This window comes from Ochlerotatus camptorhynchus, unplaced genomic scaffold (genome assembly GCF_037179485.1).
Source record: "Ochlerotatus camptorhynchus isolate MF236.1 unplaced genomic scaffold, CSIRO-AGI_Acam_v1.1 ptg000330l, whole genome shotgun sequence".
In the NCBI taxonomy this organism is placed as follows: domain Eukaryota; kingdom Metazoa; phylum Arthropoda; class Insecta; order Diptera; family Culicidae; genus Ochlerotatus; species Ochlerotatus camptorhynchus.
Window position 1 is genome coordinate 6,935,002 of NW_027040818.1, and position 72,089 is coordinate 7,007,090.

Consider the following 72,089-nt stretch of genomic DNA (forward strand, 5'->3'; position numbering starts at 1 on the left):
AAATTAAGGTGGTCCTGAAAAGGACCGTTTTGTAATGATGGTTGAGTAATGCTGAGCTGGGCACGACGAGCTACTGATTCCGATCCTAGCCTACACACCAAAATATTCTGAATTTTACTGGCGATGTAAACATCCATGCATGCAAACATTCATGCATGTAAACTTCCTTTTCACGTAAACTAGCAACTTGCAAGAAATGTTGCAAACAAAAGTGAACAGTTGCATACAATAAATGGGATATTGCATGACATGTCTCATAAATTTACACGATCTATAATCTAAACTTGTATGATATATGACGCTCCATTTATGTGCATCATAGTAACGGAAATTTACACTACTTTTTTTAGCTGTGTAGGATTCACTAAAAATTATTCACAGAATTTTCTTGGAATACTCCCCAGAAATCTTTTTTAACTGTCCTCAGAATTCAATATCCTTGATGTTCTTCTCGGATTTTTGTTTAGAACTCTCCTAAGAGCTTTATTGAAATTTTTCTCAGAATTCCACTCGAATTATATTTAGAACTCTTCATATTTTTTCTCAGAACACCTTGGAACTGAAATTCCTTAAGAGTTTAAGAAATTTTTCGCGGAATGAGCTAGAAATTATCATCGGAATTCGCTTGAAATTTTGCTTTAATCCCTTTGGAATTTCCCTCAAAATTTGATTTTTCGGTATTCTTTTCGAAATTATCTTGGAGCTATCTGCAGGATGAACTAGAAATTTTCCGCAGAATTTTCTTTGAATTCTCCCCAGATATATTGTGGAACTGTCCTTGAGGTTCATCTCGGAATATTTTGGAACTTTTTTTTTCTCAGAACACCTTGGAACCGAAATTCCCCTAAAGTTTCAGAAGAATTTCCTCTGTATTCTCCAGAAATTTTTTTCCAGAATGAGCTTGACATTTTTCTCAACATCCCTTTGGAATTTTATTCAATATTTGATTTTCTCGGTATTCTTTTCGAAATTATCTTGGAACTATCTGCAGAATTCACTAGAAATTATTCGCAGAATTTTCATGGAATCATCCCCAGAAATCTTTTCTTTTGGAACTGTCCTCAGAATTCAATACCCTTGAGGTTCTTCTCGGAAGTCCAGTTTAAGTTGTCCGTCCATCCTCCCAAACGTTGTATATTTTTCTACCAGAAATGTTCAATAAAGCTTGCCCCTCCTTTCACCAGAACTGTGCATTTTCTACATCAGGAATTTTCAATCCAGCTTGCCTCTCCATGCAGCAGATTGTTGCAAATCTTACACTAGAAATACAAATTGCCCCCAGAAAATTTTACACCTGAAAATTTCAATTGACCGGAACGATGCAAATTTTCCACCGTTAATGTTCAATAAAAATTGCTTCTCCAATCATCTGATTAGTGCAGATTTCCTTTTTCCATTTTCCACCAGACATTTTCAATATAGCTTGCTTCCCCTATCATCAGAATGTTGCAGGTTTTCCACCAAATAAAGCTTGCCCCTATTTTCAGATTTTCCATAATAAATGTTCAGTAAAGCAGCTTCCCTCCAATCATCAGAATGGTGCAAATTTTACACCAGAAATTATTATTAAAGTTTGTTTCTCTATTCAGCAGAAGGATGCAAATTTAAGACCAAATTTTTTTTCGAAAAGCTTGCCCATCCGTTCACCAAAACGCAGATTTTCCATCAGAAATTTTCAATGTAGCTTAAATTTAAATAAAGCTTGTGCCTTCATTTACCAGACCAGTGCAAGTTTTCCACCAGAAATTTTCTGTTCATTTTATTTATCAGAGCGATGTAAATTTTGCACCAGACATTTTCAATAAAGCATGCTCCTCCATTCACCAGAACGGTGCACCAAAAATAGTCAGTGAAGTATGTTTCACCATGCACCTTTGTGGTGAAATTTTCAGGCTTTGCCTCTTTATGCAAATGAAAAATGAATAAACCCTGCTTCTACATTCACCACAGTGTTGAAAACTTTCCACCAGAAATTTTCAGTTATATTTGCACCTTAGCGTCATTCAATTTTTCCACCAGAGTTATTTATTTTGATTAGATGCACCACTTTGATGATATTTTTACACCAGAAATATTAAATAGAAAGCTTTTTCGTCGATTTACCACCACGAAGGTGAATTTTTTCAACCTTAAATTTTCCCTCCTCCTCTTTTAACCCAATTTACCCTCCCAATTTACACCAGCAATATTTTGTATGTGGTGCAATTTTTTGACCAAAAAATTTTATTGAAGTTTGTCCCTTCATGTACCTTTGTGGTGCAATTTGCAGGCACCATCTCAAAGGCATTGACGCCATGAAAGGTTTTCAGTGCCCATATATTATGAAATGAAGTTATTTTACCTTGAAATCAAGTTATCAAGAAATCAAGTTATCAAGAAATCAAGTTATTTTATATCATAATTTTGTAAATGTGGAAATAAAAATCTTATTTATAAAAGGAGGGGCAATTGACCCACCTTGCCCCACCCTGTGCACGCCAGTGAACATAATGCAAAAAATCTGTATGATTACAGATACATCTGTATATGTGGCATCACTGATAGCGAGTCGTTACGGCATAGATCAGAGGTCCAACGATGCCCAGTGAAATGTGCCCAGAGAAGCTGAAAGTCATCGTGGAAGGACTTTTTCCGAAGCACGACCCAACGGCCTGGCCACCTACACCGTACGGATAGGGAGAGGGAGAGCAGTGGCAAAAAGATTGAAGGTCAAAAAAGGTCCCAGTCCCAGGATATGTTCAGGATTGTGCTGCAGAAATGCCTTGAAGAGTGTCACTTCCTTGACAGGTGGAAGATACAGAAGCTAGTATTGCTGCTGAAACCAGGAAAACCGCCTGGGAATCCAGCATCGTATAGGCCTATATGCCTGCTGGATACACACGAAAAACTCTTGGAGAGGATCATCCTAAACACGCAGACGAAATGCGCGGAGAGTGAGCACGGATTGTCGGAGAGGCATTTCGGTTTCCGGAAAGGGAGATCAACGGTGGATGCAATTCGGTTGAGAATGGCGAGAAGTCGTCCAAACAGAAGCGGATAGGAGATCGATAATGCGCCGTGATAACGATCGACGTCAAGAATGCTTTCAACAACTGGGAGGCCATCGCCGAAGCGCTGCACAGAATTAGGGTCCCTGACTACCTGTGCAGGATCCTGAGGAGTTATTTTCAGAACCGGGTTCTGGTCCACCAGACAGACATGGGACATAGATCGATTAGGATCACAGCGGGAGTTCCACAAGGATTCATTTTTGGTCCAACGCTTTGGACGGCGTACAACGGCGTGCTAACGCTGTAGCTGCCCATAGGAGTTGAGATCGTTGGTTTGGCGGACGACGTCGTCTTGATGGTAACAGGCGTGACGCTGGAAGAGGTGGAAGTATTGACAATCGAGGCGATCGACATGATTGGTAACTTGATGCAAGGAGCGAAACTGCAGATAGCCCACTACAAAACGGAAGTGTTATTGGTCAGTAACTGTAATGCGATGCAGCGTGCAGAAATCACCGTCGGAGAGCAAGCCATAGCCTCGAAGCGTGTGTTGAAATACCTGGGAGTGATGGTCGATGACCGGTTAAATTTCAACAGCCACGTCAAATATGCCTGTGAGAAGGCATCGAAGGCCATCAACGTGATAGCTAGTATCATGACGAACAACGCTGGTCCCAGTAGTAGCAAAAGGCGTCTTCTGGCCAGTGTGTCGTCGTCGATACTGAGGTATGGAGGTCCAGCCTGGGTTGCAGCGCTGGAAACTGGCGGAGGACAGCGAGTGCTACAGGCGAAGAGAAGCCGGACGAGTACAAAAAGTTGTGAGAGCGGAGTCGTTGGCTAAGTGGAAACAAGAGTGGAACACGGCGAAGAACGGTAGATGGACACATAGACTAATACCGATTCACCCAGGTCGAAGTGAACAGAGGGAAAAGTCAAGTTCGACCAAACGTAGTTCCTGTCTGGCAACGGCTGCGTCAGGAAGTACCTGCATCGGTTCGGACCCCTCTGTTCGGAGTGTTGCAACGTAGGTGAAACACCCGAGCATGTGGTCTTTGACAGTCCAAGGTTCGAGGCAGTGCGAAGGGAGATGCCCGTCCTTAACGTTGAGAATGTCGTCAATAAAATGGGTCGAGAAGAGGGCACTTGGAATGTCGTCAACAGAGCAGTCACGCAGATTATGTCGGAGCTGCAGTGTAATTGTAGAGAAGAGCAGCGACCTAGCAACGCCAGCTAGCGCTGAGAGTATGAGTTGTGCTGATTTTGTGTATTTTTTGGATCAAACTGTACTTTCAAAAACTTACGAGTATGTTTGCAAGCTTGTTTGTACTCTTTCGGTTTAATCAAAATGATCGGGTGAGTCTTACGATTATCCAGTTTGTTACTGTTACTGGTGCCGCTGGGTGCACTGCTTCAGGTTGGCGTTCCGCGTTGTCGCCCCAGCTGAACTCCGATGACGGTCAGCTGAACGTATGACAGGTGACAGTAAGGAAAAAAGGGGACAAACTACTTCCGACGAGGAACAACAGAACGGATAGCGAAGCAACAAGCGAAATAGAGGCTACTCCAGCGAACATTTGTTATTCTAAAATTTATTAATACCTAAACGATTCAATTTGTGATAGTGAAGTTTGCCTAATTAAAAGCACATACAGAAACATTCCTAAACAAGTAACAAACATAGATTTCAAGCATATCATTTGCACACGTAGAACACCGTAAGTGTAAGTTAACTAACATATAATTTGTTAATCTATTCCTAATACACTGAATTACACTTGCAGTTTAGAGCTGCACTAAATCGAAAAGATTTGTTTATGTGCTGCTCAAAACCAGGTGTCCGAAACGTATAATTTTTCATTCTGCCTGCCGTAACAAATCTTTAAAACTTACGATATGAGTGCGGGTTGTACCGGTGCGAATGAATCCACGCTCACGCTGGACATGGATAAGACGGATAAGACGTGAACTGCTCGCGCCCCGTTTCTTTCGATAATTTTGTGCAGTGTGACCAGTGCGATAGCTGGTGGCACATGCGTTGCGCAGGAGTGACGGGGTCAGTAGCCAAAAGACCATGGACTTGCCGCAATTGTCTGCCAACGAGTATCAACTCGAAGTCCACCAATAAGTCAGCCCGAATTGCCCTGGAATTGCAGAAGCTAGAGGAGGAGCGCGCAATTCAGCAGCGCGCAATGGAAGCGGAGAAAAGGGCCATCGAAATGGAGAAAAAGCTTATGCAGGAGAAGTATACTCTGCTGGAGGAGCAACTGCAAGAAGAAAATGACAATATGAGCAACCGCAGCCGGGTGAGTCGACGAGCAAGCTTGCAACGAGTGATGCAATGGGTGGATCACCAACCATCTAATGTTGCGCCAGAAGAAGAGGCTACCGGAGGAATTCCATTGCAAGTGGAACGTGGAAGTGAACTGGTTGAGGGCAATAATATGCCAGGAGGTCGAGCAACTAAGAAGTCGGAAAATATGAATCATATGGAGTTGCACCACAATTCGGCGCAGCCGCAGGAAACAACGACATATCGGTCGCAGCTTCAAGGGAGTCAGCAGCAGTATACAGACGCGATTCCCAAAACGGTTCCGAAGCGACAGGTCAACGATCACGTTACACAAACCGTAGGTAACATTACCCAACCCTCGCCCCCCGTAGTGCCAACAGGTAAACCACCAATTAATCCTACTATGAATCCAACATGTTCCGCTCAACCGAGCTACAGTTCTTATTAAGATCTGCTAGCAAAATTGGGGTCAATTAGTCCGCTACTAAATTATACAAGTTCGGCACGACCTATTGGGAGCCTATTCTTCCAGGCCATCCCACCCCTAGGGTTACTCTCTCCACACCTTTGGTGAGGTACGAGATTCAATATGCTACTCAAGCCAATACCTGTCAAAATGTCAATAAAATCGAACCAAATACATCTTCTGCTTTCCCGGCACCAAGAGTGCCCGTATCTGGTCCTTCCCCCTCGCAGTTAGCCGCCCGACAAGTAATGGCTCGCGACTTACCCACATTTTGCGGTAATCCCGCGGATTGGCCAATATTCATAAGCAGCTTTAACAATACTACGCTGGCTTGTGGATACAACAGTGCTGAGAATCTCGCTAGTCTCCAGCACTGTTTGTAAGGCCATGCCTACGAATCTGCCAAAAGCCGGTTACTGCTTCCCGAATCTGTTCCACAAGTAATCGATACCTTACGTCTGTTGTACGGAAGGCCCGAATTATTGATAAGTGCTTTGCTACCGAAGGTGCGGAGTATTGCAGCGCCAAAAGCGGAGAAATTGGAGACCATCATCGACTTCGGAATGGCAGTACGCTGCCTGTGCGACCATTTGGAAGCGGCTGGACTACTAGAGCACCTTTCTAACCCAACCTTGCTGATGGAATTGGTGGAAAAACTACCGCCACACACCAAGATGCAATGGGCGGAACATATGCAGCGGTACCCGGTTATCAATCTTAAAACCTTCGGCGATTTCATGCACGGAGTGGTAACAGCGGTTAGCAGAGTAACAATGTATGTTGGTGGGAGCAGCAGTGGCCAGCAGAAGCACAAAGGAGCAGTCAACAGTCACCTTAGCGGAGCAGAACCCATCTGTGAGTCAGCGAGCCAGAAGGAGCGTGTATGTGTTTGCTGTTAGAAATTTGGTCATCGTATAGCAGAGTGCCCGGTGATCAAGTCGTATACCGTGAACGGTCGATGGAAGCTCGCACAAACAAATGGTCTATGCCGGAGTTGTCTCAACGCACACGGTAGGAAGAGTTGCAGAAGTGCGACACAATGCGTGATCGAAGGATGTCAATTCCGCCACCATCCACTGCTGCATTCAAACCGTTCGAGCGGTCAGCCTACGCCAAGGCTCTCAACGGTGCAGAATCACACTCATCGACAATATAAACAAACTCTACTATTTCGTATTGTTCCTGTCATCATCTCAGGACCCCGAGCGTCCATCGAAACGTTCGCTTTCCTGGACGACGGGTCAGATCTATCGCTGATTGAGAGCAGCCTGGTGGAACAGCTCGGTATCGATGGATGGACGAAACCGTTGTGCCTCAAGTGAACAGGGAACGTTACCAGAGTCGAGTCGGAGTCGAAACATGTTCGAGTTTCGATTAGAGGGGCGAACAGTCAGAAACAGTTCACCCTCAATGACATTCGTACTGTGAAGGAGCTGACTTTGCCGGAGCAGAGCCTTAACTACAATGATCTTGTGCAACGTTACCGTTATTTTCAGGGTCTGCCAATTGTCAGCTACGAGAAGGCTGCTCCCCGCCTGTTAATCGGCGTAAATAACGTGAACCTTACGGTACCACTGCAAGTGAAAGAAGGCAAGAAATGCGAGCCTATAGCGGTAAAGAGTAGGTTAGGATGGAGCCCAACAAACAATTTTAGCTGCAGATTAGCTTATACAGCAAAAAATTGGCTTATACAGCTAATTTTTGCCTGTATAAGCTAGTCTGCAGCTAAAATTGTTTGTTGGGAGCCTCTTCGATGGAAATGGTAAGGAGGCATCACATACGCTGAATTTCCATGCCTGCAAATGTACGAGTGACCAGGAGCTACACAATGCGGTGAGAGATTATTTCACGGTGGAGGATGCTGGTGTGAAGCCAGCACCAGTGCCGGAATCTGATGAAGATAAACGCACAAAGAGAATTATGGAGCAGACGACTATACGAGTAGGCGAAAGATTCCAAACTGGTCTATTGTGGAAGTACGATGACGTGGAGCTCCCAGATAGTTACAACATGGCAGCCAAGCGTTTCGAATGTCTGGAGCGCAAGATGGTTCGAGATCCTACGCTACGGAAGAGGAACTAGAACGAGCTGATCCGAGGCGCGTATGGTATCAACCGCTGGGTGCAGCAACAAATGCAAGGAAACCCGGTAAAGTCCGTCTAGTGTGGGATGCGGCAGCTACAGTCGATGGAATATCACTGAATTCCATGCTGCTTAAAGGTCCAGACCAGCTTACGTCGCTTCCGGCCGTGCTACTTCGTTTCCGGCAGTATATGGTGGGAGTTTCTGCAGACATTAGATAAATGTTCCATCAGCTGTTGATTCAAGAGTCAGATCGTCATGCTTTACGATTCCTATTTCGGAGTGATCCATCGGAACAATTGGAAATCTATATAATGGACGTGGCGACCTTCGGAGCCACCTGTTCACCAGCGTCAGCGCAATATGTAAAGAACACAAACGCTGCAGAATTTGCTGATGTCTTTCCACGGGCGGTTGAAGCTATTTTGAAGAATCACTTTGTGGATGACTTTCTCGATAGTTTCGAGAGCGAAGAGGAAGCGGTTCATGTTTCCCAAGAAGTGAGAACCATACACCAAAAAGGAGGTTTCCATCTCAGAAACTGGCTATCAAACAGCGCTATAGTGCTAAACGAACTGAAGGAAGAGGAAACTTTGGGAACCAAGATCCTCTGCGTGAGTCCAACAGACGGATGCGACCGAGTATTAGGAATGCTGTGGCTCACGGATGAAGATGAGCTGCGGTTTTCGATGAAAATGAAGGATGAAGTTCAGGAGGTAATTTGTAGAGGTGATCGGCCGACTAAACGGCAGATGCTGAAATGTCCGATGGGGATCTTCGATCCATTGGGACTTCTGAGCGTGTTTCTCGTTCACGGCAAAATACTTCTTCAGGATGTATGACGAGCTGGCCTGCAGTGGGACGAGAAGGTGCCGGAAGCAATATTCGACCGATGGATCAGGTGGACTGGACTGTTTCGTAAGATTGGTGACCTACGAATCCCCCGCTGTTACTTCAAGAAAGCGACCACGCAAACATACGATCAACTTCAACTTCACATCTTCGTTGATGCAAGCGAAGCTGCATTCTCCGCTGTAGCTTACTTTAGAGTGGTCAACGCTGAAGGTAAAGCCGAATGCACAATAGTTGCTGCCAAGACGAAGGTCGCACCGCTCAAGCCACTTTCAATTCCACGCTTGGAACTACAAGCAGCAGTCCTGGGAAGTCACTTGATGTGAAGCGACGATTTCTGTGGAGTGATTCCGCGACTGTATTAGCTTAGCTGCGAGCTGACCACCGCCGCTACAAACAATACGTATCGTGTCGGATTGGAGAGCTACTATCAACAACGGACATCGCAGAATGGCGATGGGTCCCCAGCAAACTCAACCCTGCGGATGCGGCAACAAAATGGGGGAAAGAACCCGTGTCCTGAAGTCACTGACGAGTGGTTCAGAGGCCCGCAATAGCTTCGTCTCCCCGAGAACGAATGGCCGAAGCAAACCAAGGAACTGGTGCAACTAAAAGAGGAACTACGGCCCTGTTTTGTGATACAAGGTTCAACAATTCCAGCTACCATAGTAGATTTCTGTCGATTTTCGAGGTAGAGCCGGCTATTAGGAACAGTTGCGTACGTGCACCGTTTTGTGGACAATTGCAGGCGTAGAAGACGAGGAGAAGAAACACAATCATCGTATCTGAGCAAGGATGAGCTGAAGAAAGCGAAGAACACTTTGATGCAAATGGTGCAGTGGGAGGAGTATCCTGAGGAGATGAACTTGATACTGGGAAGAAAAATGGAGCTACACAAAACGAGCGCCTTGTACCAGTTGACGCCAACAGTGGATCAATACGGAGTTCTACGGGTCGGTGGAAGAACTGGAGCTGCGCCACATACTACGTTTCATGCCAAGTTTTCAGTAATTCTCCCGAGAAAACATCCAGTAACCAGTTTGATGGTGGATGATTTTCACCGAGCTTTTCGCCACAGGAACTCCGAAACAGTGGTGAATGAAGTTCATCAATTCTACTATATCTCTCGGCTGAGGACGGTTGTGAAGCAAGTAGCGGCTGCTTGTCAATGGTGCAAGATGGCGAAGGCAACACCGAAGGTACCGCAAATGGCACCACTCCCTATGGCTCGCCTGTCGTCCTTTACCCGACCGTTCACGTACGTTGGAATTGATCTGTTCGGCCCGCTGTCTGTGAAAGTAGGAAGGACTACTGCAAAACGCTGGATCTGCTTGTTTACCTGCTTGACAACTCGTGCTGTCCATGTGGAGGTTGCATACAGTCTTTCCACACCGTCCTGCGTGAAGTGCATTCGCCGTTTCGTTTGCCGCCGTGGAACGCCAGCGGAGATTCAGGGTGCAGAGAATCTGTTACGAAAGCAGATTAAGGAAATTCACAACGGACTGGCAGCAACTTTCACAAACACAGATACCAAATGGATCTTCATACCACCAGGAGCACCTCACATGGGCGGTGCTTGGGAAAGAATGGTGCGATCGATAAAGACGGCCATGCAGACCGCTTACAACAACGATCGAAAATTGGACGACGAAGGATTGGAAACGCTGGTCGTTGAAGCCGTGGGTATCGTTAACATTCGACCGCTTACGTACCTGCCACTGGATGCTGAAGAAAGTGAAGCCATTACACCGAACCACTTCCTGATGGGAAGCTCAAGAGGCGTACGCCAACCAACTGTAGCCTTTAGTGATCCAGCTTCTGCAGTGAGAAACTCCTGGAACCAGATTCAACACCAATTGGACGTTTTTTGGAAACGGTGGGTACGGGAATACATCCCAATGCTGACGAGGTGGATGAAATGGTTCGGCGATGTCAAACCCGTAGCTGAAGGAAACCTGGTCCTGATTGTCGACGACACCCGCAGGAACGGTTGGATTCGTGGACGCGTTAAGGAGGTCGTGACAGCGAAGGATGGAAGAGTTCGACAAGCTGTTGTACAAACTGCGAGGGGGATATTACGAAGGCCAGTATCCAAGTTGGCTGTATTGGAGGTTGAGTCAGGGGGTAAAACTGGGACCGGTGGCCAGTGTTACGGGGGGGAGGATGTTGCCGCTGGGTTCACTGCTTCAGGTTAGCGTTCCGCGTTGTCGCCCCAGCTGAACTCCGATGACGGCTGTCAACGGTCAGCTGAACGTATGACAGGTGACAGTAAGGAAACATGGGGACAAACTACTTCCGACGAGGAACAACAGAACGGATAGCGAAGCAACAAGCGAAATAGAGGCTACTCCAGCGAACATTTGTTATTCTAAAATTTATTAATACCTAAAAGATTCACTAGTAGTGAAGTTTGCCTAATTAAAAGCACATACAGAAACATTCCTAAACAAGTAACAAACATAGATTTCAAGCATATCATTTGCACACGTAGAACACCGTAAGTGTAAGTAAACTAACCTATAATTTGTTAATCTATTCCTACTACTGAATTACACTTGCAGTTTAAAGCTGCACTAAATCGAAAAGATTTGTTTATGTGCTGCTCAAAACCCGGTGTCCGAAACGTATATTTTTTTCATTCTGCCTGCCTTAACAGTTACTGTTACTGTTACTAATATGTTTACTTGTTCTAGCACGACTATGTCTTTTTACAACATCCGCACTCGCATTTTCTTGAAAAACATCATCATCATCATTATCACTATTTTGGAATTTACGTTTTTTTGAGTCTGATATTTTGGTCGGATTCTGACTCAATCTTCCTAACAATTTGTTTGTAACTATTATAACTAGATTTACTGTCGTGTCTAAAGGCTAATTTTCAGGAACAGCAGCCAAAATTGAAGACTCACCACAGCGAACGGTAGGTTTAGGTATAGGCTGAGCTTCATTCGTCATTTGAATCGGAATTAGTGGTAAATAGTTGTCTACTGATTCATACTGCAAGCATTTGTGAAACCGGATTCGAAAAACGGCGTCTCATTATAAATATTAGAATAACATTCCATTGATTTATGATAGATCACTTTCGATGTATTGGGAATTCAAATCATCCTAATTCGTTTACGTTGATATGATCATATCAGTTGTTCAACCGGACGACTGTCTAATTAGGAATATACCAGATCGCCCCATTCTGTAGTATCTATGTGGTCTTTGGTTTAGCAAAGCCATCAGCGCTAATGGATTGTTTGGGGAGCATTCAAGTTATCGTTGATTGCATTTATGTTCCTGTTGATTGTTTTTATCATTATAGTACTATGTAGATGATCCAATCAATCATTAAACTAGTTTATTGGTGAATTGGTTTTATAGCTGGTGACAAAACATCCTTCAAGTGCTACTTTGTTTTTGTACCAATCATCTTGATTTAATTTAAAATAACTGTAATAGAATTCCAGGTTCACCATTTTTTTTTTCAGATAACGTAACCATCATAGCACAGTCAGTAAAGCACAGTTATAAGCAGCTGGGTGAAATACCCGGTCTCGTCGAGTAATTTTTCGGATTGGAAAATTCATCGACTTCCTCTATGCCCAGGGATTTTACTTGCTACACAATTACACTAACGCAAAAATGGTACAGGTTTAGAAAGAGACTCTCAATTAACAACTCTGGAAGTGCTCAATGAACACTAAGTTAAGAGCCGGCGTAAAGTCCCTGTGGGACACAATAAAGCCAAAAAAGAAGACGCCACCATGGATAATTTTATACCACCCACCTCTATCACCCATGTCGGTCGTTCCAACTTGGGAGTCCAAACTACGCTGTGGTTGGGGTTGACTGACTTTCGTGCATCCGATCGTTATAGTTTGTCAAGGAATGCGAATCGTCCACCCATCAGTGAATGTTGTTCTGCGGAAACCATCCACACGCGCACCCATATGAGTTCTGTAGTTTCTCAAACTAACTTGAAAACAAGATCGTTGAGCGGGAGGAATCACCCCGCGAAAAAAAAACGGACAGAAACAGAAACAGAGCCCTGATTAGCTGGATTCGTCCATGGTTCTGGATAAACAGAGCCGTCGAGCAGTGGGATAGGAAGGAAGCTCCCGTCCAAAAAGTGTTGATCGTGTCAAGTCGTGCTGGTCGTTTTCTTCAAATGGCGACGCGTTCTTCGCGAGCAAGTGCTTGATCCCGAAGCCAAGCGCGCCCTGTGCTGAATGATATGACGGTGGCTGGTGACGAAGACGGCCGCAACGAAGAAGATGTCTATATAAAAAGCCGGGCCTGGGATGGGCCGCCCAGTTATTGTTTTTAGAACCGGCGACTGACGAGGTCGCTTCCAGGATAGGTAGTGGCGCATTTATTGCTCCAATTTTTCACGGATTGCATTCCGGAGCGCAAGTTCACACGCGAGTGCATCGATTTTAATTCCAGCCAGCAAAAGACCTTGAACAGTGAAGAGAAGCACGCGAGGAAAGGTCCAAAGCAATTTATGCAAAGACGTAGAACTTTTTCGGTTCCAGTGAATTTAAGAGAAAGAAAACGGTGAAGAATCGAAACGCGATAAACCGAAAAAGGAAGAGTGATTGAATTTTAATTAAAAAGCGAAACCCTAGTAGTAGCTGAACTGCGTGGCGTGTGTGTGTGTGTGTGGGGGATTGCAGATAGATTGCAGACCAGGAGAATGTTGCGGATTATATTGGTTCTGGCGGTAGGTGTTTCAGATGCTTTTGTTTGATTGGGGGTTTTTGGGCATGCGGTGAATTATATGCTGATTTTGGACGATCGCTCCTGAGTGTGGGGTCGAGATTGAGTGACGTTAATTGATTCTCGGTTCATTGGTTATTCGAAATGCAATTGAGTGATCTTGCAGGGAAAAACGTTGAAGGTATCAGCTTGAAATGAAGGATGATTTTTTTTACAATTAATTTATTTTTCAATGCTTAAATTCGGATGCTTTGTGGAGCCAAAGTCCGTTAAACTTTTTACAATATTTCCTAATACTTAAGTTACTAGAAGAGAGGTACGAATACTCGCGGCTTACTCGAGGATATGGGCTACAATCTATTAACAGGTTGGGAGGGGATCAAGGAAAAGGTACACAAGGATGCCATTGATGTATTTATCTCCATCGCCGTTGAATTGCTGTTTTCCGACGATTGGCCGTGGGAATTGAAGGATGATATAAAATGCATATTATTGATTAATAAATAATAAATTTTTAGCATGAAATGTAAGGTTCACTGCACTTCTACATTCAAAGTGTTTTTATGTTACTTCATACGCGAAGTTTGTGATTTTCAGAGTTGGTTGGAAATGCTATCTAACATGAAGCTTTAGTGTGATAATTTATTAGCTAGAGAATGGTCTTAAAAGAGGGTAGGTAGATAGTTCCGTTAGAGTACAGCTGTATGAAAATTGAATAGAAGTTGAAAATGAGCGAAGGGCCATTAATGCGACAGTGCAAGTCAAGCATAAAAATACTTTGAATGTAACAACTCAAGGCGGGAGTAGCCGTCAACAATGCTGATGATGGTACAGTACGCAACAACCACCCTACTGCTTTCTCTCTGAGATCACTAAGTTGGTCATGACAAGAGGAGCAACACTATGGTTGGGTAAAGAAAAATTGCATTATAACACACCACACTGGAAATGCTTTCGGCAACTTGGGGATTTAGGCAGTGATGAAACGTCGCTAGAACTATTCCACAGCCGCAGACAGTATTTGAGCAAAGTCAAGCGCACACTTTTTACCTGTAGATTTGAAGACATGCTTCAAGTCCCCGCGTACATCGTACGGGTTAGGCAAAAGATGTGCGTTTGACTTTATACTGTCGCATTAATGGCCCTTCGCTCATTTTCAACTTCTATTCAATTTTCATACTGCAGTACTCTAACGGAACTATCTTTCTACCCTCTTCTAAGACCATTCTCTAGCTAATAAATTATCACACCAAGGCTTCATGTTAGATAGCATTTCCATCCAATCCCCATCACATCTAAATGTTTCATGTAAACATTGGTATATCAAGCTGAACATTGCATTAGGTCCTAAGTAACATTGACTGATTCTCTTCGTCGACTTTCTCTTTTTATCCCCACGACCATGTAGACATTTCCAGGTATTTTCAGTACACAGATCGATAAATGAAGCTTTTATCTAGCATCTAATTCAACAAATGATTATGGGCTCAAATTATTAACGAAACAGAAAGTCAACGAAGAGAATCGATCAATGTTACTTAGGACTTAATGCAATGTTCAGCTTGATATCATCTCAGATCAGATTAAAATAAAAAAACTGATTGCTACAATTTTGAAATCAAAATTCCCTTCTATCAAGTAATTTTAATAATAAAATAAAATATTTTTTAAAATTTAAAACTAAATTCTCAATAATGACGGTTTTATTTGTATGTCATCTTAAAGTCATCATTCTCCTGGGTGACTTGATTACTTTCTAAACACTTGTTTAGTGATTACTTTTAAAATTATGTAGAAACGTAAATATTTTTTATTGGCATTAACATGTTTTAATTTATTGACTTTTTTTTTAATTGATTTCCCTCTAATTTTATGTGGAACATTTCCAGCAAATAAAAAATAATAATTTCAGACTCATCCTTTTACACTAAACATTATCAAAAATTATAGAACAACAGCTTAGTGAAATTTTTCATTGTATTGTTTATAATTTTTTTAAATTAATTTTTTCAAGTTCAAGTTCAAGAAAATATTGTCTGTTCGAAAATGTTTAAACAAATGGTTCAAACATTTTTGTTAATTTTTAAGAGTGCAACTTGAGTATTTCACAGAAGATAGTGTTTTTCTAAAGAAAAATGTTCAAAAGATATCGAGGTGGGTATTTTTTTTTTAATTAAGTTTAAACCATCTTGCTGCTAAAAACAAATCCATCCATGGAGGTTCTGTTTATGATCACGATATTATACTTGAGCAATTCGCAAAATTTCGTGTGTAAGGATTTCTTTTCCAAGATCTCGAATTTCATGTATTAGGACAAATTGTAAAGGTTTCCTTCAAATTGCAGATCCTGGATTTAGAAATAATTGCAAGATTCCAGAAGAAAATATATGTTAATATTTCGGTCTTAGGTACTAACAGTTCTTGGATTCATGCAAAAGTATAAAAAATCCCAAACTTTATAAGACACAGAATTTATTTTCCAAGATTGTGGAACCTCAAACATTAAAATGTTCAGATCCTAGAGCTCCGAACTTGGACAAATTTAAAAGATTTTGGACTCATAAAAACATTTCGATTTTCAGCCTTTTCAAGAATCATCAACATCTGTATCTTTGAAAAAATATTTGAAATCCTAGACCTAGGTAATTAAAAAAAAAAAGTTTTGAAATAGGAATACAACCTGGAGAACCTTGAATCGTTTAAATAGTCCCTAAAAACGACAAAAATAGCCCAAAAAAGTCAAAATGGCCAAGTGTTTTCAAAATTTCAAAATGGCCTAAGCACGCCAACATAGTCCTGAAATTCAAAGTCTTGAAATGAACACCCCTGTAAGCACCAAAAGACCCTTGAAAACTAAAACTTAAACTCTAAAATGGCGTTGAAATTTCTAAATGGCACAATATATTTAAAGTAGGTAAGATTCCGTTGGAGGTTTAAATATTATATAAAACATTTATATAATTTTAGTTTATTATTTTGAATAATTTGTGATGCAAGCTTCTTTGGGCAGCCTCGCAACCCATAGATTTAGAAACGCTGTTCTACAGATGTTCGGTAAAAAAGACTACAAGGGACAGCACTATGGGGTTGTACGCAATAGCGGTTCATATTCTTTAGAATGACTATGATTGCCCTGAAAAGGACCTTTTGATATGAATTTTAGTTGTGACATGTTCAGAAATTTAACTCTTTTGAAAAATCTTGGTGGCCCTGAAAAGATCCTGTTTCACGTCATGGTTCTTCTCTATGCCTGTTCAGATAAATTAGTACTTTTATTTATTTTCTCTGCTGCGTTAAATCAATCGAGTAGAAATAAGAAAGGATTTCGGTGACGCGCTCGAATAATTGAAAATTCGATAAATATTTAATCCAATAGCTGGAAAAGTCTTTACAATTAATCGTTAATCGAATAATTGGACTTCTAGGCATCCCTAGAAAAAAAAATGTAATTTCATGTTTTTCGGTGGTCCTTCGAAAATGTCGAACAGCAGAATTGCAACCAGCAAGTGTAATCCAATGACTATAACTATGACGACAACTGAATTAAGGGACTTAGAAGCAGAGGGGTGAAAGTCAATTCTCTACATCGATTTCCTCTTTTGATGACCATACATTCGCACTATTTCTGATATGCTCTTCTATCAACCAGAACAACAAACGCATCAATGAATGAGTTTGCCGTCGAGTTAGTAACGAAACAGAAAGTCGATGAAGAGAATCGATCAAAATCACTTGCAACCCTGCTTCCAAGTTTGGTAACAAGATTACAACACTGGAGACCATTTTGTGTGGTCTTTAGGGCGTGTGGTTCTGAATATGGTGATGAGTGTGCAAAATGTTACGCAATTGCATCCTCCCTATTCGCACACGCCCGAAGATCGAAGACGAATGCCCCTTTGACTTGTTTCGTCTACTAACGATTCTCTCAAGATAGTGTTGGGGAAGCAGCATATGCATGTACGTAATTGGTGGATTTGTTAGTTATTTCGACGCTTTTGGACAATGCTTGACATTGACTTTTCAATAGTTTCTTGTTGAAAATAAACAGTCTGAAGCATTGATATCGATGCGTAGAAATATTTCTGATCGATTGGTGATAAAATTATTGAAATTGGTCCAGGGGCAGCTGAGTTATAAACATTCAAAATCTTTCATAATTGCGTTACATGTTGCATTTTCAGTTTTCACTAAGTGTACCCCCATATAGAAATCACAGACGTAGTCCTAGGAGAATTCCAAAGGAGTTCTGAGAAAATTTCTTAGTATAGTTCCATCCGCATTCTGAAGAGTATTCCTGGAAATATGACTCTGAGGAGAATCCTGAGAATTTCCCTCTATATTTTAAGGGAGTTTGGATTAGAACTCAGCCAGGTCGGTAATTTTTTGCCGAGATTTGAACAGCCGAGCGTTCCGCAATTAGTTTTACTGAGATCTCCGCAAACATGTCGTTTGTTTGCTGAGCAAAACTTTTCCTGAGACTGCAACGAAACTTCAATTTTGCTAAGATTAAATTAAGTGTGAATTCTGATAATAATGATCTCCTTAAAAAACTTTGATGAGAATGGCATTTGTAGGTATTCCAAGATATTCTAAGAAAGTTTAATTTCCCCACCAGGATCCTTTTGTGCGTGAGCTTTTTTGGCGTTGGACTACCTCTTTCTGGGATATACTAAGGTGCAAATTAAAAACAATGTGTAACAAAATAGTGTCAGGTCTGAAAAGCCTATAACTTGACCATTTATGGTTGAATTTAAATTCTTATTCCACCATTTGATTTAGATTTGATGTAAGATTCGTTTGGTATAAAAATTCGAGTAGTTTATCATTAGCAAACTATTGAAAATTGATTAAACTTTTTGGCCACAGTCATCAAATCGCGTACTTGCTTGTTTTGACTATCAGCGTTGCCAGACCTACCGATAAATCGGTATTTGTGCCGTTTTAAGCCGATAAATAATGACGGACAAAAGTAACGCTGATTTTATGTTTGTCATACCGATTAATACTGATTTATTGATGAGTTTCAAAGTGTTTATTGAAAGTCAGATGCACAACATCAGCAGCTCTTATCATGAGAAAAACTAAAACACGTACATTCGTGACGGTCTTCGGTGACAGTGTCGTATGACAGAGCCTGTCATATGACATTTTAGTTTGCTACTGTAATTTGATAGCTTGTTTTGCAAGCGTCGGAAGCAAAGGCAGTCGAGTATCACAGAAAATATGTCGACTACGGTGACCATTTACAAGATTGCTCAGAACACCCCGGCGGTGCCAACTGGGATTGAACCCAGGTTTGCTGGGGTGATAAGCAATCACGCTTACCACCAAACCACCGGCGCCGCCAAAAAAATCGCTCTTATCATAGGGAAAATACTTTCATAAAAAAAAACTGAACTGCTTTCCTAAGTATTCTTCGAAAATTTCATGGGAATTATACTCACAATTCCCTTGAAATACTACACGCAAACCAAAAATCTATTACAATGAATGTTAGTTCCGTTTCCTATCATCCTCTGTTCATGAACATCGCAGCGAATGTTAGAAGTTGACCATGCAGGCGATGTAATGGTTTTTTGTCTTTTTCATTTCGTGTTCTATCAACGCTTTCGACTATACCAGTAAGCTTGTAGAACGACGCACATTGTAGAACATTGTAGAACGACGCACACACTTGCCTCGAATCTCTCCAGCAGAAAAAGCATACGAAGTCGAGTATGCGAGAAAATGAGCGCTTCATGTTTGCTTTTAGGCTATCCATATTCAGGAGCATGTAGAGAGCAGTGGAGAAAGCACAGGTCTGATAATCGAAGCGTTCTTGGTTCGAGTCCAGTCGGCAATCAGATTCCTATTTTTTTCGACATAACTAGTTTACCTCACTAATACACTCTACATTTTTCGGTCTCCAATTTTCTTGCATTGAACCTCAGCTAGGTATATCGCATCCTCGGTTCATGCGGTCTCCACTAACATCCTCTGATGATGAATCCCACATAATTGTAAGCGAATCTTACATCCCTCGGTTGGGTGTACCAGAAAATTCATGGTATTTTCCTTGAAGAATTGTCTTGAACTTGTCCCTAGATTTTTTTCTTAGAATTCATCTGAAATTTTACTAGATTTTTAAATTCTTCTTCTTCTTCTTGTTTCAAAGTTCTTCATCTTCTTATTTCTCGCATTTCAAGCTTATTGCATATCGCATTTTAGCATATTGCGTGCTCGCAACTTAGTGTTCTAGGTGCACTTCCACAGTTACTAATTGAGAGCTTTCGAAGCCTGTTCCATTTTTGCATTTGTATAATTATGTGGCAAGTACAATGCTACATGCTCAGAATAGGCGAGAAATTTTTCAACTCGAAAAATTCCTAAATCTTACCGGGAATCAAACCCTGTCAACTTCAGCATGGTCCTTTGTAAGGGAGGCGATTCCCAAAAAAACATAGCAAGTTTTATCGAGGTTTTAAAAAAATCTACTAGTCTAAGTCGGGACATACGGAACCCTCATAAAACTTAAATTGTTACTTGGGTTGTTCAATGGTGTGGTGTACATCACACTTAAAAATTCGCTCACCAGAAGGCGTGATATCAAATTTGGAAAATTTTGAAGATAACTATGAGATTAATAAAAATATTCGAATTAAAGAATTTCGGAATAATTCGAGGAACTAAGATAAGGGGTTTTTCGATATACCTAGACATAGACTATCATTGTATTTTTTAAAACAATATACTTATGCAAAAACTTGCAGGTTTAATAGGCTGACAAATGTATATAGAAGTACCTACGGTACAGTATGTCGAGACATGATCAGGCTTTGGAATTGTCACCCTCATGACGAAAAACTATGAAACAAGGACAACAAGGCAGCAGATGCAACAAACTTCTGCTTGAAAGAATGATCTAGGGTAGAGCGCTACTTCGTCGTAATCGCCCATTTCCGTTCTATCGATCAGAAAAGATCAATAATATCAATGATTTCACCGTGCACAAATCAATAATAGGTTTGTTCAGATGCGTTAGTTCATTAGCTACAACATAAATCCTGTTAGAGCGCATTGTACGAATATTTACGCTCATTGTTCTCAAAACAAAAGATGCGCTCCTAGCGAATCCCCTTTTTCTACGTTTATCCGTAGGACGAAGAAAATCTAATGGCGTTTCAATGCGTTAGGACGGAATTGAAACTCGTAGAACGAATTTAGAATCAAGAAGCAGTGTTAGATTTTAATCAATATCTCAACAATTGGTGACTCTTTATGAAATCCAACGGTACGTATGGAAAGGTGAATAAATTTAAAAGTAATTTTTGACAGAAATATTCCATTTTTTGTTTAAACTCGTTCAGAAGAGAGAGGTAAAGCACGGGGTGTGCTTAGTAGGACAGAAATTAGATCAAAAACCCTATTGGGCTGTCTCTCGGCGAAACATTTTATATTTTTGTCTTTCTCTCATTTGGTCGCGAAACAAGCGTTGCCAGATATACTGATTTATCGGTATTTATACCGATTTCCGAACTAGACACCGATATACAGATAAGATTCCTCAGAATACCGATTTTTGAAATTGAATATCGACTTATACCGATTTTTAAATGATCAAAATTATGTTTGCCTACCCGCGCTCGAATTTCGGAAAAAATTACTGTGAGAGACTTGTATTTTTTTGAATAATTTAAAATTTTAAAGCACGTAAAATTCTTAAAAAAAATCATATTTGAAAATGTCATATGCTTGATACTCTTTTGACTAATGTTTCCATTTCTTCACCGTTTTTGGCTACCCATGAATCGAGAAACTGTCGATGGCTCTTTCCGGTTATTCTTAGAGAATCGCGAAATACTTTTTAAACATTATTTAACTTCCTAAAGTTTTTGTTCATGTTTTACTTCCTGAATTTTCTTCCACCTTACACCAAAATTTAATTTTCGATTCCTCCCGAAAACTTATTTCAAACACCCTTGGAAGCTTCTTCACCCATCGCTTCCATCTTCTCACATCAGTTTTTTTTCAACTTCCCCTGAACATCAGGGATGTTTCCAGATGTTTATTGCGGATTCACACTAGCTGCAGGAACTTTTAAGAAGTTCTGAAACTTCAGAAAAGTCTAGACTTTTGAGTAATATCCGATAAATTAAAGATAGTTTCATTAACTTCTTTTCAAATTCCAAAACTCGAAAATTTCAGGAAAGTCCAGCAAACTCCAGTGAACTTACGAAAACATCAGAAATATTTTGGAAAATTCACTAGTTCCAAGAACTTTAGGGAAATTTAATGGCTTTCAGGAAAGTTAAATTTGTTTCAGAGAAATGAGAGAACAGAGAGAAAAATAGGGAAGCTCCGTGAACATCAGGACAGATCAATTAATTTCAAAGAAATGCTGATATTTTAAAAAAATTCCGAGAAAATCAGGCAGTGCTCCACAAATCTAGGAAACGTAAGAGAAGTCACATGAACATTAGAACATTGTGAGAAAATTTTATGGGAAATTTCGTGCCAAGAATTAAATTTTTTTAAATCGGGAAGATCAGTGATCTTCAATGCTAATGATACAATAAATTCAAGAAAATTTTGAGAGCACTTCAAGAAAGTCCAGGTACCTTCAAAGATGATTATTGATATTCAGGTAGCCTTATTATAATCAGGGAAGTTCCGAGTACTTGGAGGATGATCAGAGAACTCTATAACAGTCTCATTAACGTCAAGAAAACTACAAGCACTTTTAAGGAATTTCATGGAATTATGGAATATTCCTAAGTCCATTTCAGGAATGTTCCGAAAACTTCAGGGGCATTGCGGTGTCTTCAGGGATGTTTTATGAATATCCGGACAATTTGCTGGATCATCTCTTTCTTCCGGAATTATGTCCTTGCTTCTTTCGACTGTTCCGTAGGCTTCTGAATGTCTCCAGAAGTTTCTTATCTACCTCAGGAAGTGTCTGCCAGCATCTTTAGGAAGTTCTTCGGTCTTCTTCTGGAAGTGTGTTTTGGAAATTTGAAAGTTTTGCTCCACAGTGTTCAAACGGTTTCAAATCGGTTCCTGATTAGCATCCGAAAGTTTAAACTCATTTGTTAAGAAACTGACCCATATAAACTTCAAATGGTTTGTGCCAAGTCAGTTTCTCACTAAATGAGTTCAAATTTTGGGAGGCTAATCAGGGCCCAATTTGGAACCGTTTGAGCACTGTGGAGCGAAAATTTCAAATTTTGCATCAGTCTAGTGTCCATAAGCCATAGATTTTCGACTTCCATTGGAAGGTTTATCCGAACTTCTTCTGGCGTCCCCTAGAACTGGCTACTTCTGGAATTTATTTCTATTTTCCGAAACTTTTCTGACTTCCTTTGGATGTGACATCCTATTTTTTTATCGATGGTTTCTATGAATATTCACTAGAAGTTTCTCAATTCATGTCTTGGTAGTTCCCGGATGTTTCTCCGACTTTTCTTAGAACTTTCCTCAAATTTCGTCACGAAGAGCTTCTTTTTTCTTTCTCTGGATGTTCCTTCAGAAGCTAATTCAAACATTCCCCGGAGTTTTCTTTCAGAATTTTCCGATCATAGTCCAAAAGTTAAAATTTTCGCTTTCAAAAACAGCTAAAATATTAAATAAATTAAAATAGTAAATACAGATAAATACCGATTTTTTAAAACCTTTGATACCGATAAACTTTAAAACAATCTGGCAACGCTGCACGAAACATCTCCGATTCTGTTGCTTGACGTTTTCCAGCACGACTTAGATTTTTCACGTACGTTGGGTGACATGATTGACGGAAACTTGACATAGTTATTGACGAAAAAAGTCTGTCATGTCATTCTCGCATTCTGTCGCGACAAAGCTACCGCTGGTCGATTTCTACTAAATGCATGTAGCTTTGCATAAGATAACTGGACTTGTGTTGTTTTGACGGGATTTCCTCTCTGACTCGAAGTAGCTTAAATCTTGGTGCTGAACTTCGTGTTTGGAAGTACCTAAATAATTTCTAGTAATGGGTATTTTTGGATACCAACAACCGATGTTTGACGCCATTTTGGAATCCGAGATGGCGGCCATTGGTTTAGAAAAACAGTCAAATACCCTACAATATGAAGATTCTCGGAATAGGGGTGACGTGTAGACACCGACAATCCGACATGACACTTAATTCTGACTTATGTCCGAAAATCGTAAACGACCGAACTGTCAAAATTATAGGATTTTTTTAATCTAGTTAAAAATAATTCGTCCAGAATAGATCAGACACGAACCAATTCATAACTTTCGCATGCGGGTTCATGGCTTAGCTAAATATTTCCCGCGAATACGGAGCCAGATGTCATTAGTGTGCTTAGGTCAGAAAATTTAATGTTTTTGCTATGGTCATTCATATCGGTTTATCGGTCCGAAGATATTTTGGAATCCAAAATGGCAGCTTTTGATTTCAGAAAACTGTGAAACACCCTACAATATAGGTATTTCAAAATCTTTTAAATCCAACATTTTTAAAAAAATCTATTAAATACCTAACAATATTCAAGTTATTTTGCTTGATAAATATTAATATGTTTGCCTTTGTTTACATCTTCTAAACACTGCTCACAAATTGGCGACTTTTTTCCAGAGCAAAAATGCGAACTCGTTCATGACTTTCTCACTATTTGATTGCAATTGCTAATCTTTTGTAAAGTTTGGAATAAACTTTAAAATAGTTATCAAGTAAAAAACTAAGCAACATCAAGTCAAACGGTCGAAAATGCTTTTGCTGCTTTCCCTCAGACTCGATTATTTTTATGTTTAAGTTTTCTTTGTTGAGGATGTTTACAATCATTAGTGATTATTGCAATTAATTAATTGCACTTTTTCATTGGTATGAATACATTTGGACAGCCTTTAAAGATACACTTGTTTTATTACGTTACAATTTATTTTAAGAATAACATTTTGCGTGCTGAACCCAATACTTTATCTTTCGAACGAATCAGTTTATGGAACGTATGCCTTGTTTTGGTCCTGATCGTTTGATTTTTTTTTTGACAGCTCCAGTTGGATTTTTTTTGACAACCATTTCGAATGACTCCGTGTCACATAGTTTCCGACGCCATTTTGTAATCCAAGATGGTGGATATTTTCGGAACGAAGACGACGTGTTGATGCCGAAAATCGGAATGCAAAAATTCCGGATTCCAAAAACGGCGTGATACATCGATTTTACCTCTATTCCCTAGTAACAAAAATTCATGAAATGATGTTGAGTACACTGTTATATAACCAAAACTAGTCATACAAAGGATAAATGAACTGTTATAGAACATGTGTGTTGCTTGGCTTGCATTTCACATTTTTTTATTAAAACAGAGGGCTACCATCTTAGATTCCAAAATTGTGTCAGACATCGGTTTTTGGCCTTTATATACCGTTCTCATTCCGAAAATACCCATATTGTGGGGGTATTTGACTTTCCAGTATATCTGTAACCGCAAGCCTCCGTCGTGGAATTCAACATGCCGTAGGACAGCAGACAGTCTCTAGCTGTCACCCGATTCCGAAAATACCCCTATTAATGGGTATTTGACAGTAATTCCAACTTTTCCTGTAACTGGAAATTGCCATCTTGGATTTTAAGGCATCTATTTTCGATCTATAGGCGTCATACCGATTCCAAAAATATCTACTTTGAAGGGTATTTGACAGTAATTCCCACTTTTCTGAAACCGGATGATCTGGATTTCAAGATGGCGCCGGACAGCGATCTACGGTTTTTAAACACCATCCCGATTTATAAAATATCCATATTGGAGGGTATTTGACAGTATTTCCCACTTTTCCAGAAACCGGAAGCAAACATCTTGCATTTCAAAATAGCGTCGGACATCGATTTACGGTATTTAGACGTCATCCCGTTTCCAGAAATACCAATATTGAAGGGAATTTAACAGTATTTCCCACTTTTTTTTTGCTGAAATCTGGCGTCCGTATGGATGGATTCTTGTCGTAATGCTCCTTATTAAATGCCATTTTAAATTTGGTTTGTTGACGAATGAAAAGAGACAGAACCCATATATTCGGACATGAGCGAGGAGGTCATAAAGTTGTGGGTATGAAGTTGTGTTTAGTTCACAGCTGAGAGTGTGAGCTGACTTACTTTGTCACAGGGAACAGTATGAGCGACATAGGACTAGAGTAGAGAGTCGTGACTAAATGGATTCTTGATTTTGCCGTGGTTTGTCGTGTGACAAGGAATTGTTGTTTAACGAGAATTTTCCAGGATGACCATCACATTATCTTGTCGCAACTCAATGACAAACGGGACAATTCCCAAGCCTGGACCTTATGCATAGTTCCAGTTGGGATGTAATAGCAATGAAACATAAGGATTGTTTTTCTATGTATAATATTTATTCACTTCTCCAATGAACCCCTGATCCCCGGCAATCGTCCCTGACAGTACCACTCCAGCAATAAATTTCAAGTCCATGAGCAGTGATACTTATTCAAGCGTCTGGCGCCTACTGTAGAACCAGTTCCGCCACAATTTCTGTACCGATGCCAAAACCGAGATGTAAACGGTGCATTCCAATCCGATGGAAATTTTCACACGTCCTTTTATAGTAGATTTAAACCAAGGAAACAAATATCCACTACCCATTCTCCGGACCGTTGCGTTGATGTATCATCGCAGCTTACCACATAAATTTCAACCCCATTGTTGACGTTCGCTGTTTGGTGCCAAAAATTCTTTTCCGTTGAAACGGTCTTGACTTGAGCGTGACTGCGATGATGCATTGACTCGCCTACGCGCACGCATCATCAGACAACTGTTTACACCTGAATATCAATGACATTTATGACAGCATCACGCTGCTTGATCTTGACGACCACTTTCAGAGGCTGACACTAATAACGATAGATCGGACATCCATTTTGCGTTTCTCGGATCCCCTCTCGTTCCTTCACGTCTCGGTAATGGTCAACAATAAAAACCACTCATTAATTGTTGCTGCTTAATGGTTTAATCTTGACGACCGTGCCGGTGTGCCAGCAGAGGCGAGAGATGTCAACAAGTTGTTCTCCTACTTGTCTTTTAACACCTGAACACCACACTGGCAAGTGTAGTGGCAGGTGCTTGACGAAGCGAAATCAATCAAACGGAAATTTTGCTTCTTTTAGTGCTAGTCAACGGATCTGGTTTGTGCATGTCAGTCAGCTGGGAATTGAACCCGGCGAGATTAATTGCGATGTTCTTCGGTATGTAAATTAAATCAACTGGTTCACCCGCTTGTAATTGACGCTTTTAGATCATAAATTAGATACCTGCCACGCATTATTGAACTTGCACTGCGAGTATCAAGATCGAAGAAGACAGCAGAAATTCCAGTTCATTGTGGTAGCACGTGCCGGTTAGTCATTTCGCTTTCTGGTAGGTTGTAGGCACTAACTTTGCGGCATTGTTGCTGTGCCCAACTTATTATGTATGCAGTCATGAAAGCAAGTGGAATGGCGCAGAAATGTAATAATTTAAATTGTGTGGCTTGAACGACGCAGAAACAAGAAACCAGCATGACGAATCTACAAAGTATCTGCGTGAAATTCAGGACAAAGAGTTCGTAAACATTGGGCCAGTTTGCTCCAGTTTTGCGGCATTCGTGTCCTACCGATCAATATTTACGATTCAGATGGATTGCTTCTATGCAAATCACCTTGAAAAACTGGTTCGCTAAATATCTAGAACAAACGGTTAGAACAAACATATCGTGCTATCTTTAATTGCAAAAATCGAAAAAGTTGCATTCAAAATTTATCACGATTCTCCATCCCTCGATCAGAATGTTCCATTTAAGATGAGGCAATTTCATATCCCTATCGGAGATCGAATGTCATATCAATGCGTAGAATATATTAGCAGGATTTTTTTTCCGATCTGAAGTAGGCGGGATCGTTCAACTTTGTCCAACGCACTCTGGAACCAGAACGATTATGGTTGCAGCAAGCCTAGAGATTATACGAGGACAACACTCTGATCATGGGTACCTTCTCCTCTTGGAAGGCTTTTCAGTTCGACGACCAGTCAGTGTGTGATAAGAAGGGATAGCTAAAGAAGGACTCCTGCGAAAAAGAACATTGTTCGAACCAGTTTGTTGTTTGTTGTCGCATCATGGGAATGGGAAGAAAATGGATTACAGCAAAACCTAGGAGGTACAGGTTGCTAGGGTAGAATTTTGCTAATTATTTAATGAGATCAATTTGTACCACGCTTAAAACACCGCCCAGACCAAGTTAACCTATCATATGAATAACAAGTTTTTCGAATGGTTTCTGTAACGGTTAAAATTAAAGTTTTTGCTATCGCCGTGCTAAGACTGCCAACATAGGGGTAGCTTCCGGGATAAACATTTCTGATGCAGCCGTTGGATGCCAGTCAGACGTTTCTAAAGACGCTCGTGTTGTCGAAGCATTTCTTCTATCGTCGGGATGGTTACCACGCCAGAGTACACGTTGCTCCTCCTCACTTTGCTATTGTTGGATTGAAAACATTGTCCAGGCTACGCCAATATGACCATTGCACAGTGGTTGAAAAGTCCATTTTGACGCTCTTAATTAATAGCACCATGGCACGTTGATTTAGAGTAATGATGGCTTCAGCAATGTTGATGAGTATGACATGCTTCATCTTTTGAAGGCATGGGTTTTATGATTCATCCCCCTAAAAGTGAAATGAAAAAAAATATGTTTTCACAATGTCGAGATAAATGGTTGACGTCTTCAGCAAAGTTGTAGCAAACATGATTACAAATAACTTTGCTCAAGATATAAAAGTCTTAAATTTCACTCAAATCGAGATAGAGAGCGTTGTTTGAGGACGGACCTCTAAAAACACGTTTTTCATCAAACACATATTTTCTTTAATTTTAGGTCTTCACTATGTTCAACAAAGTTGATTGGTATACTAAAATACACATCTTTCTAGAACATACTATACCTACATCATTTTAATAGGATGAGTTATTGATAAATTTTCTTCTATTTTCCTCATATTTTGGACTTGCGTATCTTTCTTAGGTGCAAGAAGGTGCAGATGAAGTCAAATGCATCTAAAACTGCATTAAAAGAGCTTTCAAATGGTGGTAAATTTGTCCGTCCACAACCGTCTGCTGGGGAGTTGTGATCAAAACAAGTCATATCTTTACTTTGTTTTATGACACAACCAGTATAAAAAAGATAATCAACTTCAATATATCCACATATTTTTCTTGAATAAATTCTTTTTGATGATCGGTTTTTGCATTTTTGTTGTCAATATTTTGTATTGTATTCAATTATCATCATTATTATCATAATCATAACCATAAATATCATCATTATCGTTTTCTTCAGCTTCTTCTGCTAGCAACTATTTAGCATCGCTCGACAATGGTTTCTCGTGCTATTTAGGCCATCCACGAATTCTAGCAATCAATGGATCTGCTGATACTAGGAGCCAGTTCAATAGATCACGATTTGTAAGCGATCTTGTTTCCTCGTTATATGTTAAATAAAAGTTTTATTCATTTATTCGTTGTTATTTTGGTTAAATACATGTACCTCTTCCAATCCTTGTTCCTTGCCTCCTGTGCTATATTTTTCAGAAAGCTGACCGATTGGAACAAGGAAATTTTTAATCACGGCTGATCCATGTAGAAATACTTTATGAATACTAGCTGGCAAGTAATACCAGGTTCGATAGGTAGGTGTCGATTAACAAAGCCAAAGATTGTAGATCTGCGTATTCGGGTATAGGATTGCTCAAGGACTTCTTCAAAGAATGAACCAACTTATTTTCATCTGCAGGACTTGCGTGAGAAACGTTTTTCAGGATATCCGCCACCTCTTTCACCTCTTTCTCACCTAATCTTATCTTCATTTGTGTCGCAAATTCTAGCTCATTAAGCTGGTCGCTATTCCGAACATCTGCAGTTTTCTTTCTCTTTGTTGTTTCACAACCTGCTTCTAAAGGTACAACCTTCCGTCCTGCCACACTTTTCGCATTTTCAGAAGTAGACTGAAATACTGAAATACTCGGCGTGACACTTAACAACCTTATCTTCAGCACGTTTGGTCCAGAGCTTTTGAAAAAAGTCGCACATCATTTTCACGGGTTTTCCGACACGTGCAGCCACATCCGGCATAATATTCACATTTATGGCATAACAGTGGAGTACATTCTCATAAACGCAGTTGAATTTTGATGATCGGCATCCACTCGTTTTTGACCAGAGTGACAAAAGATCACGCTTATCAATTTTAACTTATTTAAATTGAATAAAAAAAGATTATTAGCACTTGTTGTGATCTAAGGATGAATTGATAAATTTAAAAGAAATTAAGTCCTACCAGATAGTGTCATTTTACTTCAAAGTCCTGCTCTCGTAGATTCCTCTGCTGTCCGGTTTCTTTGGCAGAATTAGTCTCTATCTCCTTCTCTTGGCTTCCACAGTTCTTCTATCTTACATTTTTATATACTTTCACAATTGCTTCACGCTTGACGAAAAGCAGTGATGAGCACTATGGAAAAACACTTATCGACTCACAAGTTTAACAAAATTTGACAGATTTTTTCGTTCTTGAATCTTCAGTTTTGCCATCTGGGAAACGTTTGAAAAGAAAATGTGAAGTTCTCGCATTTTATAAGCTCTGAGAAGTGGAAATTTTGTTAATGGAGCCGGTTACTATGGAAACGAATTTATTACGCGATATAAAACACAGTATCCCCTTGTTGTAGACATGACTTTTACAAAGCCTATCAACGGGTGTTTGTTTTGATCACAACTCCCCAGTTGACGGTCGTGGAAGGACAAGTTTACCACCATTTGAAAGCTCTTTTAATGTAATTTAAGATGCATTTGACTTCATCTGCACCTTATTGCACCTAAGAAAGATACGCAAGTTCAAAATATGAGGAAAATAGAAGAAAATTTATCAATAACTCATCCTATTAAAATGATGCAGGTGTTTGCAGGTGTCAATGTTTGTATGAGAAAATGCTTACCAAAAATCCATATATTGCTCAAATTTCACCTAATCTCGAGCTTGTATTTAAAAAACTATACAACACAACTTTGTCGAAGACTGCAAATCAATTTGATCACTATACAACAAGTTACTATTCTTTCACTTTAGCTCAAGTGTTCCACTCGTACCTACAAGCTCATATATACATACTTAGAAAAAATCATGCAAATTTAAGTGCTCTGAGACTATCATATACGAGCGTCAATTTTGACATACAATTTAGTAATAACAGACGTGAAATTCAGATAAAAAATGTACTTTTCGTCGAGTAACGAACTTTTCAGTCTCGGAGCACTTAGTTTTACATGACATGTTTGTTTACATCTCATCGTTCATGTCAAAGATGGATTCCATCACATTTAAAATTAGTTATTTATACGCGTAGCAATAGGTCTAAATCAATATAATAATCGATATGCAGTCTTCGAAAAAGTTGTTCTGCATTGAATTCTCAAAATTTCCAAGATTCGGTGAAATTTGAGCAATATTTGTTTTTTGAGCAAGCAAATTAACAGGTTCGTTTTGTTTCCCATACATTTTCCCATTCATAATTTAAAATTCTCACGCAAATAGAGATCGAAATTCGTTCAAATTTGACGCCGTTTATAAGGGATGGCTTTAATTTGACGTGAAAACATTTCAAGAGCCACATGTGAAAAGGGCATATAAGCTTTTTGAAAACAAAGCTTTGAAGGCCCTTTTCTCGCCAACCGATGGTCGGGAAGGGGCGTTGGTGTCATATGGGTGACGAGAAAAGGGCATAAGAAAGTTTGTTTTCAAAAAGCTTGTATGCCCTTTTCACATGTTGTTCTTGATTTGTGTTCGAACATAGCTGGGTGTCTAGTACCTGGAAAGCTGGGAATCCTTAAGGAAGTTTATTTTTCCTGGAAAATTCTGGAAATATTTTGGAATTTTAACATTTCTCAGGGAATATTAAAATTCTGTAACAAAGTAATTCATAAGCAAATAATGCATTTTATAATGCAGTCATATTTATTTCACTAAGTGAACTTAATACGACCGGACCAGACTCATTATTAATACCATAAAAATTTTCAAATTCAGAGGGCTGAATTCTAATCTTAATGATAATTTTACTCTGAAACATTTTCAAGCATATGGAACGAAGATAAATATTGATGAAGCTGGTCATGGAACATTTATCAACATTACAGATTTAAAAAAAAAATCATCAGCCAGCCATGAAAAATCTCATGGAATCTGATTCGAATTTCTTAGGAACTAATTCCAAAAGAGTTCCGGTGAAGAACGTGAGAAAAACACCTAGTGAATTTTGTTTTCAAGGTACCCAAGTAACAATTCTGCAATCATTTGGCATCCACTCTGATTTATGATGGTTTTATAATGGCAATGAATGATCCATTTAGTTTAAATAAAGGGTGATACGGTCAAAATTTGGTCAAGGGAATACGCGTATAAATCGGTGAAATCGTTTATTTAAAAAATCAAATTAAATTTCTTTTTCAAGTTCAATTAGTATAAAATTCAGGAAAAATATTCAGTTAGGCTTCCGCTTTTCCAAATCCAAATTGCCGGATTTTCGCGATGCGCGAGCAAAATTCTGATACGCTGCTCTTCTTGCTTGGACGGCATTTTGACAACTGAATAGTGAATTCCAAAATCAAAATAGGAGCAACATTCTACACACACACACCTTCAAAATGAGGGGTGTTCAGGTTTTTTAAATGCAAAATTGAAAGAAATACGTCAAGTTGATATTGACCAAATTTTGACCGTATCACCCTTTACAGCATTTCGCAGTGTTATACGTTCCTGCTTAGTAGTTCACCTTTTCGCTGTTTTAAAAACCTTTTACAGTCTGTCGAGAAGTCAAAAACTGTTTTAAAATTAAATTTAAAGTTGTTCTCAATCCCACCATAAAACTGTTCTATAAATCAATCATAAACTTCATTAGCAATTTTTTATTAATGTCTTGATAAAATACTCTATAACCCTGTTCTATCATTATAAAAGCAATCATAAAACCATTAAGTTTTAAATTAGAGCAAATGGCATATATTGTTGCCTTTAGGCTTTTATAAGTGTATCATAAAATCTCCTCTGTTTACAAATTGAATTTTAAGGATGGATCCTCACAGTGAATAAAAACCAAATTTATGACAAGGATATATCGAAGGATAAACGAAGTTGGAAGAAAAATTCAAGCGATGCTAACGACCGAAGGGAGGTCGATTTCAGAACCAGCACGTCCGGAGGAACGGGTACAATCAACGACTGAGCATCTGGTGGAGAAGAGAGAAGTGAGCGTGGTCCTCAAATTCATAAAACATTGTCAAAACAGCCTGAAAACAGACCAGCCTTCTCCAGACCTTGCGAATAGATGAAGATCGGAATAACTTGTGTCAGTACCGACAGCAAACCACTGAAACTGTAAGTTAGCGGACACTAGTTGGTTTCCGATCCATAGCTGCGATTTTATTCGGTGAAAGGGTCATCACTTGGAAAAAATTAATTCAACTGTACATTTCTGCATCGTTTGATGGTGCACTTCCAGAACCATCCGGAAGAAGGGGATCTTTTCGGGAATTATCGAGGTTACAGCTGTGCGAAATGCGAAATGTTGTGAACACTTTCTTAGTAACTGCTTCCAAGCCATCGGGAGATAATCTCCTGGAAGAACGCTGAATCTAACAGCGCAACTATCCAAAGATAAACAAACTTTGACGTTTAACTTTTGCAGGCAACTTTGCCTCCATAAATGCTGCCATAAATCTGAACGGTTTAAGATCAAGCAAAATGGCTTTAGATAAATACAATTCAGCCTGCAAGTTTTCTTCATAAAAGCCATTTTACAACCTAAGGACGCCGGTGGTGTAGAGGTAAGCGTGATTGCCTCTCACCCCAGCAGGCCTGGGTTCAATCCCAGTCGGCGCCGCCGGGATGTTCTGAGGCATAACATCTCTGATCACGCCTTCCTTCGGATGGGAAGTAAAGCCGTTGGTCCCGGTTCATGAGTTGATGGGTCGATAGGTAGGGTCCAGGTGTGGGAGCTGCCTTCCTGGCACGTCGGTAGCATTGGTGCTCAGCACGGAAAACAAGATCGACGGAAAAAACAAACCAAAGGAAAAAAAAAAAAACCTAAGGATTTTGTTATGGATTTCTTAAAAGCAAAACAACTTTTTCACAAATGACCCATGAAAATCAACTTTTATGCCACCGCCATGTTGCAATTAGTTTGCTTGTTTTTTTACAATCTTCGATTTTCTATCTATATATCCTTGGATATAACTATATTTTGGTAAATTTAGCAATGAGCAAACATTTAAATGCGAAAATCATAAAAAACTAATCTCGTTTTTTTTTTTTTTTTTAATCTTTATTTTAGAGATTTTTAGCCTGAGGCTAGTTCATCTCTTAAAACTAATCTCGGCCTAGCTCGATCTGAAAAATAATTTATTTTATTCAATGTAAAATAATTAGTCAAATCGACGTTTTACGAGAGCGGACCTATTTTTTTCGATGTTTTCATGTACACTTCACATGACATTTAATAAGGCACTTAAAACTAGGCCACATAATGAGAACAATTGTAATAAATTTGGATATTCAACACAATTTTTATACCATCAGTTTCTATTTTAATTATTTTGATAAGATCGGATTCATAAATCCTTTTCTATCTTGATTGATGCTTTCCTAGTGGATTTAGTAAGCGGCTAGGGGAAATGGCTCGGAAAGGATTTTATTGTTGCTAAATAGCTTTTGCTGTAGTTTTCAAATGGTTCTCAATGCGTTCGTCATACAACCTTTTGCAGTAAATCAATGTTGAAGAGCTTCGAGAATACACCCTTCAGAACCTTCTTCAGGGTGGGCCAACTAGACATATTCTAGTCTTAATGAGGTTTTGGTGGATGCATTAATGACAAGATAACCTTGACCAGGGTTTTATGAATGTTGTTTTATAGTTGCTTTGTAGTATTTCATAAAACTTAAAATGTTACTTGGGTAGTTGTGATGAACCTAACTATTCTCTTAACCAAAGGTTGTTGTGTGTAGAATTTCATGGAAATTGTGAATGGAATTGAAAGGAAGCTTTATTGAAAATTCATAAGAATTACTGTGGTTAATTTCTAAGGAATTTTGAGAAAATGTGGAAGAGTTTATTACCATGGGAATATTTGGATAATAGTTAAGGGGTTGGCTCAAAGAAGGATAACAATTAAATCTGAGAATAACTCCAGGAAAATTTCAAAAATCCTAAAACCGTTCCGAGAATTTTAAAATAGTCCAGAGATCTTCAGAGAAGTTAAGAAAACTTAATTGAAAATTTGAGAACTTTAAAGAAGCCATGAGTTCATCCGGAAAGCTCCATTTATTTCAGAGCAGTACCATGAACTTCAGAAGGATTCAAGGAACTTTAAGGGTACTCTGAGATCATTAACAGAAATCAAAGAACCCAAAGACTGTACTCGAAAAAAATAATGCAACTGACAAAAAGATTACCAAAAATTCATTTAATGTCGGATATTTTTGAAACTCTCAGGGAATAAATAAACACATATTAGCTATGTTTTTGCAAAGTTGGTTTATTCAACTTCCTTCCCTACACCCAACCGGTGGATGTAAGATTCGCTTACAATTATGTGGGATTCATCACCAGAGGATGTAAGTGGAGACCGCATGAACCGAGGATGTGATAACCTAGATGCGGTCCAATGTAAGAAAATTCGAGACCGAAAAATGAAGAGTGTATTAGTGAGGTAAATTAATTATGTCGAAAAAAATAGGAAAAGGGTTGCCGACTGGACTCGAACAACGAACGTTGCGATTATCAGACATGTGCTTTCTCCACTGCTCTCTCCATGCTTCTGAATAAGGATAGCCTAAAAGCGAACAAGAAGCGCTCATTTCCTCTCACACTCGACTTCGTATGCTTTTTCTGCTGGAGAGATTCGAGGCAAGTGTGTGCGTCGTTCTACCATGTTATACATAAAAATCAAGGCAAATGCTTGCTTGTGCAGGTGAAAGCACAGACAACACGAAATAAAAAAGGCAAAAAACCATTACATCTTCTGCAAGGTCAACTTATAACATTCGTTGCGATGTTCATGAACAGAGGATGATAGGAAATGGAACTAACATTCATTGTAATAAATTTTTGGTTTGCGTGTAGGCTAAATTCCCGCACCTTAGACTTAAAGCTGCTCATCAAATCCTGTGGTGAATTTCTAGAGAACCTTCTAGGGAAGACTCAAGAATGACCGAGAAGTTCCGATTTTTTTTATTACTCACTAACGTTTTTGGGTCATTCGTGACTTGTCCGGGGGTGAGGTTTGAACTCGTGACTTTGGCGTGAGAGGTATGGATGCTAACCACTACGCCAAGGTCACCCCTTGCGTTCTGAAAATTATAGTATAATCCACATAGACTTCGGGAAACTTTAGTGAGCTTAAGAAAAATTTCAGAAACTTCACAGAAATTCCAAGAAATTCATGGAAGTCCAGCGAACTTCAGGAAAGTGTAGAGATTTTTAAGTCAATTCCAGATCATCGTCAGTAATTTAATGAGAACTTCAGGAATGCTTCGTAAACATCAAGAAGATTAGAAATCGTCAGGGCAGTCGCATTAACTTCACACACATTTTAATACCTTAGATTTTTTCCTAGTTCCAATAAATGCTGATAATTCCAAGGAAGTAATCATAATCAAACTGCAAGGGCGTAAGGGAAGTTCAAAAAATAAATAAATTATGGAACATTTTGGAAATTTCAGGGGAGCTTAAAGAACTTCATGGCGGTTTCATTTGCTTTAGGAAAACTGCAGAAACTTTTAAGAAGTTCTTAGAACTTCAGGAATATCCAGAGGACTTCAGGGAAGTCATGAGCATTCCAGTGATGTCAAGAGAACTAAAGGGAAATTTTGGATTCCAAGTACCTCTACTCCTACCAAGCAACCCCCTAGATCTTTGGGGGGCTACATAGATCTTATGGGCAGTTCCAATATCTTCAGGGAAGTTCTGAGAACTGCATGAAATTCCAGACTTTCGGAAAAGTTTTAAAAGTAAGCGTTAGTACCGATAAATTCAGAACAGTTCCATAAACTTCAGAAACAGTTCAAGAATTCTAAAATAATTCCGATAATTTCAAAGTAGTCCAGAGATCTCTAGAGAACTTAAGAATACTTCATTGAAAATTTGGAAACTTCAGGGAAGCCCAGATTTCATCAGGAAAGTTTAATGGAGTATTTGGACAGTTTCATTTGTTTCAGGGCAGTAATGATGATGATGATGGTCCCACCTCTTACCCCTACAAAGGTTTGAGCTGGACGATTTATCTTTAAGATAATCAAATATGATAATTTAACCAGGTTTGCAAAGAACTGGTTACAGTTACAGATATAAATTCCCTCTAAAGTTTACAGTTGCTTCAGAGCGATATAAATGTGGAAAAGCTCAGGTGTTTCAAAAACTTCTGGAGGATTCAGGAAACTTTAGGGATGCTCCGAGATCAAATCAAATAACCTATATGGTAAATTTGAGAATATCGGGAATGATCAATAAATTCCAAAAATTATAGTATAGACCATACAACTTCAGAGAAGTTTAGTGAACACAGAAATTCCAAGAAGTTCACGGAAGTCCAGCAAACATCAGGGAAGTGTAGAGTGTTCGGTCAATTCCAGATCATCATCAGTAAATTAGTGAAAACTTCAGGAATGCTTCGTGAACTTCAAGAAAAAATAGAAATCGTCAGGGCAGTCTCATTAACTTCACAAATAATCCTTAGAACTTTGAAGATGTTCTGAGGAGTTATAATTCAGAATTTGGTTCAGAAAAACTGCAGAAGCTTCTAAGAAGATCTGAGAACTTCAGGAATTTCCATAGAACTTCAGAGATGTAGAGAGAACTTAAAGAAAATTGTGGATTCCTAGTACGTAGCTAGGTCTAGAGATCTTTGGGGCATTGTAGTGATCTCATTGGCAGTTACAATAACTTTAGGGAAGTTCTGAGAACTGCAGGAAGTTTTAGACTTTCGGGGAAGTTTTAAGCGTCAAAGTTAGTTCTGTAATCATAAGTATAAATTCAGAACAGTTCCATAAACTTCAGGGAACCCTAAACAAGTTTAGAGAATTTCAAAGTAGCCCAGAAATCTTAAGAATACTTCATTGAACATTTTGGGACTTCAAATAAGCCCTGAGATCATCAGGAAAGTTTAATGGACTTTTAGGAGAGTTCCAATTATGTCAGGGTAGTACCAATTTGACATGACCGTACTACATATGATTTTGTAGCATATAGTCCCTAAACGCACTTGTCAAATGCTTTGAACGTAATGCACAATTTTTTTGTTTATTAATTTATTTGATAAGGCTCAATCGAATTAAATTTACAGAGCCATACATTCTTTTTCACTATACAAAACATGGTGCACACTTTATCTTCCAAGCCTCCTCCAGCGGCGCCGGTGGTGTAGTGATAAGCGTGATTACCTCTCACCTCAGCAGGCCTGGGTTCAATCCCAGTTGGCGCCGCCGGGATGTTCTGAGGGAAGTAAAGCCGTTGGTCCATGGTTCATGAGTTGACGGGTCGATAGGTAGGGTCCAGGTGTGAGAGCTGCCTTCCTGGCGTCGGTAGCATTGGTGCTCAGCACGGAAAACAAGATCGACGGAAAACAAATCAAGGAAAAAAAATAAACCTCTTCCATCAGAACGAGATCCGCTTCCAATGGTTTCATTGTATGGTAGTATCGCCAACGGGGAGCAGAGCGCTTTCATTGTATCAATGGACGCAAAATGTGGTCATCACTCACACACTCATCGCGAAACAGTTGCTTTCCAAAGTCGGTGACGCATCGACCGAAAGCACTGCTGATGAAGAACAATGAGGAGGACTACACAATGGTTGCTGCCGAGTTAACAGACGATCGCGTGACACACATCGATACACGTGATTAATTGCTTTTGGTATTTTTTGAAGTTAGTGAAATTAGGGTGATCCCTATGATTATTGACTATCAACTTTATAATTTTTTTTAGTTAGACCAGCGCAAAGTTGTAGAACAATTCATTTAAAGTAACTTTGTTGTAGATACACATTTTCTGTCGGAGCAGGACATTTTTTCCGAATGACGTTTTGCCGAAGGTCATTTCGGAAAGGAAAAAGCCATTTCGTATGGTTTTGAACTTTTCTCAAAACTCAGTAAATTTTGAAATCAGTCTCGAGAAAAAGATTATTAAGGTTCGATTTTTAACCTGGCAAGCTATTCAAACGTAATGCTTCCTTCGTCTGATTTCAGAAATTTTCAAATAATAGATATTTTTAATTTATATGAATAGCATAGCATAGCATAAAACAGGTTGCACAACGTCGTAGGTTGTACGAGCTCCAAACTGTTGTTAAGAAGGAGACCAACCTTCATCCGTTGCTGTTAGATAGTAATTTGTGATTAAATACTACCTCTTAGATAAAAGATGTGTCTCCCTCTAACAGACCAGAGCTGTCCTGGCCACGTCCTTGCATCTGGTGGGGAAAGGGGAGGAATGTTAGTCCGACACTTACTTAAGAGAGATGGAGAGAACTCTACGACCCCTCACGGGAGGGTGGATTTTTGTTAGTAGGGAGGGTACCCAAGTATCAATTTTGGTTTTATGAGGGTTCTGTAGATCATGATTTAGACTTGTAGAATGCTATAAAACCTCGATAAAACCTGCAATGTTACTTGGGTAAGCCATAGGATACGCCGAGCGATGCTGGCAATCGTTATATCAAGCATTTAATAAATAGAAGCTGTAAGTAGTTTATCGGTCCGTTGTTGCTACCCATTACCTAAACATATTATTCAAAGTAGTCTTCAGATTTTGGAAATAAGAAACGTTATCAGCTCGATCCGGTTGCTTCTTTGTGCCTGAAAATGTTTGTTGATCCTAAACATATGCACAATTCATTCTGATCGGTAGGAGGTTCTCATAAGTAAAAGGTTATTAATAGTATGTGGAATTGTAGATTAGAATGAAGATTCGCCCTTGGCCTAACTCCCACTGTCTGGCAGTGGCATTATGGATAAAATCTGCCTGCAATCATTGCTTATGAATACAAGAAGCTTGAACCCGGGAATTAGAAGGCGACAGCTCTACCGCAGCTACAATAGCCCATTTCAAGAACGCAAACATTTCGAAGCTATTTTCACACATGATAAGCCCCGCTCCAATACATTATCGATGCAAATATACACGCATTGATAATGTATTGAAACTTTCATTCAACCAGTAGTGTAATACTTGATTGACGCGTATTTAGTAAGTTTTGAAATGATCGTCTTGAATAAGGTGGATATTTCCTATCGACGACAGAGGAACGAAAAGGTAAATAAATTTAGCTGAGCGTAACTACGCGTAGGTTAGAACAGTCGGCACCACATGCAACGGATTAGAATTTGAAAATTTTCACTTAATGCACTTCTCAACATCACTTCTGAACTTTCAAATTAACACTTTTTAAAAATGAAATTGTAAATTTATTACATTTTCACTAGAACGAGAACGACGCAGAAAAACAAAAAAAAAACAGATATTTCTGATTTATACGAATGCTTCCTTATGACCAGTTCTTTCGAGCTGTACTGATTTCGGCGAAACATCCTTCGGCGAAACGTCCTTCGGCGAAACGTCCTTCGGCGAAACGTCCTTCGGCGAAACGTCCTTCGGCGAAACGTCCTTCGGCGAAACGTCCTTCGGCGAAACGTCCTTCGGCGAAACGTCCTTCGGCGAAACGTCCTTCGGCGAAACGTCCTTCGGCGAAACGTCCTTCGGCGAAACGGTCTTCAGCTAAACGTCCTTCGGCGAAACGTAATTCGGCGAAACGACCTTCGGTGAAATGACACAGCCCCTTTTCTATATGTAATGGTTCTCGTTTTACACTAATTTTAAAAAGTAACTAAAAATCATTTGCACCCTAAGTCAACAAGAAATCATTACTTTTACCACCTTTTTCAATGTCATCAAATATTTATTTGACCATACACCGTTTCAAGTTAACCATCTATCGCTGTGAGATATAATCACCCATCAATAATACAACAATAATCACAATCCAATTTGGCCCACAACAATCTGCCAGCAGAACCCTCTAGGCAGCTCTGCGTGTGATGGCACCCAAATCGTAGAGTTGCACAAAACGAAATTCTAATCACGTTCACACCAAACTTGGCTACGGTGCTAGTGACCGCAGCACACTAGGTACTGGTGGCGCATTGTGAAAATGAAATTTCGGCTTGGCCATCGCAACCGAGCTTGTGACCTTTTTTAAAGCCACTACGAAGGTTTGCTTGGTGGCACTGGGGGAAGAAAATTTTGCACGATTTTGTTTTGTTTTTGCTAATTGACTTTGACTAGACTGATTGAAATTCCATTGGCGTCCTATTAGGGGAAATACTAAGATGATTCAAATTATTTGACTCAATTCGAGTGGATTAGAATTCAGTCGATCGATGGTTGAATTAGGTGCGATTCATGCTAAAGTGGGTCGTCGCAATTTCACTTGTTGGTAGGTACAGTGCAAAGTTGTTCTAGATTTGAGCTTTCGGCAGAAATCAAGCCAACGGTGGTTACCGTAGCGAAGCGTGTGGCATTCAAATTGCCTTATTTAACCAACAGACGACACACGACTGAGGTGTGCATTTTTAAACTACTTATTGATAACTGTTTTTTTTTTCTTCTGCCAAACTGGTTTCAAATGCGCATCGGTTTAGAATGTTCCATCGTTTCTTAATCAGAATAAATTTCGTGCATATTAATAATACGTAAAAACATCCGAGGGGAAATATATTTCATTTCGCTTCTGAGAAGAGAAACCTGACGCAAGCCGAGCAGAACAAACACATTCCGATAACGATATACGACGACGCGATGATGTTAGAAGTTTATGCTAATTTTCTGCGAATCTGACCATTTGAAAAAGTGGAAGATTATTTTCGCCTCAAACATAAAAAAGCCAGAATCCGGTTCATCTGGTGGAGGGTGAAATAATGGGTTAGATCACCTTTCTCTGCGCTGGAACCTGACGTCTCGGGATCAGGTTTGGTCAGTTTATTTTAAAATCATGGTGCGGATCTGGTTTTGGGATTTTGTAACAAATCGGTCGATACGCGTGAATTTTTATGCAGATTTCAAGATCAATGTTTTTCGAATCACAATCAACATAGGGAATGGATTTTTTTTTTCATTAATACGGGAATCCTAGTTTGAATATAGCTATGGATGTTAGTATGATCCAATTTCAAAACAGAAAGATAACGGCTTGACATTCCTTTTTTTGTGATGAAGAATCAAACGGGACAGACACGATCTCGCTGGCGCCGGTGTCCATTTCCATAAGAAGTTCAATAATTGCTGCTTATGCACTATGGGAAATCAGGCGGACAAAAATAAGAAAATTTACTTTTTCTTACTCAGATTCTGGAATACTCTATCAATTGTAAACACTTTGCCCAAGAAGTTCCCAAAATTTCAGGTGTCTACAATTTGTAGTTTCAGAGATATTCAACTTGAAAATTGAAAAAATGCTGAAATCATACAATTTTTGATTTAAAAACAAGCCCACATTAAAATATAATTTTATAATGTACTTAACAGTTATTCCTATGTTCTTACATACCATTAGAAAGCATATGGAAAGAGCTTTCAATGAAAATGCAATATAATACGATGTAATAATATAAAAAAAAAAAAAAAATGATGAAAATAGCAAGAAACATATCAAAATTTATTTTTTGTTGGTCAGCCAGTTTTTCCCCAAACATTCCCAGGTCATTTTATGCTCCATGGTCGAGTTTTATGTGTATTTTATTAAGTTAAAAAAAAAAAAAATCACGCGGAAATTTGCGCCATTTGAAAATAGAGCGCTTTCAAAAATTTGATAAGATAAGCTGATTTTCGTGTAATAACATTATTTTCGAATAAAATAGGGGAATTTACATGTTCTCGTCAGTCTAAGCAGTGTGCATGCTTCTTTTTACATTGTCTCGTTCTCATGTACGCAACTAAAGACCTTGTTTGTTTATATTCTTTTGCTGCCTGCTGATTTATGTATTCCAATCGACCCTATTGTCCAAAACTTCCCAAGTGAATGTGACAATTATTGGCAGCTTCTTTTCCTTCAGCCGCCTTACCATTTGATTTACGTGTTAACCGGTTATCCTATTATCGGCACCTCTAAATGAGCTACATTATGTAAAAATCTGGCATGACAAATTTGTTCAGACATCAAAATGTAATCAGTTCGTAGCTGATTAACCAAGGAATCGTTTAATACATCTTACAAGATGTTCTGCTGTGCAATTACCGTTTAAAAATTGGTTGCCGAGAAAAGTTGTAGGTGCCGAAGCCAACATTTACCTTATTTTAAATTTTCACGATGTTATATTGAAATTGTTGTTGAACAACGGACCTAATTTAAATGTTGATATAAAAAGCAAAACAACATGACTATTAACACTTCGAATACGGTGGGTAAAAAACTTTACGCCTACTACGAAGCCTCCGAAAATGTGTAACGGCAAGTTTGCAATGGCACAACTTAGCCATTTCTTAATGAATTTCAAAAATTGTGGTACCTTTAGAATTCCTAGGGTTTCTAGATGATTTTGATTGCAAAAAACTCGGAAATAGAGTTGTCTACTTTTTTAAAAAGCGAAAAGAGTTGTTACACGTTTTTTTGAAAGGTGTGTTTGTAGGGTTTTGCAAGTGGCGCAAGATCTGTAATTTAGATTAATGGGCACAAATGTTCACAATTAGCCAGAATACAGTCATGGTTCCTATATATGGATCCTGGAGACAACGGAACGGTCCTCGAAAAATTAGGAACATCCGTAAAAATGGTCAATCCATGATCCTGCTCCTAGACCTCTGCGGTTTTTTTTGAAAACATTAGGAACTGTGATACAAAAAAATATTTGGGGTCGTGACATAAACATGTACCTGCATGTCCATAGGACCGTCCTCCGGAAGATCCGGAACATCCGTAAAAGTGGACAATCCATTAAACTGATCCTAGAGCTTCGTGTTTTTTTTAACTTTAGGATCTGTGATATAAGAATGAATTTGGGTCATGGACCCAGATGGTCATGGGACCGTCCTCCGGAAGATCCGGAACATCCGTAAAAGTAGTAAATCCACGATCTTGATCCTAGAGCTCCGCGTTTTTTTTATAAACATTAGGAACTGTGATGATAGAAAGAATTTGGGTTTGTGACATAAACATGAAACTGGATGGTCCTATGGACCTCCGGAAGATCCGGAACATCCGTAATAGTGATCAATCCATGAAACTGATCCTAGAGCTACGCGTTACTAAAACACTAAGAACTGTGATGATAGAATGAATTTGGGGTTGTGACATAAACATGGACCTTGATGGGTATGGCACCGTCCTCCGAAAGATCCGGAACATCCGTGAAAGTGGAAAATTCACGAAACTGATCCTAGAGCTCCGTGGTTTTCTTGAAAACGTTAGGAACTGCGATATTAGAATGAATTTGGGATCGTGACATAAACATGGACCCAGATGGCCATCGGACCGTCCTCCGCAAGATCCGAAAATTCCGTAAAAGTGGTCATTGAATAAAACTGACCCTAAAGCTCCACGGTTTTTTGGAAATCACTTGGAACTGTCATATATAAATTAATTTGCGGTCGTGACATAAACATGTACCTAGAAGGCCATGGGACCATCCTCCGCAAGATCTAGAACATCTTTAAAAATGGTCAATCCTCGAAACTGATCCTAGAGTTCTACGGTTTTTTCGAAAGCATGTGGAACTGCGATATAAGAAAGAATTCGTAATACGTACCGAAGACGAACCAGCCCAGGGCTGAAAGTCTCCTTAATGAAGAAAAAAAAAACACGGACTTGGATGGCCATAGGACCGTCCTCCGGAAGATACGGAACATCCGTAAAAGTGATCCAGAGGTTTCTTATATCACAGTGTTTAAAAAAGAACTGCAGAGCTCTAGGATCAATTTCACAGTATGATAAATTTACGGATGTTCCGGATCTTTTGAAGGACAGCCTCATGGCCATCCGGATCCATGTTTATGTCACGACCCTAAATTCTATCTTAAATCGCAGTCCAAGAGTTTTCGAAAAAAAAAAACCACGGTTTTTTTTCACAGTTTCATCGATGATCCACTTTTACGGATGATCAGGATCTTCTGGAGGACGTTCCAATGGCCATGTCTCGACCCTAAATTCTTTCATATATCACAGTTAGAAGTGTTTTCGACAAAACTACGGAGCTCTAGAAACAGTATCATGGATGGACCATTTTTACGGATCTTCCGGACGACTGTCCCATGGTCGTTCGGTTCCATGTTTATGTTAAGACTCCAAATTCATTCTAATATCACAGTTCCACGGTTTTTCGTTCTTGGATCAATTTTATGGCTTGCAATCGGGCTAAGGCCTTATTGTCCTCTGCTGTCCGAAGAAGTCGTATCAACTCTACTCGATCCATGGCCAGACTTTGCCAGCCTCGTAGTCTGCGAAGGGTCCGCAGGTCACCTTCTACTTGGTCGATCCACCTTGCCCTCTGCGCGCCTCTTCTTCTTGTTCCTATTGGGGCGCTTTCGAGAACCATTTTCACTGCGTCGTCGTGCGACATTCTTACGACATACCCAGCCTACCGTAGTCGCCCAATTTTTGCAATGTGAACGATGGATGGTTCTCCCAGCAGCTGGTGCCATTCGTGGTTCATTCGCTTCCTCCACGTTCCGTCATCCAAGGGCGCGTTTGTCCTCCACGAGCATAGTCACGGTCTCGTGGCTGTAGACGACCACCGGTCTAATCAGCGTCTTTTAGATAGTCAACTTCGTGGCGAATTTTATTCGACCGGAGCGTCCTCCAGAGTCCAAAGTAGGCACGATTCCCTGCCATAATAGGTCTTTGAAATTCTCTGCTGGTATCATTTTCGACGGTCACCAGTGAGCCCAAATACACGAACTCATCGACCACCTCGATTTCGTCACCGTCAATCTGAACTCGGGGTGGGAGGCTAACATTGTTTTCCCTAGAACCTCTTCCTTTCATGTATTTTGTGTTGGTTGGAAATGCTAACATGACTTTTTTCGCCTGTAGACTTGGAGACATACTTCAAGTCTCCGCGAGTACATCGTACGGGTTAGGCAAAAGATGTGCGTCTAATTTAAAAAAAACTGTCGCATTAATGGCCCTTCGCTCATTTTCAACTTCTATTCAATTTTCATACTGCCGTACTCTAACGGAACTATCCACCTACTCGCTTCTAAAGATCATTCTCTAGCTAATAAATTATCACACTAAAGCTTCATGTTAGCATTTCCAACCAACTCTGAAAACGCTAACTTCGCGTATGAAGTAGATAACATAAAAACACTTTGAATGTATTTTGTGTATAATGTGTTGATGGCAAGTAACATCCACCTAGCTTCAGCCTTCGTCTCAAAGTTCCGTGTCATGATGTCGATGTCATCGGCGAAGCCAAGAAGCTGGATGGACTTTCTGAAAATGCATAATCTGCCATAGCTGATCACGATCGATTGTGTCGTATGCGGATTTGAAATCGATGAACAAATGATGTGTAAGCAAGTTGTATTTGTGGCATTTCTGCAGAACCTGCCGAATCGCGAATATGAACCCATGAATCCCTGCTGGTATTGCCCAAGAAATCTCTTGCAAATGGTGACAGGCGGCGGCGTATAATTTGGGAGAGTACCTTGTAAGCGGCGCTCAGCAGTGTGATCGCACGGTAGTTGCAGCAATCCAACTTGTCGCCCTTTTTGTAGATTGGGCATACAACACCTTGCTTCACTCCTCCGGTAATATCCCCTCCTCCCAAATCTTGGCAATTACCCAGTACAGCGCTCTAGCCAGTGCTTCACAGCCGTATTTTAATAGCTCACTTGGTTGTTGATCTACACCAGTTGCTTTGTTGTTCTTCAGTCGACCGATCTCCTCCTCAACTTCTTGAAGATCAGGGGCCAGTAGCCTGTCGTCTTCTGCACGTGCTCCAAGGTCTGTTACCGTGCCACCTTTGTTTTCTGCTGCATCACCGTTGAGGTGCTCGTCATAGTAATGCTTCCACCTCTCAATGTTATGGAGTGACCATTTTACGGATGTTGTTGATCTTCCGGACGACGGTCCCATGGCTATCTAGGTACATGTTTAAGTCACGATCACAAATTCATTCTTATATCACAGTTCCTAATGTTTTTGGAAAAAAACTGCGGAGCTTTAGTATCAGTTTCATTGATTAACCTCTTTTACGGATGTTCTGGACTTATCAGAGGATGGCCCCATGGCCATTTGGGTCCATGTTTATGTCGTGACCCCAACATATTTCTTATATCGCAGTTCCTCATGCTTTCGACAAAACCGTAGAACTCTAGGATCAGTTTCGAGGATTGACCATTTTTAAAGATGTTCTAGATCTTGCGGAGGACGGTCCCATGGCCTTCTGGGTACATGTTTATGTCACGACTGCAAATTAATTTATATATGACAGTTCCAAGTGTTTTCGAAAAAAAAACCGTGGAGCTCTAGGAGCAGTTCCATACATTGACCACTTTTATGGATTTTTCGGATCTTCCGAACGACGTTCCGATGGCCATCTGGGTCCATGTTTATGTCACGATCCCAAAATCATTCTATCATCACAGTTCCTAACGTTTTCAAGAAAACCACGGAGCTCTAGGATCAGTTTCGTGAATTTTCCACTTACACGGATGTTCCGGATCTTCCAGAGGACGGTCTCATGGCCATCAAGGTCCATGTTTATGTCACAAGCCTAAATTATTTCTATCATAACAGTTCTTTATGTTTTCAAGAAAACCACGGAGCTCTAGGATCAGGATCGTGGATTTACCACTTTTACGGATGTTCCGGATCTTCCGCAGAACGGTCCTATGGACATCCAGGTTCATGTTTATGTCACAAGCCCAAATTCTTTCTATCATCACAGTTCCTAATGTTTATAAAAAAACGCGTAGCTCTAAGATCAGGATCGTGGATTTATCACTTTCACGGATGTTCCGGATCTTCCGCTGGACGATCCGATGGCCATCTCGGTCCATGACCCAAATTCATTCTTATATCATAGATCCTAATGTTAAAAAAACGCGTAGCTCTAGGATCAGTTTCATGGATTGATCACTTTAACGGATGTTCCGGATCTTCCGGAGGACGGTCCTATGGACATCCGGGTTCATGTTTATGTCACTAGCCCAAATTATTACTATCATCACAGTTCCTAATGTTTATAAAAAAAAACGCGGAGCTCTAGGATCAGGATCGTGGATTTACTACTTTTACGGATGTTCCGGATCTTCCGGAGGACGGTCCCATGACCATCTGGGTCCATGACCCAAATTCATTCTTATATCACAGATCCTAATGTTAAAAAAAAGAAGCTCTAGGATCAGTTTCATGGATTGTCCACTTTTACGGATGTTCCGGATCTTCCGGAGGACGGTCCCATGACCATACATGTTTATGTCACGACCCCAAATATTTTTTTTTGTATCACAGTTCCTAATGTTTTCAAAAAAACTGCAGAGGTCTAGGATCAGGATCATGGATTGACCATTTTTACGGATATTCCGAATTTTTCGAGGACCGTTCCGTTGTCTCCGAGATCCATATATAGGAACCATGACTGTATTCTGGCTAATTGTGAACATTTGTGCCCATTAATCTAAATTACAGATCTTGCACCACTTGCAAAACCCTACAAACACACCTTTCAAAAAAACGTGTAACAACTCTTTTCGCTTTTTAAAAAAGTAGACGACTCTATTTCCGAGTTTGCCATCAAAATCATCTAGAAACCCTTGGAATTCTAAAGGTACCACAATTTTTGAAATTCATTAAGAAATGGCTAAGTTGTGCCATTGCAAACTTGCCGTTACACGTTTTTCGGAGGCATCGTATTCGGAGTGTTAAGAATGTTTTGTGATGGTGCTTATATTATCAGTTATATTTATAACTGTTATTTGTGGGCTTTATTATGTATCAAAAGTCAGCATCTGCTACCCAGTATTCCTACTTATCGTTCAAGACTTGTTGAAGCTATCTATATTTCTCATTGAGTTCAGAATCGTAAATAAATTGTTATGGGCTGTTTCTAGTTTCATTGAATACGGTTAAACACAAGTGTGCACACTTAATAGAACTATTTTTTCACTTTTTGATGTAAAGTTAACGCATAGCGAAAACGTTCAAAAGGCCTTCAAGTATATTTGTGAAAAATAGCATATCCACGTGAAAAAGCAAACATGACTGCAGGATAAAATTTACAAACTCTTCAGTAAATACAAGTAGAAGTGGAGTCAATCTCAACGAAAAAAAAAGAGAGATTTGATTCAGATCATCGGAGTTGGCTCGAATCTAGTTTTGCCATCAAGGAATTCATCGAAGAGGAGCAGAACGTTCCTTCAACATCAAAACGAGGGAGACCTTCAAAGCAGTTTGTAGTAAATCCAAAGGTGGACATCGAGAAAAACTGCCTAAATATAATCGACGGGACTTTAATCTGGTTAAGGTCCAATGACCTTATTAAAAACCAAGAACATTATAAGAAAATATACTCGCAGTTATATTATTTCTTTGATTACAAAGCATTGGGCTGATAACTGAAATATAATGGGCAGTGTTTTTGGCTTATCATACTATCATATGCTTTCATATGCTTTCATAACAACGAGTGATAACAACATTAGTATGGGTTGATAACTAAATTAGCTATGCGATAACAACTCAAAACAAAATTATATCTAACATCACAAGGCTTGAGTTCAAGATGATTTCATGTTGTTATTTTACTTTGATCGGGACTGGTAACGGATGAAGCTATATCTTCCTTTTAATAATATTTTTTAATTCATACCAGCTACGATATTGTGCAACTAGTCTATGCTAATACTGATGGGTGTGCCTCTCAAGAATCGAATGTTTCAGAACCGATGCTCTAAATTACAAATTTTCTCAGCCTTATAAATTACAATTACAGCTGCTTAACTTTTGACGACCAATGTAAACAAATCTGGTCCAAGTGAATCGAGTCTTTTTTAAGATCATAATTTCCATCTTATCTTCTCGATTGACGTTTCCGTTATCTATTCACCTTGTTTTGTATTTGATTCCGCATTAGTTTAATTTATTCACAGAGTTTATTTCTTACCCACCTGATTGACAGGCATGCGCAAACTAGTTGCTACCCTTCCGAATAAACTGTTGTGACTTCCAGTCCGAATTAATCAATTGTCCTGACGATAATCCCCCAAACATTATCACAAACCAGTTCATCTACTGAAATAACCATTCTCGCATTCCGTTTCTGATTATGTTTCCCTTCTACCGCCAATCTAGGTCACCGCACCGGCACTGCTGCTGGCCGGTCGCATACAGCTGGTTAACCTAGCCCCCGAGGAAGCTCAACGATTTATCACCCAGCAAAGTTTGGATCTGCGCTACGCCAAAAAGTTGGGCGAACACCCGCTGGGATACTTCCGAAACATCCAGGATCCAACCGAGGCCAAGTTCTACCACAATGGGCGGCTGATCGACAATCCCGAGGACTACGTCGAGGAATCCTACGAAGCGTCGCAGTTCCATGGACAGGTTTGTCGCTTGCCTCTCGTTGTTGGCGATTTTTAATCTAATTATTTTAACTTTCAATCATCAGGATGGCCTTGGCCGAGCCATGTTTGGCTACAACGATCACAACCAGGCCCGATTGGAGGCTCGCAACGCCAACGGAGAAGTTCGTGGCTCATACCAGTACATGGATCCGAACGGTCAGGAAATCGTCGTTCAGTACTGGTCCGACAGCCTGGGATTCCATCAGTTTGATAACCGTCCGGAGGTTGTGCTGGAACCGGTTACGGATACTCCGGAGGTTCGGGAAGCCCGTATTGCACACATGAAGGCATGGGAAGAAGCCGCGAACCTCGTTCGATCGGGTAAGCCTGCAACCAGCGTCAACAACAAGCCCATTCAGAACACCGTTGATGAAGAGGACGATGAAATCGTGGGAGCCTTGTCGAACCAACATCAGAGTTTGGCCCGATACCCCAGCCTGCCGTACACGGATCACATTTCTCCGGATTCGGCTCCTGCTGCCTCCAACGATGCGGTGGTCATTGAAGCCCAGCGAAATCTCAAGAAGCGACAGAACGAGGAATCCGCTCAGGGAGCTACCAATGAGGAAGAGGAGCCACAGTACGACCCAAAGGGATTCTTCTACAGCTTCGAGTACCCAGTGTATACAATCGCACAATCCGAAGCCGCTCGAGCTCGGTCGCAGAAAGTCAAACGATCAACGCCGTTCAGCGAGACCAAAGTCGTTGAGGAAACTCCAGTCGAAGACAACCGAGTATCGTTGAAGGCCGTCCAGACCGGAGAACAGCTTGTTGCAGCGGTTCATGATGTGCAGGTGTCCCCCAAGCAGCCAAGCAGCCAAGCAGTATAATTGATTGATCACCCCCGTCTCTAATTGCCATTTTTTTGCGTTAGACAAAAATAAAAAGCAGACCGATCTCCCTTCACGCAAAAGTCCGAAATCGATAACCAACAAACGAAGAGTCGATGATGAATGTACAAGCCAATGTAAAAAATGAACGAAAAAGAAATGAATAAGACTTGAATAAAGTACACTGCGGATGACAAACAAAAAAATAATACTCAATCCAACAGACAATAAAGCGAAACTTAAAAAAAAAACCATCAATCGAGTGATCTTTGTTTGTTGTATGTAGTCCCGTAAATCATGTGGTTCTGGTTTTGGTAATTTTGTTGATATGCTCTCTTTTCTGGAGGAATATTTGCTTTGCACTTGAAAGAATGGCATTTCAAAAAGAGCACAAGCATGAGCTGCGCTGTTTGGGTTTAAATATTTGTATTTTACCAATTTGAGGATCCAAATGTGCGCCCATCGATTAGGTGGAATTCTGAGAATAATTAATTGAAGTCGATTTAGAATGCAAATGTGGAACCGCATTGCTCACATCGATAGCTCTTAGCTGAGATTTGTTTGATGCATTGTGCAATTTTGACCATATTCTGTTTCATTTGGTAAAATAGATTTGGGTGAATGCTTGAATGAAATCATGTTTATCTCAAAATTGATCGTACAGCTGTACTTAAATTTAAGAAAAACGGTTCTAAAAGCACAAGTTAAAAAGGTACGTAGATCTATTATTGGCTCAGTATTGATCATATTTGGTTGAGTTTACAAAAAGTTAGAGCAATTTAAGAAAAATGCCTTATTCTTGAAAAACCATATTTACTCCAATTAAAATAAAATGAAGATAACTTCTTTAAATTATGCTCATTTTGAGTCGTAATAAAGATCATTCATATGCATCTAATTTTACTGAAATTTGTCCACTACTGAACAAACTTGATCAACTTAAACACTGTATTCCTAAAAAAACCACTATTGCACTTTGGTGTAAATTGTGTGGTGCGGTCGATATTCTAGCACATACCTTTGAAGACGATGACGACTACTGTTCTAATCCCAACAGCTCTAATTTCAATTACCATAGAGCTGATTGGGAGCAATATCGAACATTTATTTCCATATAGCTTTGATCCAAACATTCCTTTGCAAACCAAAGATGAAATTAATTATGCTCTTGAATCTCTGACTACTTCTATAGTTGATCTTCACCTTTTGATCCGTCTGAAAAATGTCCGTAGGAGGCAATATCAAAGAACACGCGATCCTGCCTAGAAAGGTTGTAGGCGGGATTTGCAAAAACAAATGAGGATCAAAACTTTTGAAAATAATGTTTCGAATTTAGACCCGAGTTCTAAGCTCACAATTTTTTTGAAAAATCCTTAAAAACCGATTCCAGCGCTTCAAGAAGCTGGTAAAATTTTGATCACAAATTCGGAATAACTCAGAAACTTGCTAAGCAATTCGAGAGTTCCCATAATTTCAGTTTGGGTCTTGCTAGTCCTATTGAGAATCAGGTTGCTCGGGATTATCTGAATATTTTCTCTCGGGAAAATATTTTTGATGATTCCTGGGGGACTGATTTGGACGAAGTAAGATCTATAACTAAAAAGTTTCAAAATATGAAAACTCCAGGTGACGATGGAATTTTCTATATCCTCAAAAAATAACGAACATTTTGGATGGCTCGAGTGACACTTGCATTTGATAAAAAAACCAATACTTCATATTTCTAAAAAGTCATCGGTCGTCATTGAAAATCAATGTAACTATGTTCTGTCAATCTAATTGAAACTGTTATTGGCTCTGTTGTCTTGTGAATTTTAGCTATAACGGCCTCTTCTCTGATTTTTATCTCTCAATCTATGGAATCTACACGAAAACTTTTTTTTGAACGAAATTTCTAGAACAGTATAAGGAACATTATGCCGTAGACTTCACATTTTTGATATCATATGGGTGGAAAGTTCGTAGAACAAATACTTTAAAATTCTTCACTTTGTAAGATATATTCGAGCATGAAACTAAGTTCAATTTCTGTCCTTTATTTAACGTCGGTCTCTGTTCCGCAATCTAGTGCCAATCACCGACGGACATCGATTGCCATCCATTGACGGCAATCGAATGTGCAGGAAGGCAGCTTCCACACCTGCGTAGGATATCGCACCCATTCAAACACACATGGGATGGGTTGGCCGGGACCAACGGCTTTACTTCCCTTCCGAAGGAAGACGTGACCAGAGATTTTTATGCCTCAGAAAAATCCCACCGACCTCGGCTGGGATTGAACCCAGACCCATTGGGGTGTTAGAAAGCAGTCACGCTTACCACAACACCACCGGCGCCGGCCTAAGTTCAATTTCAATAAAATCATTTTGAATAGTCAACCTTTGGTCACCAAGTTGGTAGATAACACATCAAGCTTTGCTATGAAAGTTGTAACAGTAGTTTCGTTGTTTCAGTCTCGAAGCACAAATATTATAAACCGTAAATTACCTTAAAATCATGAAATTACCTCTAAATCATCACCGATTTTGCTGAAGTTCAAATTAACATGACGAACAGTAATAACGGTTGACCCGGAGCATTCGAACATTTCTGTTAAAATGAACAGGTCTATTGTCCATATAAGATGTTGCTGTGCAATGTGAGGACAGGAATCGGAATAGGGATGACGTGTAGAGAAGCTGGATATCGATTTCGGACGCCAAGATGTCCAAGATGGCGGTCATCGATTCATGAAAAACTGTCAAATACCCTACAATATGGGTATTTCCCGAAAGGGGACGACGTGTAGAGGCCGGAAATCGATGTCTGCCACCATTTTGGGATCCCAAAATGGTGGAAATTGGCTTTCGTAGGGACACTTTGTGGTTATGGACAGGCTCGTATCAGTTCAGCACAGTTTACGTAAACTGTTTACGTGGTAGGTTTGGCGATAATCCACTTCGAACATGAATTAGGCTTACCAAGTATATTGCGTATAATTTGTACACACTTAATCTAGCTCGGTAAAATCTCCAACAGCCGATTACCTCGGCATTTAATTTTCCTGATATCTCTGCAAAATATCTGTTTGTTAGCTGATATCTCAGCTAAATGTTATTTGTTAGCTGAGTCTCAGCAATTGTTTTACTGAATCTCAGCAAAATAAATTGCAGAATCACTCGGCTGTTGGAATCTTGGCGAAAAAAATTAAGTGTGTATAATGTGTATAGCGTATCATTGAGCAAGATGGGAACGTATCGTCGATTTCTCAAAACAATTAAACACTTAAATTTGTTTTGTGCTTTCATTCCACAGTGGTCCAGAATGCAGATTTAGGTGGAATGATATGTTTTGAGCCTGAAATTGAAACTTTAGACTAAAAGTCTCTTCTACAAAGTTGTTTCTTATAGTTAGGCCCTCATTTTTATGACAATGAATTCTAGGGTGGTTCCTATTATCATTAAAATAAAAAATCTAACTTTTTTGTTTGAATAAATTAAGATATACATTCTTCGGCAAAGTTATATCTGAGCTAATTTCAAGCAACTTTGTAGAAATCAACTTTTTTGTATCTCTTAAATTGGCCGATTTAGAGCTATTTTCTTGAATTGAGTTAGGGTGGCTCTTAAAAAAACAGTTGTTTTGCTCTAGTTTTCTTATTTAGAATTTCTCAGAAAAGGTGTCTGTAGATAACTTTTAGATCCTAAGAAGAGGCAAATTTTTGCTGCACAAAGTTTGTCGAAATCTTTCGTCGATCAAGAGTTATTGACGTTTTTATACTAAAAATATGCACTTTTCAAATGTTAATATCTCTGGTTGGGGCAAACAAAAAAAAAGTTTTCTTACGGCATTTGAAAGGGCTTATGTTATTTTCAATAATATGACAAAATTGGAGGTATGTTATTTTTTAAACTCGTATGAAATCAATTTGAATTTATTCATATTTTTTTATTATTTGGGTATATCTTTTTTATTAGAAGAGATACAGGCAACAAATTCAGCTATAAAACATTCGTCCTAAAGAGTTTTAAAGTTCTCTAGAAGATAACTTTCATGAGAAATTTCAAATAAAAAAGTTATTGCTAAAAAACTATTTTTTCCAGGAACACCCTAAGTCAACTCCGAAAAATTACTCTAAAATGAGAACGTTAAGAGATAGAAAAAAAAATTTCTTCGACAAAGTTGCTTGCAAGTAACTTAACTACAACTTTTTTAAACAACACATGTTTATATTTTGTAAAACAAAAAAGTTAGTTTAAAAATTCCCTCATTTGAGGACCACCCTGACGTTTGCAAACACCAAAAGAAGGGAATTTTTAGAAACAAAAATTTTTTCGAAGACACCTTATTTCCAAATATTTAAACAAATGTACTAGCACATTTTATATAAATTTGTCATTAGAGTGGTCCTATGAAATCCATCTTTTGTCAATAACTTTTTTATTTGAAATTTATCATGAAAGTCATCTTCTAGAGACTTTTAAAACTCTTTAAGACGAATGTTTTGTAGCTGAATTAGTTGCCTGTATCTCTTCTAATAAAAAAAAATATACCCAAATATAGTAAAAAATATGAATAAATTCAAATTGATTTTATACGAGTTTAAAAAATAAAATACCTCCAATTTTGTCATATTATTGAGAATAACATACGCTTTTTCAAATGCCGTAAGAAAACTTATTTTTTGTTTGCCCCAACCAGAGATATTAACATTTGAAAAGTGCATATTTTTAGTATAAAAACGTCAATAACTCTTGATCGGCGAAAGATATCGACAAACTTTGTGTAGCAAAAATTTGCGCCGTCTTAAGATCTAAAAGTTATCTACAGACATCTTTGCTGAGAAAATCTAAATAAGAAAACTAGAGCAAAAAAACTGTTTTTTTTAAGAGCCACCCTAAATCAATTCAAGAAAATAGCTCTAAATTGGCCAATTTAAGAGATACAAAAAAGTTGTTTTGTACAAAGTTTTTTAAAATTAGCTCAGCTACAACTTTGCCGAAAAATGTATACCTTAATTTATTCCAACAAAAAAGTTAGATTTTTGATTTTAATGATAATAGGAACCACCCTAGAATTCATTGTCATAAAAATGAGGGCCTAACTATAAGGAACAACTTTGTAGGAGAGACTTTTAGTCTAAAGTTTCAATTTCAGGCTCAAAACATATCATTCCACCTAAATCTGCATTCTGGACTACTGTGCATTGGTGCTCAGCACGGAAAACAAGATCGACGGAAAAAATCAAACCAAAGAAAAAAAAGAGAATAACATACGCCCTTTCAAATGCCAAAAAAATAATTTTTTTTTGTTTGCCCCAACCAGAGATATTAACATTTGAAACGTGCATATTTTTAGTATAAAAACGTCAATAACTCTTGATCGGCGAAAGATATTGACACGTTTTGTGTAGCAAAAATTTGCGTCTTCTTAAGATCTGAAAGTTATTTGGAGACACCTTTGCTGAGAAATTCGAAATAAGCAAACTAGAGCAAAAAACCTGTTTTTTTAAGAGCCACCCTAACTCAATTCAAGAAAATAGCTCTTAATCGGCCAATTTAAGAGATACAAAAAAGTTATTGTCAACAAAGTTGCTTGAAATTAGCTCAGCTATAACTTTGCCCAAGAATGTATACCTCAATTTATTCAAAAGTTAGATTTTTGATTTTAATGATAATAGAAACCACCCTAGAATTAATTCATTGTCATAAAAATGAGGGCCTAACTATAAGAAACAACTTTGTAGCAGAGACTTTTAGTCTAAAGTTTCAATTTCAGGCTCAAAACATATCATTCCACCTAAATCTGCATTCTGGACCACTGTGCATTCGTAAACTGTAGATTTATTCCACAATGTATTTTCTCTTTCGATGACCAAGACCCAACGAGCGCTGTCATGTTTTATGTATACTTGTCACCCTCGTTCTTCCATTAATCTAAGAACGCTAACGCTAACGCTAACGCTAACGCTAATGCTAACGCTAGTCACCCTCGTTCTTCCACTCCTTCAGAAGGGTTTCGACTTCCCTTAGCAAATCTTGTATTTTTTTTATTTTTTTTTAATTTGATTTCTGCCGTGGTGGGATGAAAGTATAATCCATATCCGTTGTAGATGGATCCAGTTCGCTAACTAATTCATCTGCTGTCGCCGGTTCATCTCTTACCTCCTTCTTTTCTTTTTTTCCTTTATTTAACGTCGATCTCGGCTTTACTTCTCTTCCGAAGGAATACGTAACCAGAGATTTTTATGCCTTAAGAATAATCCTGGGCTGGGATTGAACCCAGACCCATTGGGTTGAGAAAGCAGTCACGCTTACCACTACACCACCGGCGCCAGATAACAACTTTGCTGAAGACAGTAACCTTCTATATGGCCAGAATGTTAAGATACAGTTTGTACAGGAAGCTCATGTGTACACTAGTGCAGCGAGCTAGAGAGAGTTCCAAACTAATATTGCCGCCATCCGAAAAGATTTGGTCACTTGAACAACTTTGCTGAAGGCAGCAACTTTCTGTGTAGCCAGGATCACGAAATATTCTATGTTGGACCTAAGATCCATATATTATAGCGCCCGTCATAAGTAACTTAAAAGTGAATCGCTTCTAGCGGCGTAGTTAACAATTGAACCTGAATACAATGACACAGGCTTGTTGGTCTATCCCAGTACAACAACCTTGTCGAATACAGTATAGGTTTATATATTGAAACAAACAAGATAATCCACCACAGCCCCCATTAGTGAAAAGCCCATAAGCTGTGGGTATCCTTTCGCGGTTCCTTATTCACACCCCCGTTACCCCCGGCAATAAGGATTCCTGACTGTACCATATAGGGGAATTAACGTATTCTCGGCAATCTAAGCAGCTTCCGTACTACTATTAGCATTATTGCAGTGTCACGTACACATTTGACGTGTCTGTTTGTTTACATTTATCTGCTGCTAGCTATTCTATCTGAAACTCAGATCTGTCCAAAACGGTTTGAAAACGTTTTTAAGGCGCTCCAAACTTTTCAGGTGAGTGTGACTATTGTCGGCAACCTCTTTTACTTCGGCAATCTTTCCGTTTAAACTGTGTGTTAACCAGCTGTTCTATTATTGGCAACTCAATATCAGTCGTATTTTGTAGTGCGTATGTTTCATTTGACGAAAAACCCTGACATAACAGGTTTGTTCAGCCATAAAAATGTGATCAGATTGAAGCTGAAAGACTATGGAGTCGTTTAAATACATTCAGCGAAGGGTTTTGGTGAGAAAATACAGCGAAATTAACGTTCAAAATTTGGTTTCCGAAAACAGTCGATGGGTGCCGAAGCCATCATTTACCCTAGTAGGTGAATATAAAAAATGACGGTGCTCCACCAAAGGGATGGAACATGTACATTAGTGTGGGTCAACTTTACATGGTGAATCGCAACCCCCGGCTCATCACTGCTCTTTCGATTCGTATTAAGATCCCCAGCAATTGTGCCAAATTTGAATCAATTCGGTTACAATCTGGATTTGCGGGTGAGCTGAGCAGTTCCACGCAGAGTCCCAAATCGTCTTGGATCGATGTTTTCAGAATTACTTGTAATTTTACACAGTTGTTTGTTACTGCCAAACATGCCATTTTACATATTTCTTTTTTTAGTTTTGTACGCGATTAACTTCTGAAAAGGGCTTATGTAAAAAAGGAAACACATAAATAAACAAAATACATATCTCCAGAGCGAGTTGTTTGATCGAGACGGTGTCTTGGGCAATGTTTTGTAGGAGTATTGTTCCTTTCTAGAAAAAAATATATCTCGATAACTTTTTCAAAGGAACGTATCTGCTTTTGTAAACAATGCATCATCAATTTGGTAAAACTGGTAGCTCGCCCACGCATGCTAACACTACCATCAGATAGGGGAAATTTTCTCCTACCTGCTACCCGATCAGAAGGGCATAACAAAATTATAACACAACTATATCAATGGTTGATATTTATATCAACGTGTGTTATATTTTGATATATTAGTGAAAAGAGGTTTGTGCGAAGTTTCTCATCATATCAGAATTACAACAAAGTAAGTTATAATTACTATCAATACATAAAATATGTCTACACACTAAGATTTTGTTTTCGTGTTCGGTAAATTTTACCGAAATCAGAACAGCTGAATGTTCAGTAAAAGTTTTACCTTCATTTTAAAGTCCATTGAATTAAAAAATAATTTCAAAACATGTTAAACCTTAATCAAACGATCATATTTTGTCATTTTAGTGTAGATTTAGTTTTACAGTAACTGAAAAGCAATTGAATTAAATTGCATAAATTTTACCGAACAGTTCAGCTGTTCAGATTTCGGTAAAAATTACCGAAGTCGGCAATAATTTCCAAGTGTGTAATGATTCCAAAATATAAGTTTATTCACTATTTTCTGTTTCAAAGTGACGATCATTAGAGGCATCTGTGTATAAATAGTAAAAAATGATAAAATTTTCGAATCATTGTTAAAAAAAAATGTTTAAATGATCTAAATTATAAACGGCTTATATCGCGAATTTCTTCAGTAATAACCGGTGTCTCGTATTCAACTATTTCTTTTGAGTATTTAAAAAAAAAATAACTGATTTGCTGCTCTATGGGAAAAGTAACCAATAAGTCCGTTTAAATTGATTCACAGTTTTCGACAGGACATAGAGGTTCAGGTTGTGGAGTAGCTTCATATCTTAAAATAAAATAGGTTGTTAGTGTGCTGTCATTATTGAACAAGAAGACGACATACCCATTATGACAATTCACACAAAAATAAACCCTTTCGGAGCTGGGAAAGCATTAGTAAAAGTGATAAAGCTTTCGGGAAAAGTTTTGCCTATCGTGAAAACATTCAAAATTTTCATAAAGTCTTCCAAACCTCCTTGGGTAAGCTTGTTCCTGTTCCTCCTGAAAAATGATAGGATGTTCTCAGTCTTGTCTACCTTGAATTAATAAGCTAATAAATACCGATCTGGAACATCGTTCATCGTATCCTTCAAAGAATTCTGCTTGTATAAAATCTTCCGATTTTTCTGATTCGTCATCAGAAACCTCTACCGACCGCGATCCGAAATAGATTGGCAGCCTACTGCTTCTGAACCAGATGATGACTGAAATTCCATCACCATAGGAATCTCGTGATTTGATGGAATGTCATCTAACAATCCATGTGGAAGACCACGAACGACTGCAACCAAGCCATTCATTCATTCAGAATTACTAAAACCTTCTTTTTCTCAGATCGGTTGTTGGAACTCCGCATTTATCGGGGAGACAAACCAGCTGCTGAAAAATCTTTGGCTTATGAAGCACCACACATTATGAAATGAATTCTGGCATATTATGAAAAAAAAGCCAGTAAAATGACTCTTAATTAATTAAAATGAAATGAAATGAAAAATAAATGACATAGAAATATGGCAAATTTCATATCTTATTTATAACAACGGTTGTTATATATGTATATTTTAAATGTGATAGATTATATCTAATTTTGTAATAATTGATATAATTATATCAAGATCTGTTATAATTTTGTTACCACTAGACGAATTTTTGTTATGATTTTTGTTATTTTAACAACTGACCAGCCAATGTTTCTATGTTTTTTGTTAAATAAATAACTACAGTTGTTATAATTTTGTTATGCCTTTCTGATCGGGTGGTGGTGTTAGTAAGCGTGTGTGAGCTACCAGCTACGCCAAATCGGTTGTTAGTGGAATGCTTAAATAAAACAGCAAAAAAGGTTATCTTCCATTTAATTCCACTTAATGTGCACAGAAATCTTGTTAAGGAGGGGCAATTTTTTCTTCTATGGTGCATTTATTCTGGGTATGGGGAGTACTCTTAAGTGCGTGGTGGATGGTGCTGTCCACACACCACTGTTTCCCTACTGTTCAATTTTGCTAATTTTATTTATTTTTTGCTCCGGTGGTGGTTCATCTTCTTCAATGCAAACTGCTTTGAGACAGCCAATGAAAATTGGCAATTTAATCCCATCGACAATGTCGATGATGATCGGTTCGTCGAATAGTTGCGATAGTAGGGCTTTAACCGAAATGATACATTTGCTGCTCAGTCCGCATCGTGCTCTCTTGCCGTGCGGATCTATTTGCTTTTTGCTGAAGGAAGTGTTACTACTACCTAAAGATACAACAAATTTAAACAGCACTTTTCAGTGCTCCACCTGTAAAATTTCTACCTTGTTTAACTATTACTCCTCTTCGATCCTTGTTTGGTAATCTGAAGTTATCCTTCTTGGATATCGATTTGGAAAATTCCTCTTCGATCCTTCAGATTCTTATAGTAATCTGCTTGGAAGTCGATTTGGATAAAAATTTACTGCCGGCATGGCGCCTAAACGCAAAAGAAAGGGGCAACCTCTTGTTCCCCCTTCTGATGAAATTAATTTGAGTAATCAATTTTATTTGCTCACGGATGATGAGAATGATCCATCATCCAAGAAAAATTCTAGTAAACTTTCCCGGCTTAATGCCAAGAAGGAAAAGATTTCCCCTTTTGTGATAACCACTTTTGAACTTCATGAAAGTTAAATTTTCTCTACAAATTGGACGTCGGGGTGAATGCCGTGTATTGGCTGAAACCTTCGACGGATTTAAATGTCTTCTCAAGTATCTTACTGAGAAGCAGCACAATTTTTTTACTTACGACACCAAAACTGAACGTGTGTTCAAGGTTGTCATGAAAGGACTGCCCAGTGGTGAATCCCTGGATCAGATCAAAGATGAACTGGCAACATTACTTGGAGTTGTGCCACTCCAAGTAATCAAAATGAAAATGAAATCCCGTCCTGGCGATTCACGCAACGGGATTTCCAATGATTTTTATTTAGTTCACTTCAAGTCTAGTGAACTAAACAACCTTAAGGCCTTAGAAAAAGCCAGCCTTATGCTCCATGTCCGAGTGAAGTGGAAACACTTCAGGAAGACTGGAGGAAATTTCCAAAACCTCACCCAGTGCCGCAAGTGCCAGGGATGCGGTCACGGAACTAAAAATTGCTACATGCCAGCTAAATGCATGAATTGTGGTGATTCCTCTTACGCAAAGGACGACTGTCCTATGAAGAAAGATCCTAAGAAATTTAAATGTTCAAATTGTGGTGAAAACCACAAATCCAATTTTTGGGAATGTAAGACTCGCAAAGCGATCCTACAATATCGTTCTAAGCGCCAGGTAGGAAACGCTCCACGTTTCCGACCAGGTACAAATTCCTCTATTGTTAACAACGGTCAGCGAGGAACACAATCTACATTCGTACCCGTAGGTACAAATATCACCCCTGCTTAAAAATTTTAAATCTGTACCTACTCCCTTCGCTGCTAACAATGTTCAGCGAGTTAATGGAGCTACCTATGTTGCTATTGCAGCGGGTAGAAATCAAAATACTAACCAACGTTCTAACGGAAATTTTGACAATTTTAACTTAGGAAGCATTACTGCCCCTAAAATGGAATTTTACAGAATTCATTAATTGCCATGATTTTTGATATGCTTAAATCTAACTCCATGTTTGATGCTATTCAAACTGGGGTAAAATTTGCAAATAATATTGTCATGACTTTAAAATTCAGTAATGGATTTTAAAGCTTTAAATATTTTAAATTGGAATGCTCGATCTCTTAAAGATAATGAAGACGAGCTATTTAACTTTTTGAGAGTTCATAACGTGCATATTGCCGTTATAACTTAAACGTTCCTTAAACCTGACCATAAGGTTAAGAAGGACTCAAATTATTTAATTTATAAATGATCGTCTTGATGGACCCTGTGGTGGCGTTGCCATCATTGTTGATAGACGAATCAAACATAAAATTCTTTCTTCATTTGAAACCAAAGTTTTTGAAACTTTGGGAGTTTCTGTTGAAACAAAATTTGGACAACTTACGTTTATAGCTGCCTTTTTTTTCCATTCCAATGCGTAAGCCAGCAAAAGAATTTTCTCAAGGGTGACCTTCAGAAACTTACCCGTCATAGGTCTAAACTCTTTATTATTGGTGATTTTAATGCAAAACACGGCTCATGGAATAATGCTCAAAGCAATTCCAATGGTAATATTCTGTTCGATGATTGTTCTGCAGGTTATTACACTACTCAATATCCAAACAGCCCAACATGCTTTTCTTCAGCAAGAAATCCCTTAATTATTGATTTGGTCTTAACTGATTCATGTCAACTTTGTAGCCAATTGGTTATCCATGCTGACTTTGGTTCTGATCACCTTGCAGTAACTTTTGAAATATCCCAAGAAATAATTTGTTATCAATACGAACTCAATTTTTGCAGATGAGCAGTTGGGATTTCGCCATGGGCATTCAACTACTCATCAACTCTTAAGAGTTACCAATTTAATTCGTTCAAACAAATCTGAAGGCCACTCAACTGGAGTTGCTCTTCTAGACATAGAAAAAGCCTTCGACAGTGTTTGGCAGGAAGGTTTGATTGCAATTTGAAAAAGAATAATTTTCCACCCTATATTATGAAATTAGTTCAAAATTATTTAAATGACAGAGCTCTGCAGGTAAATTTGTTCAAATTCTAAATTTGATCGACTACCTGTTAGAGTTGGAGTTCTTCAGGGTAACATATTGAATAACATTTTCACTTCTGATTTGCCTCTGGGTGTCTACAAATCCTGATGAGACAGGAATTTCTGGTAAAGGAAGAAGTCTTCGTGTTATTTGCAGAATTTTATTACTGAAAAATCAAGTTCCCCTAGTTCGAAGCAGTCAGGTCTAGGAATTGGTGGTAGATCTTAATGTACAACGAAAAGGTCATCTACCCATGTTACGGGGCTAGGGTTGAATTAGTGCAGCGTTGTAAATTCAGAATCCTGCTGAATCTTCAGTCCGATGTCATAAAAAATTGTCGATTTGAGAGCAGATTCATTTACAAGATTTCAAGAACAAATTCCTTTGTTAACAATGGCTTCAATCGTCACTTTGTCCAAAATTATAATATGCCTCCCTGAAGTTAATTTGCATGGGCGAGCTAGCAGTTACGACAAATTGCCGATAAAGTCACTTACGTCTAATTGTAAATTTGTAGCGTTTGTCTCATTTGATTAGTTCGATATGGCCATGTCAACCTGAAATCCAACAATTAGAAAAGCTATGCAGCATGTCTCAGGTTGAACGATTACCACTAGTGGTGTCAGAAATGAAAAAGCTGACCATGTTGTTGCTTGCGATAGTGATGATGATGATGATGAGTTATGAATCCAAAAACTGACTGCTGCCAGTGCGATCTCGCAATTTGTAGTAACCCCTTCAAATTCTAGCGCCAAAAACCACATCGACCGGGGAGGAGGGGTCATTATGTGGCTTGGCAGAGTGAATCCAATCGAGTCTTCCAAATGAACTACTGTTCGCTCAGTGGACCGTGTGAATTCTCTCTCTCTTTGTATAGAAATCAGTGCTAACATTTGAAAACGGCACAAAAGCCATTTGTAAACAAATGGTTTGTGGGCCCTTTACTCACTACTTGAAGTACACCCACTCGACACAATAGCAACATCGGGTAGGGGAAATTTTCCCCTTCCTGACGATGCTGTTGGTTTGCGTGGGCGTTCTTCGGGTAGCGAGTAAAGGGCCCACAAACCATTTGTTTACAAATGGCTTTTGCGCCGTTTTCAAATGTTAGCACTGAAATGCTCGATGTAGGTTTCCAGATGCTTCCTAAGCATACTTTTACCTTTTATAATATCACCCCGAAGGTAAACGTAGATGACCATCGCTGGTCGGGGTGAGGCATCGAGATGGAAAGTGTTATAGGCTTTAGGAACGTGTCCGAATGTGTCTAACCTCCCTCGGTGAGTTATGTTGGGCGTGAGATAATCTCTAATTTTATAGTGCAGTTGACAGCAGTATTTGTAATTGGATACCCTTTGTATTCTATTCCTCTTATTAAACGATTGTGTTTCTCGAAGCTGGTCTGTGAGTGTGAAATATGCTACAAGTGCGATTATGATTTATTCAACAGGTGCAAGGGAGACACTACAATTTGTTGTCACTTCAATGGGCAGTGTTGTGTGGGGAACGTGTAGAAGGTCATCGTGAGAGGTGGATTGGGGTGAAACTGAAAGTGGCTATAATTGTGACCAGATATAATTCTAATTTGCATTTATTCATCACCTGCAAGCTCATTTCTGCCAACAATAGAGCAGTTGATTTAATTACCAAAATAGGCGTCTGGTACACAATGGAGTTTTGCCACTGTCATGAAGAATTTGCGATAGCCAAAATTAAAAAGTGGTAAACTAAACAAGTAGACAAAAGCATGCTATTAAATGTAAAAGTGAACGCTTTTCCCTTTCTCGTATACTTACGGTGTATAAAATAATTGGCCATATATCTGAAAGGACAACTTTTTGAAGCATTGTGCATCTGAAATCTTGGCTCATCGTTGATACATTAATTATTGAATTACAAGTAGTCAGTATTTTTTGCTGGGGTTTTGAATGGCTGAAAAAGTTGGTAAACATTCAAATTACCGTTATCCGTAAGGAATCAATGAAATCAATAAATTATATTTCCTATCATAAATGGGGGTACTCAGTCCCAATAGGATCGAAATAAATTATCACATTTTTTTTTATTTTCCACAGATTCTTAAACTTTTACCGAATAGTTCTGCAATTCAAAACTCTGTAAAACTTTACAGACTGGATTATTGTGTATAAAGTTTGAGCAATTTTAGTAAATCAATCATTTTTCAACACTTTTCGTTTGGCTGAACATTTTCAGAAACGTTCCTCATGCCCAAAAATGCCATTTTGCATCTTCAGATTACCATTTTAATTCGAGCATTCAGAAGCGTATTTAATATCTACGATATCAATGTTCCAGTTCTGTTGAAAATAAGTAGCAAATTCATAGTTTGAACAATCATTGAATTAGTTGAGTATTGGGTTGTTTAGGGGTTTAGGGGTAAATGCATATTCGCTATCTTAAATGATGATGATAGTCCCACCTCTCACCCCTACAAAGGTTTGAGCTCGACGATTTACCTTTAAGATAATTAAATATGACATTTTAACCAGGTTAGCAAACAAATCGAACTGGTTTCAGTAAATGATATAAATTCTCACCTAAAATATTCATAAGTATTACAAGCAATCAAGAATAATTGAACAATCAACAAAGCATCCTATTACACTAGTAACCCCGCAATCTGATGCTATCATAATTTTCAGCCATGTCAGGGATGCTCACAAACCCCCAAAATTTGCCAAAAAACTTACTACTAACTCAAGGTATCTTCCAAATAAGCTTCAAAATTGCATTTTTTTTTATCAAATGTTAAATTCAGTCCTCTCTATCCGTAATACACGCACGAGGCTCAAACCTTTGTAGGCTACTTTTTTTCTGCATTAAAAATGGAACCGAAATCCAAAATTTCAACTTTTTTAGTACTCTGGAACTTTTCTTAGTGTCCCTTGAGACTTTGTATGGCTGTCAACGAATAGATTTTGTGTCAACGATCAAAAATTTAAATCTTGATTTAAAAATCGTGACGAATGTGAACGGGATCGATCAAAATATCGTTGTGCTCAGAAAATGATGCTCTATCAGATGATGTATACACATCTTTATATTTTTTGAAGTTAAACAACCCAATTGCCGGCTTTAAACGTCACTTGTCAGTAGTAATGCGGCATATAATTATAGCGACATCGGTGCAGCTCCTGCGTCAGCAGCCATCAGGTTTCGACATTAGTAGCTACTAGTTCTGGCAATCCACCCGCTTTTTTGAGCCGTTTCCAGTTCACCAGCAGTTCCGTCAAATGTTAGTTCCGTCTTTAACGGATCCTCTACACGAACATCTCCGTTCGGCGCCATCAGCTCGACATAGTCAGCAACATCAGACCAGTGCTGATATTTGTCATTGTCATTGACAGACATTCGCGCGATATTGACCAAATTGTTTTTCACATAGTCACTGATAGACTTGATCCTCAAAAAACCTTTGTCAAAATCTCATTCATTTATTCGTCAATGACAAAGATTCACCTGGTTACAACTATAGTCGCTATATTCATAGTCTGGCGGATAGAATTTCGATCTATCAAAAAGCAGAACCAATTAAATATATTTTAGAACAACAATTGAAAAGGTACTATCAACTTTTATAAACAAAACGTTGATTATTCTTTCTTTCGCCAATCGAACGCAGATTACCGGCATCATCGGATAGGGGAAACTTTCCTCAACTCAAAGATGGTGTTAGTTTGCGTAGGCGAGCCTTGAGTCATGAGAAAAGGGTTTCCGAAGTTTTGTTTGTAATAGCTAATGTGCTCTTTTATGTTGTTAGTCGTGATTTGCTCGATTGGTTCCGTTATTTGACAGCTCAATTGGTTTCCGAAATTCTATCCGCCAGACTATGAATATAGCGACTATAGTAACAACAAGTGTAATTTCGTGCATTCTGAGTCATATTATTGTTCTCCAAGCAGTTGAGGACGTTCACTTTAACGGCTCCATGTAGGGGGCGACCCCGGCGTAGTGGTTAGCATCCATCCTCTCACGCCAAAGTCACGAGTTCAAATCTCACCCCGGACAAGTCACGAATGACTCAAGAGCGTCAAAGTGACTATAATAATAAAAAAAAAAAAAAACGGCTCCATGTAATTGTTTTGCTCAAGACATTTAATTTCGTTTCAAATTTAGGTAATGATTGTTTGCACATGTTCGTCACTGACAGCATTGTCACTGACAGCATTGTCACTGACAATTGACATGGTTTGCCTTGACGATCAGGGCTGTCATCTGATCACTCACGCACGCAATGTGCCGATTTTCTGAAATCCACAAAGTTAGAATCAAGCAAACACAAAGTTTGCAAGCCTTTCACACTGCGTATGTGTACTGCAGTAGAAATAACACCCAGAAATAACGAAAACTCAATGTGTAGCCATTGCTCCGACGGTTCCAACGCAAAGAGCGCCACTCAGTGTAGGGTTGCAAATTTGGAAACCCAACAAAAAGACAAAATTCTTCTTCGTCATGTACTTCTTCATCTCCATCTCATGCACTCGTGGTAAGCAAAGTGTGCAAAGAACTCAAAGAAGACATTAGCTGCTTGTCGTATTGTAATCGTTCCCTGCGCCTCACGAAGTGTACCGCTCATTGTGTGAATCGCTTTCGCAAAGATTAGTTAGAAAAGAGTGTGCGAAGCAAATGAGAGAAACGCACACTCTTTGTCGTGTGTTGTGCAATGCATGTACAAAGTTGCTTTGCAAATGCTCTGAGGCGCTTTCCAGCCCTGTTGACGATGATTGTTAGCTCAAATGAGTGACCAAAGCAGAATTTTGAATATCGTCGTGTATTGTCGAGATTTTGCAGCACTGCATCTCACAGCAAATTTGCTGCCCCCCAGCTACAGCAACAAACCTCAGGATTCTCACCGTTCTTTTTAACCCTTTGGAACACCCTCGCAACCGACTACGGCCACGCCAGCCGCTGTTGGCATCGTCTTTAGTTACCATCATTCCCCAGCCATCCGTAATCCTATCGTTCTTGTCGTGGTCTTTCATTTCCTATGCATGCATTACGATTTCTCCGCTTTGGTCAATGTTGTCCAGAAGTACTTTAAAACATCATAGTGACATGACATATTTGAGCCACGGTAGATACGAGATGATCACAATTTGATTCAGTTGGTTGCAAAACGAAGTTCGTAAACTTATACATTCATACGCTTAATTGGAACAAGATTGCAAATAATTGACGATGTTCTCTGTGTTCCTTGGGTACCCCGTTACTGATCAGAACCGGTGAAATTGCTCAGCAAACCACGTAAAGGGTGTTCACAGTTAAGTTGCACCACTTTAAAAAAGCTGTAACATTTTGCCATTTGGGTTAATTTTAATGAAATTTTGGGAGAGATGTCCTCAGCGTGTATTGTTAACACTGCGTGAGTTTCATCGTGAAATGTCTAGTAGAAAATGGAGTTGAAGGAACAGCGCGTGCGCTGCAAAATTTTGAACACTCACCTCAACATCCCACATATTTTGCAGCGAGCCATCGGAAAGACAATGAAAATCCAACAATCTACTGTTTCTCGTATCATAAATCGTTTCGGAGAACGTTTAACTGTCGATCGGAAGCAAGTGAGTGTTCCGTACGTTGAAGATCACAAGCGAGTGGTCTTCAACGTACGTAGTGGCCTTTAAACGCAAACCCAAAAATATTTCGTTCGAGATGTCGCGAAAACACTGCACCTGACAAAAAGTTTTGTGCAGAATGCCAAGAAACGAGCAGAACAACGTTCGTTCAAGGTTCAGAAAGCACCAAACCGCAATTAACGACATAATAGGACAGCTAGAACGTGGGCACGTAAGCTGTACACACAAATGTTGACAAACCCACACTGCTGTATCTTGGACGATGAAACATACTTAAAAGTCAACTTCAAACAAACCAGTAGATGCAGTAGTTCGATGTTTCAGTGTCCCTCAGGAAACAGCAAGTGTCGAAGTTCCCCAAGAAATTCATGATTTGGCAGGCGATTTGTTCGTGTGGAAAACGAAGCAAGCCTTTCGTAACAACTACAGCCGTAAATGACCAAGTCTACATTAGTGAGTGCCTGAAGAAACGACTGCTTCCGTTTCTTAAATCACACAACGTTCCTACAATTTTTTGGACGGTTCTAGCCTCTTGTTATTCCAAGGTCGCTTTGGAGTGGTACAAGACGAATGGGGTAAATTTTGTGCCAAAGGATTTCAATCCCCCAAACACACCGCGATCGAAATATACCGGGCTATAATGAAGCACGAACTCCGTAAACATCCTTAAGTTGTCACTACAAAGCACGAAATGTTGAAATCATTCAACAGGAAAAAAAAATAGATTCAGCCGTTGTACTAAACCTTATGGGTGGAATTAAAAAGAAAGTTTGGACATTTGGATTTGGTGAAGAAATAGAGTGAGATAAAGAAACGTAATCTAAGCTTATATATAGTATTACTTTCCCTGAAAATTTCATGGCAAGTCGCTTGAGAAACTTATTTTTGGCGAATACTTTTAAGTAATGCAATTTAACTGTGAACACCCTTTATTAAAAATTCGCTGAAGTTCTCGAAACTTCATGTAATTCATGAAAATTCTCTAAAAAAAATTCAAAATTCATGTAATTTCTCTAATGTTAACGAAGCTGCTCTAAGGTTCTCTTATGTTTTTTGAAGTTCTCGAAATGTCTCTAGAGTTTTTGCAGTTCTCATGTAGCTTTTTGTACTGCTCTGAATTTACTTGAACTGTCCTAGACAAATGTTAAGCTTCCGTGAACTTATGAACTTATGTGAAGTTCTCCAAAAATATCTAAAAATCTCTGACGTTCCTTGAAAATGTGATAACTTCTTAAAATATCCCGAAAAATTTCTTAAACTAATGGAACTGAACTCTTCCTGAAATTCCTGCTTACTAAACTTCTAGTTTATAGTTCCATAAACTACTTTAAATTTATCGAAATATTTCTACACAGAAGATCTTTCCGAAGTTTTTCTGAATTTTCTGGAACTTCTTTAAGCTCTGAATTAATAAAGCTCATTGATTTTCATTGAAGTTCTCAAAAAATGTCTGAATGTCATGGAACTGCCCATTGTCGACACTAATTCATTAGTCTTCACGAATCTAGACTTTCCTGGTGTCATTCAATTAGCCTAAAAAAGGTTTGGATTCACCTAAAGTTCTCTCGCTGAACTTCTCAGTATTTTTTATAAGAACCTACAATTTCACTGAAATTAATTGAATTGTCCTGAGGTTCACACACTTTTCCTTGTATTTTATAATCTTAAATCACTTATTTTCCCTAAACTTATCTGAATATCCGTGAAGTTCTCTGTGCTTACCGTAAGTTCTCTAAATTTGTTAATTTTTACGGTAAATTTTCTGATATATATTCATATTTTCCTGACGCGTAACAGTTTATGGATCAATCATATAATTTTAGGAATACCCCATAACTCCACGAAACTCCTTGTAAGTCACGGAAAATTTCCTTAAGTTAATGGGAGTAGGTTTAGTTTAGTACTTGGAACATCGCTGAATATCATGAAATAATCTTAAAATATCTTTATTTTATAGAAGAGGTGAACTAGCCTACGGCTTCAAATCTATATAATAGAGAATTAAAAAAAAAAATATTTCATTGATGTTTTTTGGCATTTCTTGAAGATATCGGTGCTTGCTAAAAGTTCAGGTAGTTTTTTTTAATTCATAGAACTTCGTTGATATTCTCTAATCAACTTAGCAAAATTTTAGCATTTTTTTTATGTTTATCAGAGCACCCTTAAAATACTCACACATTTTCCGTATGTTCATATAATTTCTCTCGGAGCATTGCTGAAGATTCTGAACATTCTTTGAGTTTCTCGAAACTTTTTGCTATTGCTATGGAATATTTTTATTTTTTTACGTAGGACTACGTCTGTGATTTCTATATGAGGGTACACTTTGTGAAAACGGAACATGAAACAAAATTGTGAAATATTTTAAACGTTAATAACTCAGCTGTCCCTGGTTCAATTTCAAAAAACTTTATGACCAATCGATCAGCAATATTTCTACGCATCGATAGCAATGCTTCTGATTGTTGATTTTCAACAAGTAACTATTGAAACAAGGGTAAATGTCCAGCATTGTCGAAAAGCGTGGAATTACCTAATAAATCAACCAATTACGTACATGCTTATGCTGCTTTCCCAACACAGTCATCAGATAATCATTCCTAGACGAAACATGTCGATGTAGCATTACGGCGAGGCTCGGTAGCTCAGTGGTTACCGTTTCTACTTACTGAGCAGAAGGTCGAGGTTCAATCCCAGGCCCGTCTCCATCCTTGCAATTTTTCGCTTTGCCTTATCCTATCCCCACTAGATTTAAATAAAAACAAATTCTGCTTTAACCGATCGCATCACTTACCACATGAATCCTCACTAACACAACTATCCTTCCCGAGACAGCCGTGAATATGTTGAGGAATTATCGGTCTCTAGTAACAACCGCACTTTGCAAGTTAATTAGTTCTGATCATTCACGGAGGAGCAACTAAGAAGGTCGGATAACGTTACGGATAACTCGACGGCAAACATTCATTTATATCATTGTTGTTGTGGATGATAGAAGAGAATATAGTGCGAAATAGGTTAGTGAAGCCACGGTGATCACAACAGAGGACATCGATAGAGAATTGGCTTTCAC

General features: G+C 39.0%; 1 protein-coding gene across 1 annotated transcript; it reads left to right on the top strand.

Annotated features, from left to right (window-relative positions):
- Positions 1-13,226: 13,226 nt before the first annotated feature.
- Positions 13,227-51,048, top strand: Cpr67B (Cuticular protein 67B). The gene is made up of 3 exons (XM_065230551.1): positions 13,227-13,397; positions 49,791-50,042; positions 50,107-51,048. Exons 1-3 carry the CDS (start codon positions 13,371-13,373, stop codon positions 50,890-50,892), a joined length of 1,065 nt encoding a protein of 354 aa, XP_065086623.1. The 5' UTR covers positions 13,227-13,370; the 3' UTR covers positions 50,893-51,048.
- Positions 51,049-72,089: the final 21,041 nt, after the last annotated feature.

Coding starts and splice junctions, on each gene's coding strand:
- Cpr67B (XM_065230551.1), top strand. CDS start 13,371: ATGTTGCGGATTATATTGGTTCTGGCG. Junction 13,398..49,790: donor GGATTATATTGGTTCTGGCG/GTAGGTGTTTCA, acceptor CCGCCAATCTAG/GTCACCGCACCGGCACTGCT. Junction 50,043..50,106: donor CGTCGCAGTTCCATGGACAG/GTTTGTCGCTTG, acceptor TTCAATCATCAG/GATGGCCTTGGCCGAGCCAT.